Source organism: Oreochromis niloticus, linkage group LG22, assembly GCF_001858045.2.
Source record: "Oreochromis niloticus isolate F11D_XX linkage group LG22, O_niloticus_UMD_NMBU, whole genome shotgun sequence".
In the NCBI taxonomy this organism is placed as follows: Eukaryota; Metazoa; Chordata; class Actinopteri; order Cichliformes; family Cichlidae; genus Oreochromis; species Oreochromis niloticus.
In genome coordinates this window covers 8,367,047-8,418,528 of record NC_031985.2, presented here as the reverse complement: position 1 = coordinate 8,418,528, position 51,482 = coordinate 8,367,047, and the positions used below count along the sequence as shown (strand labels likewise).

General features: G+C 40.1%; 5 protein-coding genes across 5 annotated transcripts; 3 read left to right on the top strand and 2 right to left on the bottom strand.

The window, feature by feature from the left end:
* Positions 1-7,313: 7,313 nt before the first annotated feature.
* On the bottom strand, positions 7,314-19,814 carry psmb8a (proteasome 20S subunit beta 8A). Its single transcript, XM_003458001.5, has 6 exons — positions 19,522-19,814; positions 19,135-19,276; positions 18,303-18,414; positions 13,714-13,843; positions 11,847-12,051; positions 7,314-7,618 (listed from the first exon to the last, which is right to left on the bottom strand). Exons 1-6 carry the CDS (start codon positions 19,669-19,671, stop codon positions 7,530-7,532), a joined length of 828 nt encoding a protein of 275 aa, XP_003458049.1. The 5' UTR covers positions 19,672-19,814; the 3' UTR covers positions 7,314-7,529.
* A 1,778-nt stretch (positions 19,815-21,592) lies between these two features.
* On the bottom strand, positions 21,593-25,640 carry psmb13a (proteasome 20S subunit beta 13a). Its single transcript, XM_003457999.5, has 8 exons — positions 25,505-25,640; positions 25,162-25,249; positions 24,609-24,706; positions 24,099-24,239; positions 23,889-24,004; positions 23,579-23,637; positions 23,161-23,312; positions 21,593-21,804 (listed from the first exon to the last, which is right to left on the bottom strand). Exons 1-8 carry the CDS (start codon positions 25,564-25,566, stop codon positions 21,693-21,695), a joined length of 828 nt encoding a protein of 275 aa, XP_003458047.1. The 5' UTR covers positions 25,567-25,640; the 3' UTR covers positions 21,593-21,692.
* Positions 25,570-33,646, top strand: psmb12 (proteasome 20S subunit beta 12). Its single transcript, XM_003457997.5, has 6 exons — positions 25,570-25,709; positions 26,149-26,219; positions 26,763-26,894; positions 27,090-27,219; positions 27,301-27,445; positions 33,419-33,646. The coding sequence occupies exons 1-6, from the start codon at positions 25,662-25,664 to the stop codon at positions 33,544-33,546; spliced, it is 654 nt and encodes a 217-aa protein (XP_003458045.1). The 5' UTR covers positions 25,570-25,661; the 3' UTR covers positions 33,547-33,646.
* Positions 33,647-34,859: 1,213 nt separating this feature from the next.
* On the top strand, positions 34,860-41,093 carry psmb9a (proteasome 20S subunit beta 9a). The gene is made up of 6 exons (XM_003457996.5): positions 34,860-35,129; positions 35,290-35,357; positions 35,559-35,690; positions 38,455-38,584; positions 40,643-40,784; positions 40,958-41,093. The coding sequence occupies exons 1-6, from the start codon at positions 35,079-35,081 to the stop codon at positions 41,083-41,085; spliced, it is 651 nt and encodes a 216-aa protein (XP_003458044.1). The 5' UTR covers positions 34,860-35,078; the 3' UTR covers positions 41,086-41,093.
* A 1,624-nt stretch (positions 41,094-42,717) lies between these two features.
* On the top strand, positions 42,718-50,673 carry tap2a (transporter associated with antigen processing, subunit type a). The gene is made up of 11 exons (XM_003457995.5): positions 42,718-43,287; positions 44,819-44,933; positions 45,024-45,154; positions 45,272-45,477; positions 45,920-46,117; positions 46,318-46,446; positions 47,947-48,135; positions 48,240-48,413; positions 48,627-48,786; positions 49,357-49,493; positions 50,301-50,673. The coding sequence occupies exons 1-11, from the start codon at positions 42,774-42,776 to the stop codon at positions 50,505-50,507; spliced, it is 2,160 nt and encodes a 719-aa protein (XP_003458043.1). The 5' UTR covers positions 42,718-42,773; the 3' UTR covers positions 50,508-50,673.
* The last annotated feature ends 809 nt before the right edge of the window (positions 50,674-51,482 follow it).

The following is a 51,482-nucleotide window of genomic DNA, read 5'->3' as shown; positions in this document are numbered from 1 at the left end:
AGAACCCATGCAAACACGGGGAGAACATGCAAACTCCACGCAGAAAGACCCCGGCCTGATGGTGGAATTAAACTCAGGACCTACTTGCTGTGAGACAACAGTGCTAACCACCATGCTGCCCCCCTTTACAGTGGTATTTAATGTAAATGATATCATAGTAATTATTTATGAGTTATTGCATATCTCAATGCCACCATGCATTGCGTACAATATCTGTTAGTGGAGTCTAAAAATAATAATATGAAACTTACTCTGAATACATAAATGTGCATTTGCTTACAAATGTGTAAGACTATAGATTAAAGAGGGGGTACCGACGGGCAGATAAAGGGGACTCCTTTATTTTGTGATGAACTTACATTTCAACTGTAAAACACACAAATTTGACATGAACATGATGCATCGGTTTTGATATTAACCAGTCAGAGGAGGGATAACAAGAATATTTTCATGGATGGAAACTATTTAGCAGGGCTCTAGAGTGCGACCAAATTTTTCCGTGGTGCGACTAAAAAAAAACATTTGGTCGCACCTGTTTGGGTAACAAAAAAAAAATCTCTGCAACTCTCCATGTGGTCAACAACAGACACACATTATGCCCCTATCGTGGACTAAACCAATCAGAGATAGTCAGGGGCGGGACCTCTCTGATTGGCCGTGGTCCAGTGGAAAGTGCAGGTAGAAGAGGGAGGTGAGTAGCTTTAATAAAGCGATATCAATTCATTAACGGATTCCACACAAAGACGTAAACACAGAGCGACCCGACGCATCAGAATCAGCTTTGTCTTTCTCGGCTTTCTCACCGGACGGCCCGCAGACGGACACGCTGTCGGAGCTCACCGATTCTGATGCGTCGGGTCCGCTCTGTGTTTCCGTCTTTTTGCGCTGATTCTGAGCTGCAGGTTTTGTCTCTCCAACCAAAATTCGCCGAGCCAAAAAGAAGCAGCAAACTGCGCTTCAAATTTGATCAATGTCGTCATGAATTCCCTCTGACTTTTGCTGTTTTGCTTCCACCACGATAAAAATTACACTTCCTACACAGCTCCCTGTGTGTACTTCAAGAACAGTTTCTCGTCTCAAATCTCTGTTTTCTGGATTATTCATTCGCTTATTACCCACCAGTCTACCGTTGTTTACAGCGCTGTCTTTTTCTTTTTTCATGTAAATGACGTCCGACAAGAAAGCCTAATTTCTGCTGTTCAATACTGAAGAAATTTAAACTTCTTAAAATTATGCAAAATTGCAGAATATTGCAGAATATTTTTAAGGTTATCTGCTATAAAAAGCCAGACCAGGAAAATCTCCTTCATGTTTTTCTGTGTTTTATTCTCAGTTACTTTGACACAAAGGCATCTGCTGTGATGTTCACAATTCTGATGAAGTCTCACAAGTGTCAGTACTGATAAATGATCAGAATTATAATATTTCTGACTGTCTGAGGCTAAACTGAATCGAATCAGGACTTTGAGAACCGGAATCGAATGGATTATAGAAATCAGTGATGATACCCAGCCCTAGTGAGCAGCCTAGGCCTGAGAGAAGTGGATGTAGCTGTGGGTAATAAGAAAAGATGAAAAGAACTATTGATAACTTTTGTGTTAAGTTAAGGACTGATCCGTCTGAAATTCATAGCCAGCTCTGACACAGTGCCATCAATCTTTGAATGCTGAAAAAGCAGCAGTGTATCCAGAAAACACACTTCATGCTGCAATAAATGCACTGCCCAAGTGTCCCCTCTCCCCACTGCCTTTCAGCAGCATGCAACAGCAAACAGGTCGTCAGAGGAGCCAAGATGATGATTAAGTTTAACATTTTCTACAATATTGACAAAGCACTTTAAGCACAAGATTGTTAGTTAATAATTTAGAAATGAATATTGTCTGTATGGACTTCCCCCCAAAGAAAGTGCACATGTAAAACTGCGGTGTTAAGCGAAGCGGTTGAAAAATTTCAGTGTGCCTAACATTTGTGCCGGTACGCCTAAATTTTTTAAGTTAGGCGTACCGGTGCGCCCATGTCAAAAAGTTAGTCTAGAGCCCTGCTATTTAGACATTATGCAAGATATCGACCACTGTTAAAGGTAGTTAATGGTAAAATATCTACGGCGAGACTAATGTGCTAATGCAAGGTTAAATAAATTTTTCAAAAACACAAAAACAAAACCCCCCACCACATTACGCCCCTCTACAACCTCTATTCTCTTTGCAGTGGCAGTGCACGAGTCTTCAGGTATTGCCTGGGCTGAATTGCCAATTGGTGAGGTGTGGATACAGGCATGCCTGGGCCAGGCTTTCGGGAGGCACACCAGCTTTTGTCTTTATGTCGTGCAAACTCTTTTAGCTAACTTATGTTTTATTTAAATTGCACAATATCTTTTGGTGTCTCCTCATTTATGCTGCAGCTTTTTGAACACACTATTATGCAAACTATTACAGATAACAACTTAGAAGTGCTGTCTGTTTTTTCTCTATCTAATACTTAGTATATGGAAAAGCCGGGAAATGGGATTACCTATGCACATCCTGCCTAGAACCGCTTTATATTGTTAGGTAGGATTTGTAAAGATTTGTGTCAGTGTGGCATCAAATTTTGACAGGAATTACAATACCACTGCCTTCAGAGATCAGCAGCTTGCCCCAGCTTCTGAAATGAGCTATATTGTGATGACGGAAAGAGGTCGTCTCTCAGAAGAATTAAACCGGCTAACAGTTGTCTCTGGGCATTGAGGAGTGGCCAATATCTGCTAAATGAAGCTAAACCATAACACTTCCCTGTTTCAGTTATAGCAGGGGCTAACAGTAGCCTGGCTAACAACAGAACACAAACAGATTTCACACAAATAGTCATTCTCTCTTTGTATGCTCACACTACGACAGAAACAACACATAACAGGGTTAAGCTAGCGTTGTAAACCATAAACTTATAAAAGTTTAATAACTAGATTTACTCATCACACTTACAGAGATGAATATATTCAGGTCTATATTTATAGCATAAGATAAGAAGAACTTTATTTATCCCAAGGGAAATTCTTTTGTCATACACATGCTCAATGCAGCAAGAGAGACAGAGGAACAGAGGAATAAGATATACAATATATACAATAGAATACAAGTATACAGTAATATACAGTAGGATAGTGCAAAATATAATATCAAATAACTGTAGCAAGTAACAAAATAACTATATCCTGAAAAACAAATAGCTTAGCTTAGCTATCAGTGCAGGTGATTCTAAAAGTGACATAGTATTGTGCAAATGGATAAAAGAGTAGCAGCATCATGATGGGGAGATGAAACAAACATTCAATGAAAAACTGTTGGGTGATATTGCACGGTCTAAATGGGAACAGAATAGCTTTGTTATTAATCCTCAGGAAAATCACCTACAGAGTGAGGAAGAGTTGTACAGTTTTATTGCCACCAGCACAAAGGATTTCCTGTGGCGGTCAGTTCTGCATTTCGGGGCAATGAGTCTTTTGCTGCGTTTGCTCCGATGGTCCATCATGGAGGCGTGCATGGGGTGGGAGAGGTTGTCCATGATACAAAGAAGCTTTTTTAGCATTCTCCTCTCAGACACCTCCTCTGGGTTCTTCAGTCTGACACCCAGGACAGAACCAGCCTTTTTAATCAGTTTGTTCAGCCTGTTGTCATCAGCTGACTTCACCCCACTGCCCCAGCACACAGCTGCAAGGAACACAACACTCTCTACCACAGAGTGATAGAACATTGTCAGCATTTTCCTACAAACATTAAAGGACCTGAGCAGCCTCAGTAGGAAAAGTCGACTCTGCCCTTTTCTAAAGATAGCATTGGTGTTCTTGGTCCAGTCCAGTTTACAGTCCAAGTGTACCTCCAGGTACCGGTAGTCCTCCACGATCTCTACAGCAGCCCCTCTGATGGTGACAGGGGTAGGAGGAGGAGCCTGCTTCCTAAAGTCCACGATCAGTTCCTTTGTCTTTGTGATGTTAAGTTGTAGATGGTTAAGCTCACACCACTCAACAAAGCTGTCCACCACACTCCTGTACTCCTCCTCCTGTCCATCCCTGATACAGCCCACAATGGCAGAGTCATCAGAGAATTTCTGCAGATGACATGACTGAGACTTGTACCTGAAGTCAGACGTGTAGAGGGTGAAGAGGAAGGGTGATAGGACCGTCCCCTGTGGCGCCCCCGTGCTGCTCATGATGTTGTCCGAGTGGCAGCCCTTCAGCCGAACATGCTGTGGTCGACTTGTTAAATAGTCTGTGATCCAAGCTACCAGTGGGGCGTCCACCTGCATTTCCGTGAGCTTATTCCCCAGCAGTGATGGTCTGATCGTGTTAAAAGCACTAGAGAAGTCAAAGAACATGACCCTCACAGTGCTCCCAACAATGTCCAGGTGAGAATAAGCCTGGTCCAGCAGGTAGATGATGGCATCCTCCACGCCGATACGAGGTTGATAAGCAAACTGCAGGGGGTCCAGACAAGGCTCCACCAGCAGACGCAGATGTTTCAGGATGAGTCTCTCCAGCGTCTTCATGACATGTGAGGTCAGAGCCACTGGCCTGTAGTCACTGGGGGTCGACGGATTCATCTTTTTAGGGACAGGAACCAGGCAGGATGTCTTCCAGAGTGATGGGACCCTCTGCAGTTTCAGACTCATGTTGAAGATCCGTTGTAGAACTCCAGACAGCTGGGAAGCACAGCACCTGAGGGCCCTGGGACTGACACCATCCGGGCCAGCAGCTTTACTGGAGTGGAGTCTGCCCAATTCCCTTTTGATGTTATCTTCTGAGAGGGACAGGGTGAGACAGGCTGAGGGGGCAGGAGAGGGGGGAGGAGAATGGAGTCGATGGAGAAGATGAGAAGAGCTGGGTGTGGAGACAGGAGACACGGAGCAGTCGAATCTATTGAAATGTAGATTTAGGTTGTTTGCACTTTCAATGTCCCCATCCATCCCAACACCTCTGTTTTGTTTCAGGCCAGTAATGGCCCGCATTCCATTCCACACCTCCCTGGTGTTGTTTTCCTGCAGTTTGATTTCCAGCCTCCTCCTGTAAGACTCTTTTCCCTCTGCAATCATGGCTTTCAGCTCCTTCTGCACCATTTTCAATTTTAGAGCTGAGCCCCAACAGAAACCTGCTCTAGAATAATGTGGGGACTTTGTTGATTTTATTTTATTGAAATATTGATTCACACTTCTACACATAGACTGGTGCACAATAAAAAACATCTCTGCCTTTTTTCTCAGGAGTTCACACAGAGCAACAGTCATGTTTCTTTCTTTTACTTTACCCAACAGTTGCAATTACATAACATTGAAACGTAGCCGAGACTGTGTTAGAATAGTCTATTGCAATGTCTGAACATATACTACCCGTCACACATATCAGCTGGTTTATACAGCTGAACAGTTTGCAGTAAATCAACTCTGCATGAATCCTGCACTCCACCTTAGGACCACACAGTCCCCAGTCATTTCTATCAGAAGAATTCACTCTTTTATCATAAACATAGTCGTACTTCTTCAGCGTCCTCTCATTGTTGTAAGAGAGAAAGAGAAAAATACATGCATAGAACCTTACACTAAATCATTTTGTGACTACATCACTTGCTCTGTAATTTTTGAGCTGCTGTTGTTAGAATGCTGCTGCATTCGGTGTGGTCCATCAGAGGTGAATTCACCTGTTAGCTCAGGTAAGGCATCACAGGTCTGATGGAGAAGCCAACAGATTTGAGATTCATCACAGTTAATCACGTGAATGCTGCAAAGATTGATACAAAGTGCCAACTTGACTTGGTTAAAACAGCAAAATCTGTCTCAATCTGTCTCAAGTCCAAAGGCAGGGTAAGTGATACACCTGGGCTTTTTCTTCAAACATCAAAATGTGTTTTGTGAAAATCATCTACTTTCACTAAATATTAACCAGTTACTCATTATTGATAAATGAAAGGAAGCATTTTTGCACAAGAACATATTTGTAATGATTTTCTTCAGCAGCTTTTTAAGTGGAATAAACTTACTGCGCCCTGTAACTGTAAACATTTTTGGTTTTTTACTTTCAGCTGCTTCATTTCTTTATTCTTCTTTTTTTGTGTTGCAGGATATGTTTCTGCAAGTTTATTAAAACAGAATTTTATTTTTTTTTAAACCTTTCACTGTGTGAATATGACATGAACATATCCTCTCATCCCTTACAGTCCCACTGTATTTATGTTGTCCCCTATCTGCACAGCAACTGACAACATCACTGTTAAGAGATTTTTACTTTTACTTACTTTGATAACCTTTATTTTGCTTAAGTATAATTTCTTGTGAGAACATGATGTGCCTGCAACCTACAGATTAAGGAACAGAAGCATGCGTGAGGAAGTTACAAAGTCACACACGCTCAGGCAGAGACAGTTCCAACCTGAAGCTGATATGACAAAAGATACTAGTTCCTCTTGTCTTATGGATAACGGCCACTCATGCGATAACCATATCTAGAGATATTTTTCTATTACGTATGCTCCACCTAGAGATGCTGTGTAATCTATTCTCTGCTATAAAATAAAGAACGGACTGAGGCTCTGCGCGACTTGCCTGTGTCTTGCCACGCAGTAAGCCTCGCCCATGTACATGCCATAAATTGAGTTTGTGTTTCTTGCTTCTCTGAGGTTTTTTCCTTTGACAATCGCAAAGCAGCACTATTTTAACAGCTTTTTCAATGTTATATGCTTTATTATGGCACAAAAGGCCAAGAAGATGTATATTAATTATATAGGTTTTAATTTAGCTACGACATATTCTTTAGCTTGTTGCTGATGGAAAGCAAATGAGAACTTCCACCTTGTAATATATTTTTAGCATTTTATGATGTTTTCAGTTCAGTTCATTTTTATTTCAAACATGTGCATTCACAATCATTACAATTGTGACAGCCACCGGGCCCTCTGACCACCACCCCGGTGGCGCCAGTGTCCGGCAGCCTCGCCTCTGTCAGTGTGCCCCAGGGTGGCTGTGGCTACAATGTAGCTTGCCATCACCAGTGTGTAAATGTGTGTGTGAATGGGTGGATGACTGGATATGTAAAGCGCTTTGGGGTCCTTAGGGACTATTAAGGCGCTATATAAATACAGGCCATTTACCATTTACCAAAATATAATTCCATTCTTTTGTTTGAAAAGGAGTAGGCAGAAGTATACACTTATTAGTCCCTACCCCCTCAAATTTTACCTCTCATTGATTTAATTTTCTTTTAGCCTTATTTTAAAAGAAATATTTTTTTATATTTTGTTATACAAAACATAATACGTTTGTACCTGAAACTTGATGATTACATAACAGAGTCAGTTGAAGAAAAGTCTTTATTTGGAGCTGTTGTTCTGTGAGTAAGTTAACTTTAATCATTTGTCTTTTAACCACAAAACATAAACTGAATAGGCTTGTAGGGCTAGAGCATTGAGATGCTCTTTAACATAATGTAAAGTTCAATAACCAATAATCATGTTGAACACACATCACTGGATGATGATGATGATAGTTTGCTGATATTGGAGTAAAAGTCAGAACATTCCCTTCCTGTAGCGATGGATCAACTCGGACACGTCCTCCTTACACACCTTTATCCAGCCGTCCTCCTGCATGTGGTACACTACAAAAACATAGAAACACAGCTGAAACGCTTATAAACACATTATCCTTAATGCATGGATGTGAAGACAAAAGATTTACCGCAAACACAAATGAATCTTTATAAAACTTTCAGACTACACTGAGTTTTTAAAAATTATTTTCGATATATTAGATGTCAGGAAAAAGACTGAGAGGAAAAAGAGTAGAATCAGAGACATATTTGAGAAAAATCAATTCTGAATTGAAAACTATGATTTTTTTTCTTGATTTTTTTTTTTTACAACAGCAACATTTGTGATAGAAGTAGTATTGAGATTACACACATACACACACACACACACACACTGTTCCTGTTGCAATCTCCTGTTCCATCAATTCCCAAAGCTGCTCTATTGGATCAAGATCTGGTGACTGTGGAGGTCATACGAGTTCAGTGAACTCATTGTCATGTTCAATAAAATAAGTTTGAGATGATTTGAGCTTTTAAACATGGATCGTTATCCCACTTTAAGCAGCCATTCAAAGATGGGTGCACTGTGGTCACAAAGGGATGGACATGTTCAGCATCCAATCTCAGATAGGCTGGTGTGTTTAAACAATGCGAGTTTGTGCTAAGAGCTCCAAAGTATGCCAAGAAAATATCCCCACACTACTGCATCTAAAGCACCCTGAACTGTTAACACAAGGCAGGATGGATCCATGCTGTCATGTTACTTATGCCAAATTGTGACCCCACCATCTGAATTTGGCAGCAGAAATCGGGCCTAATCAGACCAGACTACATCAAATCTTCTGTCGTCCATGTTTGGTGAGCCTCTTTAAATTGCAGCCTCAGTTTCCTGTTCTTTGCTGAGAGGAGTGGCACCTGGCGCGATCTTCTGCTGCTACAGCCCATCTGCTTCAAAGTTTGGCATGCTGTGCTTTCAGAAAGCTCTTCTGCATGCCCTGTTTATAACAAGTGGATGATTGAGTTACTGTTGCCTTCCTATCAGCTCAATATTACCCAGAGAACTGCCGCTAACTGAATTATTTTCTCTTTTTCTGACCATTCTCTGTAAACCCTAGAGATGATTGTATGGGAAAGTCCCAGAAGATCAGCATTTTCTGAAATACTCAGACCAGCTCGTCTGGCTCCAGCCACCAAGCCATATTCAGAGTCATTTTAATCACATTTCTTCCTCATTCTGATGATCAGTTAGAATTTCAGCAGGTTGTTTTGAACATGTCTACATACCTAAATGCAGCAAGCTGTTGTGAGATTCTTATACTATCTTATGGTACCTTATACTTCTAATCAAAGCATTGTTGAATCATTATACGGCTAGAGGCCACATTATGCCTTTGATTAAAGACTGTGAAATCATTACACTGTTTTATGATGCATTATATTGCTGAGTATAAGAAATGCTGTTTGTGTAGAATCACGGCCTTCCTTTTCTGATTACAAAGAGAACAGAACATACTGTGTAGAGGTTGTCTGCCCCATCTCATCAGGAGGAGATAAAACAGGAAGCCAAGGCCGTCACTTAGGTGCCATAAGATAGAAGGAATGTGAGGGTTTAGGCTTTATGGCCCTGAGGGAAAGGGGAAGAAGCTATAAGAGTCTGTGAAACTGTTAGACACTTCGAGATGTTGCCGGACACCCTCTCGTGCACATCTCCCGTCCGGACGTCTGTAATGCTCAAAGTATTGTATGGAATAAAGAGATTGTTGATTGAGCATTTCTACACTGAGTGTTGTCCTTCCTTCAGCCCAAAGATCAAAGAATTGGGGTATTTAACACTGTGTTATTATTTTTGATATCATCACCCCCACCCGAGATTGGGTACATAGCCCCAAGTGCGATAGGAGAAGGATCGTTGAGTGCGAGAGGAACTGACCTGAAAGATAGGATCGTGGCCAAGCTTGAAACCTGGATCCCCCGTAGCCGGTTACCAAGATTACGTGAAGTACCCTCAGAAGGTCTGCTAGATGATGTTAATGCAGTACTACGGATGATACCTACAGCCACGCTTACCGAGACTAACAAGCTGATCTACAATACGGCAGCAGTGATCAGTGAGATGCTTGGCTACAAGTTGAACAGCCACAAGGAGCAGTACCCTCCATGGAGAAGGAGGCTAGAGGCTAAGATCAAAGTAGCACGGAGGGAGGTTAGCCAACTAACGGAGTTGCAGAAAGGTGCGATGAAGAAGGTGCCTAAGAAGTACAGGAAGCTGTCCATACCTGAGGCCTTGGAAACTGCCAAGCAAAGACTCACAGCCTTGGCCAGCCGCTTGAGGAGGTACACCAGAGAGATAGAAGGCAGGAGAATAAACCAGCTGTTCTCCACAGAACCAGCAAAGGCTGCTCAGTGGCAGGGGAACAATAAGAGAACAGCACCACCAAGGCTGGAGACGGAGCAATACTGGAAGAGCATATAGGAGAAGGACGCAACCCATAACGGCAATGCTCAGGGGCTAGTGGATCTGAGGGCAGACCATAGCGACCTCCCTGAACAGGGTCCAGTAACCATCACAGTGGCAGATATCCAAGAAAGGGTCTCCAGTATGAAGAGTTGGACAGCACCAGGCCCCGACATGGTTCACGCCTACTGGCTGAAGAAGCTGACTGCACTCCACGAGCGTCTGGCAGCACAAATGAACCATCTGCTAGTTAACGAGAGTCACCCGGAATGGCTAACCGAAGGTCGGACGGTCCTGATCCCCAAGGACCCCAAGAAGGGACCGGTCCCATCCAACTACCGACCAATAACCTGCCTCAGTACTACATGGAAGCTCCTGTCAGGCATCATATCGGCTAAGATGAACAGGCACATGGGTCAATACATGAGCGGGGCACAGAAAGGGATTGGCAAAACACCAGCTACTGGTAGACAGAACAGTCAGCCGAGACTGCAAGACCAGACTGACCAACCTGTGCACAACCTGGATTGATTACAAGAAGGCCTATGACTCAATGCCCCACAGCTGGATACTGGAATGCCTAGAATTGTACAAGATCAACAGGACCCTAAGAGCCTTCATCAGGAACTCAATGGGGATGTGGCGTACAACACTAGAGGCCAACTCCAAGCCCATAGCACAAGTCACCATCAAGTGCGGGATCTACCAAGGAGATGCTCTGTCCCCACTGCTGTTCTGCATAGGCCTGAACCCCCTCAGTGAGATCATTAACAAGACTGGCTACGGATACCGACTACGGAACGGAACAGTTGTCAGCCACCTCCTGTACATGGATGACATCAAGCTGTATGCCAAGAGTGAACGAGACATCGATTCACTGATACACACTACCAGGCTATACAGCAATGACATCGGGATGTTGTTCGGACTGGAGAAGTGTAGTCGGATGATAACAAAGAGAGGGAAGGTAGTCAGAACTGAGGGGATCGAACTACCAGAAGGCAACATTGCAGACATAGAGGACAGATACAAGTACCTGCAGAGGGTCAGGCAAGTCCTGAGGAGTCAGCTGAACGGTAAAAACAAGATCCGGGCTATCAACACCTACGCCCTGCCCGTGATCAGGTACCCAGCTGGGATAATAAGCTGGCCAAAGGAGGAGATAGAAGCCACTGACATAAAGACAAGAAAGCTCCTTACCATGCATGGAGGGTTTCACCCCAAGTCCAGCACCCTGAGGCTGTACGCTAAGCGGAAGGAAGGGGGCCGGGGACTGGTGAGTGTCAGCACCACAGTCCAGGATGAGACAAGAAACATCCACGAATACATCACGAAGATGGCCCCAACTGACAGCGTGCTCAGTGAATACCTCAGGCAGCAGAAACCCAAGAAAGAGGAGGAAGGCGAGGAACCATCATGGAAGGACAGGCCCCTGCACGGTATGTACCACCGGCAGATAGAGGAGGTGGCTGATACTTAATTAATCCCTGAGGAAATAATGTATTATTTACTAAGAAAGCTTTGTAGTATTAGCTTATTAGCACTAAATACCAGATTTCACTGATGATAATATGAACCACTGAAGTTTGTGCCTGACATAGGGTGAGGAAAGATTGCCCAAGTTCTTTGTCCTCTAGGGAACACAAATGTACTAACTGATCTATCCAGTAATTCAGATATCAGTCTGGCTCAAGTGAATTTATTTACTAACTGGTAGACCAGAATGGTCATTCTTTTAGTTATGCCATCAAATGGCTTTAAAAAACAACAACAACAACAACAACAACAACAACAAAAAACCTCAAACAAACAAGAAGTTTCTTTTGCTCTGTGCATACTTACTGTTTACCACTCCACCAGAGTAGGCGTCTCTGTGTGTAGCGTGAGCGATGCCCCGACGGCCAAGTTCATACGCCTCCTCTACTGTCATGTCTTCCCTGTAGCCGCTGTCCACCACACCGTAGGCATAGCTGTTCCCACAGCCGGTGGAAAACATGCGGCCAGACAGACGCGTCCCATTATCATCCACATAATACAGACCAGGACCCTGCAGAATGGACAGTCTGTTATATCACCTGAATTTTATTATTTTAAAGGCTAAAGTGGACATAGTGCATTTTCTTAAAATTATTCTCACATTAGCTGCTCTCATTAATTACCATCCTGCACTGTAACATTACTACCTATTGACTTTAGCTAATGTAATGATCTGATCTCTGATATATGCAGTACTGTATATGCTTTTATCTTCTAGTGTCTTTAAGATTACACTGATGATCACAAGATTTTGAAGCCTGTTAGATGGTTTCAGAGTCACACAACATTTTGATATTATTTCCTATTATACATCATTTAATCAATATGTCATATTTGTTGTGATATTATGCATGTTTCTGTAAGCTCAACAGACACTTGTGTGATCTACAGTCTTAACATTGTTTAGATCTATATTTATTCATAAGAGTGGTTTAGGTTAAGCAAGTAAAACATAAAGGATAACAACACTTTTTTACATAAGCTACACTGAGAATAACAGCTTGTGGGAAAAAGTATCTTCAGCAGCCCTTAAATTCCATTTTATACCACTTATCCAGGCTCAGGTCACAGGGACGGCAATCTGCGTAGAGAAGTCCAAACTTCCTTTACCCCAGCCATCTCTTCCAGCTCATCCAGGGGGAGACAGAGTCATTTCTAAACCAGCAGAGAGATCCACACAGAGTGTACTGGGTCTACCCCAAGCCCTCCTCCCAGCAGGACACGTCCACAACACCTCACCCAGGCATCCACACTAATGTGTTTTCATTTGAAAATGCATCGTTTTCTCTCCATTTTGACCTCCCGTCCACACTGAGACGGAGCTTTACTCAAGGAAAAATGCAGCATTTTGAAAACGCTCTCGAAAACGCATAGATTTGAAAACGGAGCTGTCCCGTTGCAGTGTGGACAAAACGCAGACTTTCGAAAACGATGACGTATGTTGGTCATAAGATGCAGTCATATGACCACTTAAACCAAGATGGCGGACGGCATCGGACAGCAATTTTGTTTGCTCACAATTTTGGTGGCCCTATTGAAGATTAATATTAGTTTGTACATGCTCCAGATAGCTTTTCTTCAGCTTCTTTAATTCTCACTCGCTTTTGCAACTTTGTACTTTCGTGTTACTCGCAGCAACAACTCTACCTCATTGTCAGCCCATTAAAAAAACTTGGTGCTTTTCCTCGACATTTCCCTGCGACATTTCAAAGAGCCAGAAAGTAAATAAAAGGCAGACAGAAATGTCGCTGGTTGAATGGTCTTAGATTTCACGCATGCGCAATACAGGAACGTAAGCCTTTTCAGCCGTTTCAGTGTGGACGCGCAACTGTTTGAAAACGATTGAAAACGCTGGTGTGGACGCGGAGCGATTTCAGACGGAAATGCTGTTTTCAAATCTATCCGGGCTAGTGTGGATGTAGCCCTAGTCTGATTTCTGAACTACGTCTACTGACTCCTTTTAATGTGGAGGAGCAGCATCTCTACTCTTAAAAGGAGTCACTGAATTTAAGGATGTGGTCATTCAACTTCCCATGGATTCTAATCAAAACCATAATGTTTTTACTATAAGTAGTGTACAATATTAGGCTTTGCTTTAGCTGAACTAATGAAGTGAGACAATAATTGTTCAGTTGTGAACAGTAAAAATCACACAAACACACCCTCAGCTTACCTCTTTGTCCCATCCACAGATCATGCTCCCCATGGAGAGGCCCATTCCTCTGTAGCCCAGCATCATGTTAGACAACAGCTTTGAGGCAGCAGCCACAGAGATGCGGTGGTTGTTCCTCAGCCTGTAAAGTCTGGGTGAAATTACAATAAATTATTGATTTATGAACAAATAATTTCACAAATTGTTCAACTATGTGGTCAGTCCAGATTATCCTGAATTTATAATTTGTCAAAAACAAAATCCTCCGTATAGCCCTCCTGATTTTAAGATGTGCAGGAAAGTTCAAGGTGTTGTCACGACAAGTGGAGTGAGCCGTGTGGAAAAATAAAGGAGGATCCAATTGCAGGCAGTCGTGAAGGTGTGAAGGTGGTTTATTGGACACAAAGCACAAGTGGAAAATGGCAAACAGAGAATGAACTAAACTATACTGGGAACACCTAACTACTGAACACGAAGGAAGGTAGACGACGGTACATGATGGTGACAGCAGGGCGAACACACAGATGAAGCACGGTGGATACACAGACGGACCAGCGACTACAACAACAGAAGACACGACTTAAATACACTCAGAGAAACACAGGGAGATTACACACAGGTGGGGGACACAGCTGGGAGTAATTAATGAGACGAGACAAGGGAGGCAAAACTGAAAACACTCACATGAGACACAGACCTTCACAATAAAACAGGAACAAGACATCACTACACAAAGACGCAGACTAGACACAGAACTAAACCCAAACAAAACATAAGAACACAAAACCTGGGCCCTGTTTCAGAAAGCCGGTTTAGTGCAAACTCTGAGTAAGTATACCCTGCGTTAACGAAAACTCTGGGTTTTCGGTTTCACAAAGCGAGTTTAGATTAATTCTGAGTGAGTTACTATGACGACACACTCCGTGAAGCTAACCTGCCCCCTAGCAGGTTTACTTCAACTAACCCTGACCTTCTCCGCCTCTTTGTCGGAAACCTGACTGTAGGAAGTGTCAGACATGGCGTGCCCCTTCCTTGAAGAGCCAGTAGATGTTGAAGCCCAAATTCTCCGCAGAGCTCTCCGCCGGGAGAGAGTGATTAGAGCGCGTTTGGACATTTTATCATTTCCTGATGATTTTCCGTTTTTCAGCACAATCTATAATTTATTTGAATAACATCCTCAGGCCTTATATTGCTCATGTGAGACATGCGCGGACATTCTCTCAGTTCTGTGCATATTATTTGTATTGCACTTCGTTTTTTTGCAAACGGGAGCTTTCTGTATAATACTGGTGACGCTGAGCACGTTTCCAAGGCTACCGTCTGTCGGGCAGTCAGGAATGTTACAGTTGCACTGAAACGTCTCCTGTACTCGTTTGTGGTGTTCCCCGGTCATAGACCCACAAGATTTATCAAAGAGGGATTCCACAAAATTGCAGGTATCAGGATGAACAAAACCTAATTCATGATGTGGTGATACTTGAACTACTACTTAGATTTTACATTTATTTTCAGGGTTCCCAGGCGTGATTGGCTGTATAGATGGCACTCACATTCCAATCATTGCTCCTTCAGTAAATGAAGGAGACTATGCGAACAGGAAGTCTTTCCACAGCATTAATGTACAGGTACATAGTTCCCTGTAGCATTTCAAACTAACAAATTATTTCATTATAGTAATGGAGTATAGTATAGGCCAACTGCTCCGCCTCTGTGAGTGGTGGTGGTGGAGGACCCCCACCTGTTTTTCGGGCCTCCGCTTTTTTTCTGTTGGCTATAACGGGCCACATTTGAGCATACAGAGTAAGCAAATATGTACTTGTAATGTGCTCAGATAATTTCAATAAGTGCTTACAGAAAGAAAATGAATGTAGCCTCTAACTGCAATTGATTTACATAGGACAAACAGACCAAGCACTATGGCTCATAATACAATTACACCTTACCTGTTTGGACTATAGTTTTATATTTTATTTTTACTTGCTGCCAGGAACGATTGGGGCCTGTTGGGTTGCACCTGCGCTCACATCACATCACAAAATAAAATGTATAAAATAAAAAATAAAATGAAATATAATAAAATAACGTATTAAATGGGTGGAAATCCCTAGATCAATGTTTAAATTAACACTCACGCATTGACTCTGACTCTGTCGGCTATGTATTGCCATGCATGCTCCCTTTCTTTTGCAGCTGAGGCTGTGTTACTTTTTTTCCGCAAAATTTGCATGTTATCGGCATATGCTGCCATCAGAATTTCGGCCTCAAGCGCTGTAAAATACATTGGCCGCGCCTTCTTTCCCTCCGTCTCCATGGTGACTCGCTTAATCTGTGCTCCACTAATCAGGGCTTTATGCGCGTGCTTAACTTGGGGTTAAAGCAACTCCGCGTTGATTGAACTAATTGTTATCAGCCTTTCTGAAACCGAATATTCCGAGTTGGACAGTTAGGGGTTACTCAACCCTGAGTATCATTTTTAACTCTGAGTTTTCTAAACCGGCTTTAGAAAAGCGGGTTTAGAAAACTCAGAGTTAAAAATGATACTCAGGGTTGAGTAACCCCTAACTGTCCAACTCGGAATATTCGGTTTCAGAAAGGCTGATAACAATTAGTTCAATCAACGCGGAGTTGCTTTAACCCCAAGTTAAGCGTGCGCACGAGGATACATAAAGCCCTGATTAGTGGAGCACAGATTAAGCGAGTCACCATGGAGACGGAGGGAAAGAAGGCGCGGCCAATGTATTTTACAGCGCTTGAGGCCGAAATTCTGATGGCAGCATATGCCGATAACATGCAAATTTTGCGGAAAAAAAGTAACACAGCCTCAGCTGCAAAAGAAAGGGAGCATGCATGGCAATACATAGCCGACAGAGTCAATGCGTGAGTGTTAATTTAAAAATTGATCTAGGGATTTCCACCCATTTAACACGTTATTTTATTATATTTCATTTTATTTTTTATTTTATACATTTTATTTTGTGATGTGATGTGAGCGCATGTGCAACCCAACAGGCCCCAAACGTTCCTGGCAGCAAGTAAAAATGAAATATAAAAAATGTAGAGGAAGAGGGTCCAGCCACTTCTCCAACAAACCTTTCCTCAGTAAGATGTTCAGCACTGATTTACAACCAACCTAAGTAGGCATGTACTATGAATGTCAATGCTATTTTCTGTGTTTCAATAGCTCCCTGTACAGCAGCTGTACAAGACCTGTTTGATCAAGAAAATAAAAAAATGCTTTTTGGAAATGGAACACTTCAAGCAGCAGAATGGAATGTGAGTGCCATCTATACAGCCAATCACGCCTGGGAACCCTGAAAATAAATGTAAAATCTAAGTAGTAGTTCAAGTATCACCACATCATGAATTAAGTTTTGTTCATCCTGATACCTGCAATTTTGTGGAATCCCTCTTTGATAAATCTTGTGGGTCTATGACCGGGGAACACCACAAACGAGTACAGGAGATGTTTCAGTGCAACTGTAACATTCCTGACTGCCCGACAGACGGTAGCCTTGGAAACGTGCTCAGCGTCACCAATATTATACAGAAAGCTCCCGTTTGCAAAAAAAACGAAGTGCAATACAAATAATATGTACAGAACTGAGAGAATGTCCGCGATGTGTCACATGAGCAATATAAGGCCTGAGGATGTTATTCAAATAAATTATCGATTGTGCTGAAAAACGGTAACGTTCACACAGAAAATCATCAGGAAATGATAAAATGTCCAAACGCGCTCTAATCACTCTCTCCCGGCGGAGAGCTCTGCGGAGAATTTGGGCTTCAACATCTACTGGCTCTTCAAGGAAGGGGCACGCCATGTCTGACACTTCCTACAGTCAGGATTCCGACAAAGAGGCGGAGAAGGTCAGGGTTAGTTGAAGTAAACCTGCTAGGGGGCAGGTTAGCTTCACGGAGTGTGTCGTCATAGTAACTCACTCAGAATTAATCTAAACTCGCTTTGTGAAACCGAAAACCCAGAGTTTTCGTTAACTCAGGGTATACTTACTCAGAGTTTGCACTAAACCGGCTTTCTGAAACAGGGCCCTGTAAACAAAACCCTGAACCAGAACCACAGTAATATAATCTATCGTAAATAATCAAAACACCAGAGAACCCCAAAACACTCCATAATGCAAAAATAAACCCAAAACATAACTTAAAATGCTGGGTCGAACCGACCCAGAACCATAACAGGTGTGGAGCATATATTTTGTTTGTTGTGGTCAGATGAAAATAGGAGAAAAAAAACTGTATGTTTTTAGTTAAAAAACAAGGTATGTGATGACCATGTCAGTTTATTAAATCTGTATTCATTGTGTTTCAGTAAGTTATTCTCAAAGTCTTTATGTGAAGAGCCACAGAAGAACCTCTTGTTGTGAAGTCTTAATTAAGCTCTTTGCTTCACTCAAACAAAATCAGTTTTCTTACTTTCATTTCACTTTCAAAGTTTCTTCTTTATTTGTACCAAGTCATAAAACATTCAAGGAGAAACTCGATAAAATACCTTAGTGTGTTTCGTAGCATGCGGTCAGGCTACAATACACCATCAAAGCTGAGAAAAATCATGAAATAATTGGAGGCTCTAAGAGATAATATGTAGGACAGACCTGCACTCTTTGGCTAGGAGTCTCTCCCAGTACTGACAGTCTGCAGCGCTGCCTGACATGGTGCCCAGCAGGTACGGGTTGATCTCTATCACCTTGTTCACATCGTTGGATGCTGCAAAGACATGAATAAAATATATTTTACAGTACTATTCCTAAAGTCTTGAGCCACCTTATTAATGATAGTGTGTGTTTTTCTATACAGGTATGCTTTTACTGCGTTGGCAGTGTGTTTGAGATCATTGTCATACTGAACAATTAAGACTTCAGGAAACAGCTGAGGTCCAAGCGTATCTCTGCACACCATACTGAGATATGCCAAGTTTTCAGCTAAGGGCTGTTTTGGGAATCATCTTGTTGGTATAATAATAATACTTTATGTCAAACTGTGTTATTTATGGCATTTTTCATAGATTCAGCTAAAGATATGCAAACAAATTGTGTTTTGGCTGCTAGTATCAAAGTAGCTAAAGATAAAATTTAAAATTAGCTCTTTTCTAAGTTGTCAGTTATGTGTGGACAGAACACTGGTTCACCCTTAAAAGCTTTTATATGCTTGAATGATTCATAAGTCAATGTTAAGTGGCTTAGCAAGAGATTAAAGGGGCGGCTCAAGTCTTGTTTTACAGTACTGTAGGAAATGTATAAAAATTAAGAGTAACCACCTGTAGAAGCAAATCTTTACCCTCCTTCACACCTGTTGTGTAATATTTGGACATTTTACTGGAAGCTGCACCATCTTCATTGTGGCTGGACAATAACTGATTGGGCCATTATTGCCTTCGCCAAATGTAAATGCATAATGTTTCTAAATCATTTTGTGTATTATGTTTACCCAAGTAACGCCCGGCTGAAGCTCTGGAGTCCACAGCCACGATGACTCCATGCCTGAACTTGAAGGCCAGAGTGGTGGTCCCGTGGTTCATTTCAATGCACACACCTCCATCACTGTTGCAGGATTTCAGAAACCCTGAAGGCTGAAATGAAACCCAAAATAAACAGAATGGGACGCGTGATCTGTGATAGCGCATGAAAAAATAAGTATAATGTTTCTGATATTCTTACAATCACGATTGTTTATATATACGATTCAACAGGAAGTAAAATCGCTCACTGAGCACAACAGACGCGTAAAATAACTTAGGCCAGGGCGCGTCTGACGCTTACGGCAGGTTTACTGTATTCACTTTGTTAATTTAATGCCAGATTTAAAGTCACTCACCTCTACACCAGGCGGAACCGCAAATTCTTGAGTTTTGCTCCCAAAATTGTAGTGGTTGGTTCGGTCGACGAGGTGCCTCTGTTTCACTGGAAGAATCTGTCCACGGACTTCAGAAAAAGACTGAAAGTCGCTCACTTGAAGAAGTGCCATTATCTACTGAAATAGATAAACTATATTTTAAATTTATATACGTTTATGCAGAGTAGGTGTCGAGTTTTCTAAAAATGACGAAGGCGATTGACGCCAAGGGTGATTTCCTTGTATGTGACAAAGAAATAGAAAGTGAAAGGGATTTTAATGGTTCGTTTAAAATATTAAATTTTCTTTTCTTTTAAAAAAGATACAAACATTGTAAACAAAATAATACCGAGATGCAACCATTTGCAAATATGTGCTCAATCGTAACGAATTTGTTTTAAACCAAAAACTTAGTTAATCAAAATAAACTCTGTGACTGCAGAAGGCTGAAAACCGAACAGACCAATAGAAAAACGTTATTTTGTCATCATCAGTCTCTAAGCGGAAATGCAGCCCTCAGGTTCTGTCACTAACGAGCTCATCAGTTATAAAAAATATAGCTATAATTTACTGCAGTTAGATTAAAATGCAACACAGTAACCTGCTTTGTAGTTGATCCTGTTTGGATATTAACATATTCAATATCGTTAGTTTTAATTATGTTTATTTTTATTTTATTTATTTTATTTCTTTATACCGATGTTCCAGTATTGACTTTTTTATTAATTTATACCTTTGCTTTCATTTTTTCCTGTTTATTCCCTACACTAAGGCGGTTATATCTTGGTAGTTTGTGTGTCTGCAGGTCATTTTGTGTGTAAAGGCAATAGCTCGAAAAGTTTTAAATTAAGGCTGATAAAATTTTGTAGGGGTGTAGAGTGGGGTCATGTTAATAATCCATTATAGCCCCTTAAGGTCAACTTAAAGATTTATTGGTCGGAAGTTCAGTCAGAAAGTATGACTTTTACGACGGTGGTGTTTATTGTCAACATATAGAAAACACTGTATAAAGATTTAAACTATCATGCCACATTTGACCTTTGACCTCAGTAGATTGACCTGAAGGTCAAAGTGATAATGATCCTATATAGACCTATTTAAAACTGTTTCTTACTGCCATTGTTTGTACAATCTGACAACATACAGACATATGGAGATTTTAAATGTCACATTATAGTTTGTATCCACATATGATGTCACATTTCGCCTCTGATCTCACTTTTATGTTTCACATCTGCCTTTCTTTCAAGTTGCCCCCAAAATGCGTTATATCTTTAAAGAAAGTATTGTCAATAAAAGAGGATACGCTGCCTGGTTAGTTAGAAATATAGTGTAGTATAATATCATTAAGCTCAAGTCCAGTTATTTAAAAATTAAAACACATTATCCATCACCCACTCCTATACAATGTTTGTACAAAGTAAACATCTGTTACTCTTATGCAATTTTTTACTGAACTACAAACATCTTAAAAGTAACTTCAAAAAAGTGCAAAGAAAAGAAATTGAATATATACAAAATATAATACTATTCCCTTAAAAGTAAATACCACCCAGAGAGTGAGATGTTTTGGCGGAGGTTTGCTTCTTGTTTACATGCATTTTGTAACCAAGTTTTGTGAAACTTGGAAAGTAAAAGAAACTGCTTTAATTCAGTTCCTGTTGTTTTAAATATGCAATCCTACTATAATCATCCTATCGTTTGTATGTATACATGTTCCCTATCTCCTCCTAGACAAGTGGACCAATCGTATCATGTTCTCTGTCTTCTGCACATTTGTTATTATAAATAAAATAAATAATAATAAAATAAATAAAAGTGTTTCAACTGACTTGACTAAAGAGGGTAAGTAAGTACAAAACCTGTAAAGAAAAAAGGCAACAAAGGTCATGTAAATCGGGTTTTATTCAGTGTTTCAAAGATTATTCAGTATTGTAAAAATATCTCCTCTCTATGGCCAGCAGCATCCTCTATGTTTATAAAACCCACAGTATTACAGCTTGTTTATTAGACCACATCATGCTGAAGCAGCAAAAATCATAATGAAAAAAAATTTTGGAGATCTTTTTCTATTTATTTATTTTAGAAACACGATTTGAACATGATTTACTGAAAACAAAGATGGTGTGTATGTGTTGGTTGTTTGTTGTAGCTCAGGCTGTCTCCATCTTCTGCACAGTCTCCTGCACAACTTCCAGCTTTAAAGGGACAACTTTCTCTGTCAGGACTGGAGTAGTGCCTGGACGATATTTATACTTCATTTTCCTGAAATAAAGGCACATAGATAAAACATTCAAATCTGAGGATTTATAATGTGCAGTCAAGGTAGATTTGAAGAGTTAGTGGATCTTAGTCCAAAATAGCATACAAAGTGTTTTACTAAGGTTAGATAAGAGTGAATGAGGACGAAACATGAGTGAAGAACTCAAAAGTTACATGTAAACATCCATCTTTAAAAACATTCCAGAAACGTGAGACAAAATAATGTTTCATTTTTTAAGTGGAAAGCTAAAAAATTGAAAAGCTTTCTTGTTTTTCACTTCTTTGATCTACTTTTGCTGTCCATTATTTCATTCTCAGTTTTGTTTGTGTTTTCTTAAGTGATTTGTAATTATAGTTATTGTTTTAAATTAATCTGATGAGTTTCAGTTTTCCTGCTCTCCTGTGGTCCCCATGTCTGTTTAGTCTTTTGATAGGTAGCAGGAAATTTTCTTCCATTACTCCTATTTTTGCTGGCTTGCACTGGCTGCCAGTTAAATACTGTATTCAATTTAAAATACTACTTTTCACATACAAAATTATCAATAATTTGGCACCGAGCTACCTCAGTGAGCTTCTTAGCTTACACACTCCTGTCAGAGCACTTAGATCTGCTGCCCAACTTCTTCTGGAGCAACCTCGTTCTCAGCTGAAGTCTCGCGGTGACCGCGCGTTTGCTGTAGCTGCCCCAGTCTTATGGAACAACCTTCCTGTTGCTATCCGGGCGTCTGACTCTATGCCATTGTTTAAATCACGGCTGAAGACTTATTTATTTAATCTTGCTTTTCCACCTAGTTAATATTTGGTGTGCGTTGATACATTTTTATCCGTTATGCTTTGTTAACTACTTTTATGTATTATGATTGTCAAGGTTTTATAATTGATACGTGCCAGGTCCTCTCTCTTTTCCCTCCCATCTCCTTTTTCCTATTTTACTTTTTGTCAAGCACCTTGGTATACCCTTGGTTTTTTTAGTGTGCTTTATAAATAAAGTTTATTATTATTTATTATTATTATTATTATAGTCTCCATTTTCGTGTTAAATATTCCCGTGCATAGTTACTTCCTGTTTTTGTTTGATAGTCTTTTGTTTCATGTGCATTGTATTTAGTTTTGCTTCCCTTGTCTTGTTATCCCTGATTAGTTTCAGCCATGCATGCTAGTGTTGCCTAATTACCTCCGTGATTATTTAAACCTTTAGTTTGCAATAGTTTTTGTTGTGTTGTGCTGTTTATCCACCATTGTCCCTATTTGGATTTTTAGAATTTGTTTTCTGCTTCACCAGAATAAAGGTTTATTTTCTGTTTATTAAATCCATCTTTGAGTCTGCATCCACACAAACTATGACTGGTACAGGTGTACCTGTTGTCTTTGTACTGGGACTCCTGGTAGGGTCTGATGTAGTCGACTCCTTGTTTGGTGATGACACAGATGTCGATGTTGTTGCCTGAGCCGAGGTCGTTCATGATGCCTGCTTGAATAGCAGCTCGCACAAGCTCCTTTGCTGGCTCCAGCTGAGAGCGGACAGAAAGCAGAATAAAAGAGGAGCAAAAAGAGATGACATGAAGCAGCAGAACACAGAAGCATTCATCTTATACACTCTTACCTGTTTGGTAACAGAAACAACCATTTTATCAGCTGTTTGTTTAATTTAGAGAAGGTTTAGTTCCAATAGTCCTGCCACCCTCAAATTATTCAATTAAAAATGAATACTATGTGAAATAAGTTTCTATAAAGGTTTAAATAACTAAATATCACTTTACTGCAGAAAAAACAGTACCTCTAAGTCAGGTTTGAATCCATCCTCTAAAATCCCAAGAGCAGCCAGATCACCAGATCCTGCATGAACACAATGTAAAGTCAGCTAAACACAGACTGTATGTAGTCTGTGATTGAATCAAATACAGACCTACAGCACATTAAAATGTCATTTATATTTGTTAACAGAGTCATTATCTCTGATATTTTCTTGTAAACAAAAAAATGTTCTGACAGCTGAACAGCCAGGGAAAAACCATCACAGAAACACCAACCAAGAATCCAATTAAAGATCATATGCTGTTGTTATTAAAAGCAGTTATATCACATACCCATTGAGAGGTAAGGCACCTTGTCTACATCCCCGTACGGCCCCACAGTGTACAGGTGGTTTCCAGTACAATCCACTCCCCCCAGAATAAGATTAGCACCTATTTGACCTCGATACCTGAGAGACAAAACATGTTTTACTAAGACCACAGACCACATCTAACGATCCAAACATCTCTGGATACATGTACCTGTTTCTGTGAATCACTCACCTGTAAAGCATGTCCTGCAGTATGTTGACGGCCATGACAACTCGAGGGTTCCTCCCACTGTTCAGGGAAAAGATGGTGAGGTTGGAGGACAGAAGGTCTGTGGTCTTTTCTGTATCTGCTGCCGTACCTGCTCCACAACAACTAAACACAAACAAAGAGAATGTAGAGATCATGAGAAACAAAAAAAAAAAAAGATTTGATAAGCCACAGAGGGAAAAGATAAAGGAAGAGGAAAAGAGGAAAAACCTGCTTTAAGAAACACAGAAAGCCATTATTATAAATATATATATAAAAAAAATACTGGTTGTTCACCCTCAGTGGTCTCAATATCCCATTACATCATGTCATTATGTGAACAGTTCTCAAGTATGTCATCTCTTAAGTTGAAGAAAAGGAGGCAATTAGCAATTAAATATGCTACAAAAATGAGAAAAAATGCAGAATTACAGTAAACAGTGCAGATTAAAAGTTGTGAGAGTATTGAAGTATTTCTCCTCTAACAACACTTACTATATATTTGGAGCGATGTAATGGATCTTGGCACACATTTTATCAGCCACCACTTCATCGGACGTGGCTCTGGTATCTGCACCCAGCACCACCCCATCCTGCAGAAACAAATCAGGTTGTATGATACAGTTTTAGTCCTTTAATTACAACTGTTAACTTTCTACTGCTCACTTTTATAAAAGTATACAGATACTTCAAAATCCATAAAGCTTTCAATTATATTTCAGTCATTTCTGTCTGTGATTTTTAACATTTTAAACTAGTTTTATGCAAACACGTATATCCATCAAAGTGAGAGCCAAGACAGAGGTTTGTTATTAGTACTCAATCTGTTATTAGTGTGCCTTTTGTCTGATTCTCTGATGCTAAGATTATTGCATTAATACAAGATAAACTTTGATTTAAGAAAAAAACTGGAGTTTGTGTGGCAGTGATGAGAGTGAGTTTGGTATGATTTTAATACTTCACAATCAAAGTTATAACTCATGGACTAAAACACAGCAGGTCACTATTTTATTCATTCATACTTCTATCAGAGCAGTGTAATACTCACCTTGAACACCACTCCTGCGATGGTGGTGCCTGTTTTCATAGGTTTGGGAGTTTTTCCTCCATCAAAGAGACCTTCTAATGCAGCGTTTCTATAAGGAGGAGAGAGAGGTGAGGGGGTGCGGGCAGGTGGGGTGTGTGTGTGTCAATCAGTGCCTACGTAGTGTAATAACAGTTATAATTACACGGATCTTTGCATTGTCCCACTGTCTAATCTGATATAAAATCAGGAAAAGTTAGTTTCGTTTTTGATCTGGATGTAAGTTTGGTCTTAATGACGGTTTAGTTTGATTTCTGTCGTCACTGATTCAGTCTGCATCTCTGAGAACATTAAAATAAGCTCTTACCTTGCTGTATTATCGAAATTAAAGCCAGGTGCGGGAGTTTCGAAGATATTTGACAGCGCCATTGTGGAGGTGAGTGCGGCTCCTCTGCGCGTCTCGGAGCGCCTGAGGTCGCTGTTCTGAGCGTCAGCTCTTCCTCTCTTTCGATCCTGGAGTGAAAATGGAGAAACACTGCACGGACTCACGAGTCAAAGGAGTCAGCACGGGGGTAAGTAAACCTGCACCAGGTGACGAGTGTTTTTATCTAAAGATGAAACATAGAAGTCAACGTTTGTAAAATAAGAGGTTTAAGCATCTAGCCGATGTCGTGTTTGAACAGGTGATGCGTTTACCTGAACACGAACCTAAAACTAACTTAAATCACATCCAGTTGATGCTTCATACTTAGTAAAAGTTAATTTGTGAGCTCTGAACAAGTATTTATTTTTCAAGATTCTAAAAAAGCAAACGAACGCTTTGCTTTCGTTTTCAATGAGCAGCCGAAATCCTTAATAAGAACTCTAAATCCCACAATTCATCGCGTGGTTCAGTCTTCATGAATGAACAGAAAAGTATGAGAAAAGGTTGCCTGTGATTCTGTGTTATGTTTGTTTTATTGTGTTCGGTTTCATATTGAAAACTGACCATCACACACTCTCCTCCCTCAGACCACCATCCTGGCTGCTATTTTTGATGGAGGGGTCGTTATCGGGTCAGACTCCAGGGCATCAATGGGAGGGTGAGGAAGCTACCTTTATTGTTATCTTTTAATATAACAGAGGGACTGCTAAGTAACCCTTTTAATGAGGCAAACAGACAAAAAGATGACCATGACCTGACTGCAAATGAGTTTCAAGATTTCACTGATAACCACAGATTAAACATTTACTGAAATCTCAGAGTTTTGTGCCTTTGTCCACTGTAGTGACTTCAGGAACGAACTAAGAGTCACTGAGATGCTGTGTTTGGGGGTGCTGAGTCCTCTGAGGTGTTATTTAAAGAAATATCTGAAAAAATATGTTTAAAACACAACATATCAACTGCTCAAAAACAATCCAAAAAACTCACAATAACCACAAAAAATGTGTCACTCAGCGATCAATTTCCTAATAACAATCAAAATTACTGCTCCATGTGACTAATTATTACGACGTTACCAAATAAACCAAAATCTAATCATACAAGAAACCATCACAAAAGAGAATGAAAATCAGCAGAAAATGATATTTTGTTCATTTAAAAATTTATTAGGCTCAAACATTCATTCTCACTTCTTCTCCAGAGAGTATGTTTCGTCTAAGACCATCAACAAGGTGATTCAGGTCCACGACCGGATCTTCTGCTGCATGGCTGGTTCACTCGCAGATGCTCAGGCCGTCATCAAGGCTGCAAAGTTCCACCTGTCCTTCCACAGGTATGTCTTTCAGGTGTCTGCACAGAAAAATCATGTACAACACACACAGAAGTATGTTTTAGTAATCATTCTTTATCATTGATTAAACTTTTTTTTACTCCTCCAACACCCTTCTTCTCTCATACATACTGTACTTGATTCTTCACCTACACAAATTAAAAATAAATAAAGCTCTTTGTCTTCTGTGACCTGCAGTGTCCAGATGGAGAGTCCTCCTCAGGTGATCGCAGCAGCATCCGTGTTGAAGGATTTGTGCTACAAAAACAAAGACGAGCTGCAGGCCGGCTTCCTGACAGCAGGCTGGGACAAGAAGAACGGACCACAGGTAGAAGATCACTGAAGCTATAAACAGTGATAATGACAGTGAGTCCACTCTGCTGTGTGTAACTGCAACTTCTCTCTTCAGGTGTACGTGGTGTCTTTGGGCGGGATGTTGATCAGTCAGCAGGTTACTATTGGTGGCTCAGGGAGTACGTACATCTATGGCTATGTTGATGCTAAATACAAACCCAACATGACAAAAGAGGAATGCCTGCAATTTGCCACTAATGGTATAGTTTTCTTTTCATTTTGTCAATGCACTCTAAAAGTTTTAACCTGATTCATATGAAAATGTACAAAATGGCTTGAAATTTGTATTTTGCTATCAAAATTAAGAAGTATGCAACTTGATGATTTTCCAAGTTATGTCCTGAGATCAATAGTTAAATATTTCCTGTCAGGTGAAAATTTCCCAAATAGAAAGCTGCCAAAGTAAAACAGAGACACAGTGAGACAATATAAAAAATCATATGTACATGGGTGAACTCTCTAAAGAGTCAGAGAGTCACACAGTACTCTTCTTTATTGCAGGTTATATAGGCATGTAGGTTACACAGCAGACGGAGGCAGTCTCCGCCTGTTCTCAGAATATATTGCTTAACTGACAAATGCATATCTTACTAAACATTCTGTCCGTACTATACTAAACGTCTGCTTAAGTGGTATTTTCCGTTGCTCTTTGCACAGGAACTTGTCTTCACAGGCATTTGATAAGCATAGGCAAGGTTTCATGTTTTATCAGGGTGAATCGTCATTCAGAGTTTACACAATCACAAGCAAAGCATATTTGAATAATAAACAAAATCTTTTCACATTTCCCTCCTGTTGTTTAACTTTCACACTAGTTAAAACACCATTGGTTTATTATCTGTGCATGATTTCTTGCAGCGCATTTTTAATCAGCACGTCATACATTGGTGTATCACAGCATTTCAGTGTCAGGGGGATTTATCATCATCTTCATCCATGGGCAGTGTCAGGTATGCCTGCACATGAACTGCAACAACTTTATTAATCATTGATTGTGCACATGGCAAAATACAAGAAGTAAAACAACAGAGTAGGAGTAGAAGAACTCCTACAAAAACCAGTCCTTTTATTAAAAGAGATTTCCAGGAACCACTCAACAGCCGGGTAAGCCAATCTTCAGTGTTCATGACATAGTCCTGTTGCTGAGCGTCCCTGAGTTGTTTCAGCGTGCGTAAGGCGTCGGTCATGTTGGAAGAGTGAACATTATCTGGAATGTACGTACAGCATGTGTTGTTAAAGAGTATACAGAGTCCTCCTTTTTCAGCCAGAATCATGTCCAGTGCGACTCGGTGTTGCATCACAGTTATGCGCAGGGCATCAATCTCTTCATTTGAATCAGCTTCATCATCAGTGTCTGTGTCAGTGTCAGTGTGTTCTAATAACGTCATAGTTTCTCTTGGGCTGACAGGGTCTGGTGTAATGGCAGTTGCTATCAGCCTGTTGATCAGGGCTCTTACGGTCCAGTCGTTGCCAGTGTAGGTGAAGACTGTGTCCTAGCCTTGGTCCCAGTCCGTGCTTGACAGGTACCAGTCATATTCGTTCCACTTGTCACCTTGATAGCCTCCAATGTGGAATGAGTTTAGTGGGATGGCTATTGTCAGGAACACTGAGAACACAAACATGAAGCACAGGGTTGTGACTGTTGTCAGCTGGCATCCTGTTGTCCAATATTGACGTCGTCTATGTCCATCTCTCCTTTCTCCCTCCCTGGAATCTTGGGTTCTTTGTCTAGCATCTCCATTCCTGTGAGTGTTCTCCTCTTCTCGACCACCAGACACACCCGTAGCCTCTAATGAGTAGACCTCAGCCAGAGGAGTGGGATCACAAGTGTTGCCACTGATCACCCTACCCCCCACCGAGCGAACACTAGAGGTTGGGGAGGACCAGAGTCTAAACTTATCACTCACTTTAAGGAGATGTTGGTGGGTCTTGGATTGGTTCAACCTTCTTTGTGTGGCTTTGATGAATCCACGAGGGTCGTTCAGCAATCCTGCATGCTGTGGGTGTTGTGAGCAGGACCTGGAAGAGACTGGGAGAGAATCACGCGGCAGTTGGTTGCTCAAAACTATTTCTTTGTTTTCCAGTAGTTTTGTCATCCACTCTGCTTTTGTTGAGGGCAGGGTGCCTTGGTTTAGCTGACCACACTTTTCAACAGTGATGTGTGACTGTGAGAGCAGGATGCCTACGTAGGAGAGCTGTCTTGCATGTGTTAGATAAGAAAGATTAGCCTGTAGTAGTATTGAAGTTACTGCGTGTGGGACCTTGATAATCAGCTTGTGTCCCAAAACAATGTCGGCAGATTTTTTAACAGCCTCTGCTGCTGCTGCACAGGCTTGCACACATGTAGGTAGGCCTGAGGCTACTGAATCTAGTTCACATGAGTAAACGGCTAACGGTCGTTGTTTGTCACCAAAAGCTTGGGTCAATACTGCTTTCATATAGCCTGAGCTGCCATCCACATGCAAATGAAATGGTTTCTCATAGTCTGGCAGTGCTGTTTTGTTTTTCTGTACCTTTACTGCATGCTCTGCATGCTGTAAAGCATCAGCTAGACTTCCGGTATTTTGAGTGACCCAATGTTTATCTACGTGTGCGCGGACCTTTGGGAGGAGGCCTTTTAGAAACGCGTTTTTTAGTTGTTGTTCGAAAGGGGTGTTCACGCCCTCATCATATTCTAGACCTGAGTTTTGTCTAAAGACTGGTCGTAGTCTGTCTAGGAAGTCAGAGGCAGACTCATTTTCTTTTTGTTTTGTTTCTCCTATTTTTCCGTAATCTGGGTTTGGCGCCTGAATTAACGGAAATTGCCCTAACGGGCCTGGAGGCCATGGCGGTGGGTCTTCGCGGGTCATTAGGTCCAGTTGTTGTCTCGCTGAGACATAAGGGTCTTGTGGTTTCACAAAGGGATTTTTTGAAACAGGGGGATAAGGATTTGGGGGTATGGTTGCTCAGTCTCAGGGGGACTTGGGGCTGAGGGAGGTGGTTGACAAGGAGGAGGATTGGTGGTTTCGGTAGGTGGCTTTTCGCTTTGTTTATTTTGCTTTTTGTTTCTTTTCTCTTCACGCTTTTTACTTTCCTCCTGCCATGGTACAAAGAAACTTACGTATTCGTACATGCGCAGGACTTTCTTTTTACCACTAGTTTTTTCTATCTCTGCGTGTAGGCATTTACTTAATTGCTGTATTTGGCCAGGGCTACAGTTCCCCTCCCAGGCGGTGCAGTTTGTTTTTTTGGGATTTCTCCACCTATTTGCGCTTATCTTTCCTGCACCAGGGCATTTTTTCTCTAACCATTGTTCATCTGCAGTCAATTCGGGTTTTGTAGATTTATTTCCCATATTTAATTTTGATTTGTTTTATTCGATAGTTCTTTGTTTATTTTTTGTAGTTATTAATACTACCAACACATAAACTTCACACGCGGTACTTATAATCCTATTTTAGTTGACACGCTCCTTATTTACCATTCACTCTTAGAGTGAGATCCCTGACTCCCAAGGTGAAATGAAACCACTAGCTCCAACCTCTTCTTTGCTGCGGAATGGGCCCACACAGGACAAATGATTCCGTCTTACACAGGCGAGCGTTTACGTGCGGGTCCACACAGGGCCCGGTCCACACAGGACGTTTTTATTCAGACCTTTTAAAATTGCGGAATGAGCCCACACAGGACTGCCAATTCCGTCTTACAGGCGAGTCTCATGAAACGAGCCCACACAGGACTTCCAGTTTCGTTTATCTGAATTTCAGCCCACACAGGACTTTCAGTTTTGTTTATCCGACTTTTCGGCCCACACAGGACTAGTCTACTGAGAGTCGTGTCAAACTAGAATCGATTTTTTAGACGCAATGTGTTTTTGAGTGCTTAGTAATACACACACACACCTGCGGCGCTTTCGCTGGCACGAGAACAGAGAGAGGTGGCTGACACGCCCTTCTACTTTTGAGCTATTCTCAAAAGCGGTGTCAACTTTATGTGATAAAACACGACCTTCTTCTCGATTCACCAGTACTTCAGCAACCGACAGTAAACAAATCAGTGGAATAGTTCAGCCTCCTTATTGTGCTGTAGAAATCAACTTATTCCACCAAAAAAACAATAAAAGACAGACAGTTTTAACGCGCGTTCACGCTACCAGCTTCCTTAAAGCGAGCGTAGTGCTTCCAGCCTTTCTTAGGCGAGCTTATTTTTCGTTTTCGTTTTTGCGCAAACCTTTATTATCTCAAAGTAGTCTGTCCTACCTTGGCGCTGGTTTCTTCAGATGCACCTGATCAGCCCCCGACGGTGCGGACTGCTTGTAAAACGTTGCAACGTGGGCTTCTCGTACCGACGGGACCTGGTGAGGTGCTTTCTGTGAGAGCTGCTTTAAATAGGCTGTCTCATCCGGCTTCGAAGGACCAAGAAATGTCAGGTGAAAATTTCCCAAATAGAAAGCTGCCAAAGTAAAACAGAGACACAGTGAGACAATATAAAAAATCATATGTACATGGGTGAACTCTCTAAAGAGTCAGAGAGTCACACAGTACTCTTCTTTATTGCAGGTTATATAGGCATGTAGGTTACACAGCAGACGGAGGCAGTCTCCGCCTGTTCTCAGAATATATTGCTTAACTGACAAATGCATATCTTACTAAACATTCTGTCCGTACTATACTAAACGTCTGCTTAAGTGGTATTTTCCGTTGCTCTTTGCACAGGAACTTGTCTTCACAGGCATTTGATAAGCATAGGCAAGGTTTCATGTTTTATCAGGGTGAATCGTCATTCAGAGTTTACACAATCACAAGCAAAGCATATTTGAATAATAAACAAAATCTTTTCACATTTCCTGTGGGAGAAGAAAGTGCCACAGCCAGTCAGAGTCATTAGCAAAGCAAGAACATACAGAGAGCCATGCTAATGATGCAGACAACATTAAATTAAATTAAATTAAAAAAAAAAACAAACTTATTAATATACAGTAGTCTGCTTCTACAACTTTATCAGTGTGATTTATTAAAATGCAGATGAGCTTATATTGCATTTTCCACCATGGAAGTAAGATGTAACATCATTTAGCATATGTGAGCTGTCCAGTTTGTTCCAAGTCAGAACCACTGAACATTTCTATTTATCTGTATATTTACAACAGTGTGTAAGTTATAGAGATGTTTGTATTTTTATCATCTTTCTAGCCCTAGCTAAAATATGAAAGCTAAGCTAAAAATAACGTAGCTTTATAAGATGAGCTCACCAGAAAGTTGAAAAAAAACAAAACACAACACTTATTGAATTTTATACTTATAAGAAAAACATTTTAGATTTCACTGAAAGAACATTTCATTTATTAAATATTTAAAGCACAAACAAAAATATCAAATATTGTTATCTAACAAATCCGAAAATTCCCTCTTTTAATGAGGGACTGTGTTAGAGCTTACCGTTGTGGTACCTTCACTATATTAAAAAAGTCACTGCCATATTCTCTTTGCATTATTAGGGATATTGGAATTATCGGTCTCAGCCCATCAGTCACTAATAAACCAAACAATTATTGATGACTTTTTCCCACCACAACCTACAAGATTATTATTTTGAATTTTAGACTGTTATTTTGAATTTGTGGAGAATTAATAGTGACTTTAAGAGTTAATTATGTTTATGTTGAACATCTTATCACTTTGGATCCTTGTTTACTTTGATTAAGCTGTTTTCATTTTGCTAGTTATTTAGTAAATATATTTGACTTATTTGTCTTTTTGTTGTTTGGTTAATTTTCATTAGTTCCTTGTTTGCTTTACTTTTTGGGTTTATAGGAACGTAGCAAGACTATGAGCAGGTATAAGGCCGGGGAGGGTCAGTGGCTGTTTTACCAGCACATTAGAGCAGCTAAATTAAACTAGTCATATAATTGAACATCTTTAGCAGCACAAAAGGTTCGGTCAAACATCAGTGAGATTATTAAGCTCTTGTCACAAGACATAATTACCTGAACTGAACCTGAAATTTGTGGATGCCATGTAAGGAATTTATAAGAATACTTCTGTTAAGCGAGTTAAACGATTGTTGGTGATGAAAAAATTATTGTTCATAGCTGATTTATAAACTGTTTCTCTGCTTGTTTAACTGATTTTTTTTTTTCCTGCTTTCTTTTCTCCTCCTCTGCCTCTCTCTGCTTCATCCCTCCCTGCTCACAGCTCTCGCTCTGGCCATGGGCAGAGACAACGTCAGCGGGGGTGTCGCTCACCTGGTGGTGATAACCGAAAAGGGGGTGGAGCATGTGGTTGTACCTGGTGACAAACTGCCCAAGTTCCATGATGAGTGACTTGCTTCCTTCCTCCTGCCATCAAACCACCAATGAAATCGCAGAGTAGTTGTTTCAAAGCTGGACTTGTTTAACCCGTTTAGTCTGTTTAGGATCAGGATGTAACAAAGTCAGACACACAAAAAGCGAGATAATATTCAGCTAAATATAAAACCTGTGAACTACAGAAACACTGTCGTAGAAAATGAGTCTTATTATGAAATCATGAGCAGGCTCATTTATACAGAATTCATCTGTCTGTTCTGTTTTTTGACCAAATTACATGTTCTTGTGTTTTTATGTGAAAAAAAAAAGGAAAATGTAAATTCGATAAAATAAATATTAAGATTTTCCAAAGCTTTTGTTTTCTCTTTTAGACAAATTAAAGGGAATCTAAAATAAAGTGTCTCAAGAGGGTGATGGGCCACCAGAGAAATTTCCCTTTTCTTTGGTTTAAATGAAAAATATTTAAACTCTGCTGGTGGAATGGAGGACCATTCTTCCAAATGAAGTGTCCCTATTTTGTAAAATATGATTCAGGTCATTTTCATTTTCTGTAAATCATTTGGTGACCCCTTAGGTTCCTGGAAGAGACCACTAACATTACTGCTGACCACCATAGGAAATAAATATTAGAAATGTTTCATCAAAAGACAAACATGTTCAGCTATAGAGCAAATCAATGTCAGAAAACTGCCCTCAGTAGCATAGCAGAGCCACTGGACCCCCTTATTGTGGAAGCACTGAGTTCAGGTACCTGTATGTATGATTCATATATGATTCCCTAAGTAAAAAATATGGTGACTCTTCACTTTTTTCCTACATCTCTGCAAACCAATGCCTATCGTTTTACATCACTGAACTGCAACCTTGTTATAAAATCCTTTCCATATGGAATATCAGTAGATCGTGATCTGATCAAGCACATTACATTATTTTTCCTTTATATTTCAGATATATTTTTGTTTCCAAACCTTTTTACTGATGTCTTTCTCATAGATTTAAAAACTGATATCACATTGGTCACTGTTAAACACCATCAACCTGTTACTAAGTATGAAGCCATCGGTGTCCTAACGAAATAAAAGTCACAAAGATCAATAGGACTCTCTTTCTGTCAAAAACAGCTGGGCGTTTGCAATCATACATGCTACCGAACATGATGTCTACTTTGTGTGTTATATTTTCCTTTAATTTGTCACCTGTTTACATTTTGTGTTCTGTAAATAATGTTATTGTTCCCAGGCTTCATTTTCTGTCCTTCTGAGTGAAGCTCAGCTGACTGAATTACAGCCTGTGACGCTGCAGAGTTTGAACGATTTAACTTTCAGTTTCAAATTTATTCAGGAAAACATGGCGTCCGTCTAAAACTTGACTGTAGAACCAATTTGGTAAATCAGACCCACTTTAAACAAAGACACGGTTTCGCCGAAGGTTTTAAAATCCTAAAAAGACAAATTAAACCGGAGCTGCTCGGCAGAACGTTTCGGTTTACGTTAGGAGTCCCCTCCACTGTCCGTGTGTCGTTACCGGATTGTCTGCAGTTCATTATCATGTTTGAAGAAACGGGCCCAGAGTGGCTGTCCGAGGAGGTGAAAACAGGAGTAAGTACCGAATTTTCTGTAATATTTTTAAGAAAGTTGGTGAACTGTTACAGCGCTGCACGGTTTCTGACCTCGTGGCACAAACGCGGAAATTACTGCTGCAGGTTTAGCGGAATGAATCCTGAACACAGCTGCTGTCATTGTGTGTCATTGTTTTCAGACAACCATTATCGCCATAGAGTTTGATGGAGGGGTCGTGCTGGGGTCTGACTCCCGAGTGTCTGCTGGGTAAGTTCGTGCCTGCGCCTTGTTTCCATTTCTGTCTACATACTTTTGATCAGCGTCTTTTGTGCTTGAATGTGCTACATAACTAAACTCGATTTGTTATTATGAGTGATTTCTTAAGGCTCTTAAACATCTGAGATTGTTACTCATTTTTGCTTGCAGTTTGTCACAGACACATTTTCACTCCCTACATTCTTCATGCAGGGCATCAGTGGTGAACAGAGTGATGAACAAACTGTCTCCCCTCCATGATAAGATCTACTGTGCTCTGTCAGGATCTGCAGCAGACGCTCAGACTATCGCTGAGATAGTCAACTACCAGCTGGATGTGCACAGGTAAATGCTCAAAGTAGTAACACAAGGATGATGGGACCTCTTCATAAATTAGACTGTACATTCTTCTAACATGGAATATTAACTACTCCTTAAGCCTGTATTTAAATACTAAATACTTCCTCTGCACACTCAAAAAAAACTATTACCATGCAAATTTTCCTTAATAAATTTTTATACGGGTGATAATAATCATGGGTATAAATAAATAATGAATAAGTAATTGATGATTTTATATATTTCAGTTGAATTTTAATCAAAATAATCATCTATGTTGAGGTTGAAGAGTTATAGCTCCTCCAGAATTACAGGCCTCTCTCCAGGTGGTAGAACTGTATCCATAGTCCCTGGTATACAGACAGTTACCACAGTTACTTAATTTACCCCCTCAGTCATAAAAGGCTGTGGCATTGTCGTCACCATGCTGGGTAGGCAGGCATGAATACCCACGTTATCAAGTATGCGATAACTTGAAAAACGAAGCAACGTAATATTCTGAAATTCATACCAAAAGTGTATCTACTTAAAATCTCTGTGAAGTTTAAATCTCAGTAAATAAGTAAGGTAAATGTTTCTGAAAATCACAATGGATTTTCAATTTTACACTACCAGTCAAAAGTTTGGAAATACCTTCTCATTTAATGTTTTTTCTTTATTTTTACTACTTTAAACATTGTAGATGCGTACTGAAGAAATCAAAAAATATGAAGCGAGATATATGAAATTATGTAGCAAAGAAAAATTGATAAATAACTCTTAATATGATGTAGTCACCTGAAATGGTTTTCACCTCACAGGTGTCCCTCATCAGGGTCATTTGTGGATTTCTTGCCTTCCTATTGGGTAGGGTGACCATATTTTGATTTCCAAAAAAGAGGAGACTTGGCCCAGTCATGAAGAACTTTATTATAATACTGTTTACTTAAAGAAAACTTTAACATATTTAAACGATGCCTTCTCTGTGCCGTTAATGAATGTTGAAATAAATGTTGAAATACTATTGGGGTTGTCACCATGGGTTGTGTTGTGCAGAAGTCAGGTTGGTACACAGCTGACAGCTCTATATGATAATTGTTAGAATTCATATTATGGTAAGAACCATTTAGCTAAGTAATGACAAATGACAGTCCATCAAAGCTCATTGATCAATCAATACATCTTTCACCATCTTACAATGCTGTGATTGCAGCCATTCCCCAACTCTCTTTGAATGGTACATTGGCCATTGATCAGTGAGCTTTGATTGGTGGTTGTTGATCAATGGTCATGAGAATTTGCATCTTGACCTCACAGCCCATTGTTCCTTCAGTGGGCTGGTTTCAGTCATTATGCAAATGTACTGTTTATAAGGTTTGGGGAAACCTGCAGTCAGCTGAGACTGAAGAAGTCACTTGGATGAGTGAGGAAACGTTTCTCCCACAAAACGCTACGTCCAGATGAACAGAATTAACTTTTGGGGATTTACTTACCTGCATGATTGAGCATGCATCAAGACTGTTGGAAAACCATTTCACATCACTACCTCATGAAGCTGATCGAGAGAATGCCAAGACTGTGCAAAGCAGTAATCAAAGCAAAGGGTGGCTGTTTTGAACAATCTAAAATATAAAAATGTTTTGAGTTATTTCACACTTCTTTATTTACTACATAATTCCATATGTGTTCATTTTAATTTTTGATGCCTTCAGTGAGAAGCTACAATTAAATATTCATGAATATAAAGAAAAAACATTAAATGAGAAGGTGCATCTACTAGAAAGCTCAAATCACTGACCACTGCCAGTATTTATTTATTTTTAAATAGCTTTAATCCAGGAGCCATTACTCAGATGAACAAATCCTATATGCTACACTACATCATCCAATGTGCAGTCTATATTACTTATTTATTTCTTCATTATGTTGTATTATGTTTTATGCTTCTCTGTTTTCTGTTTTTGTTTTGAAAATGTGAGGATGAATGACTTTACGTAAGACCAAACAACTTTACTGCAGACCAAATCTAGCAAAGACAAAAAAAACCCACACAAACCAGAGAAGATTAAAGAAAACTGACTTTAAGACTTGCAAAATAAAAAGTAACCATTGCACTTTCATATAATTTACAGTGAGCAAGAAAATTCATCTACATCTCGGATAAAGTACTTAAACAACAGGGAAGCTGTTGCACAAGCATGGCCTAAGGCAAAACAGCAGTGTATACTTTGTTGCAGTTCTAATTATTTAAACTTTAAATTATTATTATTACTCATACTAGATTCAATATTTTAAAGAGAAATCTCTTCAAACCTACAATGTTAACAGAACAAATCATCATATTTGGTATTGTATGTAAAAGTGTGCCTAAAAAGGGTTTTGATCAATAAGCATTAAAAACTTGCACTATGGTATATAAAACTATACTTCAGTAGAGTTTTACATCCTATAAGTTTATTTTTCAGTAATACTATATGAAAAGATGCTGCTTAATATTGTCTCACAAAAACCAAAACTTTGCATTAATTTTTACCAGTGAGACCTGATTACATCTTCCAAAACATCAAAACACAAGTGGCACTTGTGAAACGTGTGTGATCATATACTGACACATTTAAAAAAAAAAGAGAGACACTGTTAATCTAGTTAATATTTAAACATTTTATTCAGCCCCATTTTTGATTTTCCAAATGGATTTCCTGCTGTAGATCAAACAGAGTTGCCTTAAGTCTGCATGTCAAGTTGTGATGTAGTTTCATAAAGTATTTAATCTTATGTTCTTTTCTCTCAGCATTGAGATAGGTGAGGATCCTCAGGTTCGCTCAGCTGCCACTCTTGTGAGAAACATCTCATACAAGTACAAAGAGGAGCTGTCAGCACACCTGATTGTAGCCGGCTGGGACAGAAGAGATGGAGGGCAGGTCAGTAAACAGACGTTAGCTACACTGTAAAAGGAAGAAGTCAACATTTTAAAAAAAGAGTTAATAATGTTTCCCTAACTGCTGCTGAGAAATTGGAGAGATGTTGTCCTAAGCTCTGTAGACAATGGAAGTGACTGACAGCAATGACCAGAGACCACAAAATGAATGACATTCTGCGACTTCAAGTGATTACAGGCAAAAAATGGCTGCTGGGGATGGGAAGTGGGCAGGACTCGAGATAGACCTTTCTTAGTCTCAAGGTGAATGACTGAAACGACAACTAATGAGACATATGACCTGGGCCCTGTTTCAGAAAGCTGGTTTAGTGCAAACTCTGAGTAAGTATACCCTGAGTTAACGAAAACTCTGGGTTTTCGGTTTCACAAAGCGAGTTTAGATTAATTCTGAGTGAGTTACTATGACGACACACTCCGTGAAGCTAACCTGCCCCCTAGCAGGTTTACTTCAACTAACCCTGACCTTCTCCGCCTCTTTGTCGGAAACCTGACTGTAGGAAGTGTCAGACATGGCGTGCCCCTTCCTTGAAGAGCCAGTAGATGTTGAAGCCCAAATTCTCCGCAGAGCTCTCCGCCGGGAGAGAGTGATTAGAGCGCGTTTGGACATTTTATCATTTCCTGATGATTTTCTGTGTGAACGTTACCGTTTTTCAGTTATTCAAATAAATCTATAATTTATTTGAATAACATCCTCAGGCTTTATATTGCTCATATAAGGCCTGAGGATGTTATTCAAATAAATTATAGATTTATTTGAATAACATCAGCCCCAACCTGTTTTTCGGGCCTCCGCTTTTTTTCTGTTGGCTATAACGGGTCACATTTGAGCATACAGAGTAAGCAAATATGTACTTGTAATGTGCTCAGATAATTTCAACCACTTACAGAAAGAAAATGAATGTAGCCTCTAACTGCAATTGATTTACATAGGACAAACAGACCAAACACTATGGCTCATAATACAATTACACCTTACCTGTTTGGACTATATTTTTATATTTCATTTTTACTTGCTGCCAGGAACGTTTGGGGCCTGTTGGGTTGCACCTGCGCTCACATCACAAAATAAAATGTATAAAATAAAAAATAAAATGAAATATGATAAAATAACCTATCCCCTCTTTTGAGGGGATAGGTTAATTGGATAATCCAAATTGTCACTAGGTGTGAATGTGTGAGTGAATGTGAGCGTGAATGGTTGTCTGTCCCTGTGTGTTGGCCCTGCGACAGACTGGCGACCTGTCCAGGGTGTACCCCGCCTCTCGCCCTATGACAGCTGGGATAGGCTCCAGCACCCCCGCGACCCTGGAAAGGATAAGCGGAAGCGAATGGATGGATGATAAAATAACATGTTAAATGGGTGGAAATCCCTAGATCAATGTTTAAATTAACACTCACGCATTGACTCTGTCGGCTATGTTTTGCCATGCATGCTCCCTTTCTTTTGCAGCTGAGGCTGTGTTACTTTTTTCCCGCAAAATTTGCATGTTATCGGCATATGCTGCCATCAGAATTTCGGCCTCAAGCGCTGTAAAATACATTGACCGCGCCTTCTTTCCCTCCGTCTCCATGGTGACTCGCTTAATCTGTGCTCCACTAATCAGGGCTTTATGTATCCTCGTGCGCACGCTTAACTTGGGGTTAAAGCAACTCCGCGTTGATTGAACTAATTGTTATCAGCCTTTCTGAAACCGAATATTCCGAGTTGGACAGTTCGGGGTTACTCAACCCTGAGTATCATTTTTAACTCTGAGTTTTCTAAACCCGCTTTCTGAAACAGGGCCCTGATGGTAAATATATTAGAGGGTCATTAGGCAACCAAGGTCTGGAATGCCCACAGGTGAACAGCCATCAGCTTCAAAGCCATGTGCAACAAGAGAAGCAGCTCTGCTAACAGTTATAAATTACAATAAATTATCTTGGTAAGCCAGGTTACAGGTGCCTGTAACAATAAATAAATTAATAATAATAATAATAATAATAATAATAATAACATCACTGTATGGGTCGTGACTCTGCTCCTGTGCCCTTTAACCTCCAGGTGTTTGCAACTATGAAAGGACTCCTGACACGTCAGCCGTTTGCAGTCGGCGGCTCTGGCAGCTCGTATGTTTACGGGTTTGTTGATGCTGAATATCGCAGAGGCATGAGAAAGGAGGAGTGCCAGCAGTTTGTTGTCAACAGTAAGAGTTTTTTTTTGTTTTTTGTTTGTTTTTTTTGGGGGGGGGGGGGTTGTTAAGCATTTGATTTCACTGCTTAGTAAAGCAATTTTTCACTATTTTTAAATATTTTCTTTGGTAAAAATTAAATCATATTGTTCTCTTTACTTTGCTTACTAAATCTCTTATTTTTGTAGCTCTCTCTTTGGCAATGAACCGTGATGGCTCCAGCGGAGGTGTGGCCTACATCGTCACCATTGATGAACACGGCACAGAGGAGAAAGTTGTTCTAGGAAATCAGTTACCCACCTTCTTTGATCAGTGACAGATTTTTTTGTCTCCACAGAAGCCATGGCTGACTTTATTGCACAGCTGTCAACTAACTCAGCTTGTGTTTTGCAAACACTGAACAACACTTTTTCTGATAATTAAATAAAAGAAAATAACCCCCGTGTTTCTACTTAATACGCTTGCAGTACTTATGATAATTATCAGCTAGCCTTTGTTAGTACTGATATTTACATGTGAGCCTAAAATATAACAGTAGTTAAGCTTACAATATATATCCTGATTTACCTGCCATCTGAATTTCAATAACACCTTTTGTTCATTTTGCAAGAGTGACATTGATTCATCCGAGGCCTCTTCGTCCTCTTAAAATTGCTGTATGATTATTATTTGTTCCATATTTTACTGGATGTCAGAGTAAATAAAGCTTAAAATTAGATCCAGCAGTTTTTTTAGACTCTTAATAGACAGAAAATGTATTTCTAACAGGCAGAACAGCAGCTGTCTGAGACTGAGTCTGAGAAACATTTGACTAAAAGTTATTTCAACAACCCGTGGTTATTTCATTATTATTATTATTATTATTGTTTATTTATTTATTTATTTATTTGCTGAGGAGTAGTTTATTCATTCCAGTGTTAAGACTGAATATACATGGTTGGCTGCCTGCAGACATGGATACCCTGTCATATTGTATAATATTACAACCCCCTCTCCTGCGAAGTCTATGGGAGTGTTAGCCGTGCAAACCATGGACTGAGCATCCAAACAACTTAGCTGTGCATCATTGAATTTATTTTACAGTTAACTATTTACAGTCACCCTACACCATTTAAAATAAAGAAGAGGGGAAAAGGAAGCACATTAGTCCCAGAAAAGAAACAAAAAACTAATCTCTAGGTTAAAACCAAAATGTCTAAGCTCCCTGGCTAGGCACAAAACAGGATAAAAATATTCATAAACATAAAATGGCAGAGAACCTCTAACAAGCTTCAACTAATAAATTGCAAACAAACAAAATTAACTAAAACACCAACCTTCCAATATCACTTTTTAAAAAACAGCATTAATCGTCTGTGAAGGTTCTCAGTCATCCAGGTCATCGTAGTCTAAGGAGCTTGGAAAGAAAAGAGTCTGGAAGTCCAGACGCTTTTCTTTCCAAGCTCCTTAGACAACAGCATTAATCAAACAGCCACACACTTCTGAGCCCAGTGTACTCGCTGCAGGAGCTATATATGCAGTTCCACAAATGATCTGAATGCTGTTGCCTGTGGCAATGAGGTGTAAGAAACCTAGAACAAAAAGGGATGGAGATATCAGCTCTCTTTCAGAAAGAGGCCAATAGGTCAGTGAATTTAACAACAGGCTTTCAATGAGTCCCATGCAGTCCTTGTGTGAAAAAATCTTTCATCAAAATCATTTTGTTGAAAGATTTACTGATCTTCCTTATTCCAGTCAGAAATGATTTTAAAGGCTGTTTTTTTATGTTTGTAGTTTTAAAGAGGGTGATTATTGGGTTGTTAGTTTAAACTAGTGATTATGCTAGAGTAAAAGATTAGCAATACTAAAGCTGATGAGATTGGTTGGCTTCAGTTGGTGTTACTTTCTGTGTTTTGGATTTAAGGGAAACCCCTCATCCTGTAAGAAAATGAAAGTGAAAGTAAAAAACCTAAAACACTGGACCTACGACACAGCGGGTCATTTGAGGACGAGTGTTGCCGAAATATGGCACCGATCACAGCAACAACAATGCGCAAAGTCGTTGCTTTTATTTTAGCAGTTTCGGTCGACCTTTTGTTGTTTTACGCGTCAGGGTTTGCGGTGTTTCACAGCGTCTTTCGACACTTTACGCATCTCTGGCTCTCTGCGGCTCTCCGCTGGTTGGCACTTATCGGTGTCTCTCTGCTCACACTCGGGGTTCCCAAAGCGCTGCTGATTCGGTTTATAACGGCTCACAGTCTGCTCCCCGCGGTGTTTGAGACCGGGACCAACGCGCTTTACAGAGAGGAGAACCAGTGCGGCCAGCTGGGAGATGTGCGCTGCTGGCTCATGTTCAGCGGAGCTTCGCTCGCTACTGCGCTGTTTTGGGAGATCACCATCCCGGACACCGACGAAGAGGTCGCCGGTATAGAGAAGAAACAGAAGGCGAGAGTGCTTTTTATGAGAGTCCTCCGCCTGTACAGACCCGACTATGCCCTGTTGTTTGGAGGACTTGTGTTCCTGTCGCTGGCTGTTATCTGTAAGTACCTTTGTTAGAGTTGCACTTCAGCTCTAACAAAAGTGTTAGTGATGCTAAGATAATAGTGTTGCTGACTGATGGAAATTTTGTTAAACTATAATTATTATTGTTATCATTATTATTATTATTACTGTTGCCCAGTTTGGGGGTCAGTGCCTCAAGTGCTCCGATTACCACTGGGACCACGGTTACCTTCACCCTCCGCATCTTCTCAAATTCTTCTCTGTGCCCTTGGTATTTCTCCAGCTTCTCATGTTCCTTCTTCCTGATGTTGCTGTCACTCAGTATAGTTACGTCTATCACTACGGCCGTCTTTCTCTCCTTGTCCACCACCACTATGTCCAGTTGGTTAGCCACCACCATTTTGTCCATCTGTATCTGGAAGTCCCACAGGATCTTTGCTCGGTTATTCTCCACCGCCCTTGGGGGCGTCTCACATTTTGACCTTGGGACTTCCAGGCCATATTCGGGACAAATGTTTCTGTACACTATGCCAGGCACTTGGTTATGGCGTTCCATGTATGCCCTGCCTGCTAGCATCTTACACCCTGCTGTTATGTGCTGGATTGTCTCAGGGGCATCTTTACACAGCCTGCAGCTGGGGTCTTGCCTGGTGTGATAGACCCCAGCCTCTATGGATCTTGTGCTCAGTGCTTGTTCCTGTGCTGCCATGATTAGTGCCTCTGTGCTGTCTTTCAGTCCAGCTTTGTCCAGCCACTGGTAGGATTTCTGGATGTCAGCCACCTCCTCTATCTGCCGGTGGTACATACCGTGAAGAGACCTGTCCTTCCATGATGGTTCTTCTCCTTGCTCCTCTTCTTTCTCAGGTTTCTACTGCCTGACGTATTGACTAAGTATGCAGTTTGTTGTGGCCATTTTCCTGATGTACTCATGGATGTTCTGGAAACTGGTTCTGACATTCACCAGTCCTCGCCCACCTTACTTTTGGTCAGGGTGCTGGATTTGGGGTGAAACCCTCCATACATGGTAAGGAGCTTCCTTGTCTTGATGCCAGTGGCCTCTGTGTCCTCCAGGTTATTATCCCAGCAGGGTATCCGATCACCGGCATGGTTTAGGTTTTGATTGCCTGAATCTTATTCTTCCCATTCAGCTGACTCGTCAGGACTTTCTTGACCCTCTGCAGGTATCAGGTGGTTGCAGCTTTCCTAGTGACCTCTTCGTGGTTTTCATTTGCCTGTGGGATTCCCAGGTACTTGTAGCTGTCATTGATGTCTGCAATGTTGCCTTCTGGTTGTGCAGTCCTCTCAGTTCTGACTACCTGTGGTGTGATCAGTGAATTGATGTCTCGCTCTTCATTCACTCCTGGCATAGAGCTTGGTGTCATCCATGTAGAGGAGGCTAACAATTATATAAAAAGTTCCCCTCTTGCTCCTGTGGGTGGTCTTTATACTTCAAGTTCGGGTACTCTACTAGAGGCCTATATATATATATATATATATATGTTGTGCATTTGATGTTGTTTTCCTGACTGATGAATGTGATTATATCACCTGTGTGCATCTCTTCTCAGGTGAAATGTTCATCCCTTTCTACACTGGGAGAGTAATTGACATCCTTGGAAGTAATTACCAGGAGAATGACTTCCTGTCTGCTCTTCTCTTCATGGGTCTTTACTCTCTGGGAAGGTATGAGGCAGACAGTGTTTTTCCTCCACATTGATCTTCTGTCTGTTCTTCACAGGTAACATCTAACTGATTTTCTCTTTGTTTGATTAGTTCTGTGAGTGCCGGCAGCAGAGGGGGTCTTTTAACATGTGCCATACACTCCTTTACGTGCCGAATCAAAGTTATGCTGTTTGGGGCTTTGACCAAACAGGAAATTGGATTCTTTGAGACCACAAAAGCAGGTAAGGCTGTCATATGTATACAAACAACATAATAAGTCAGATCAAACTTAAATAGCGCATCAGTAGGCTGCAGAACAGAATGGAACAAAATAACTTTCATTTATTTTCTCCGTGCAGGTGAAATCACATCCAGGTTGTCTAAAGACACCACCCTGATGGGAAGAACAGTGTGTCTGAATGTCAACGTGCTGCTGAGGACATTCATCAAGACCATGGGCATGATCTCTCTAATGCTGAGCCTCTCGTGGAAGCTCACGTTTCTTGTACTAATGGAGACTCCTATCACCGGTCTCTTACAAAACATTTATGACACACACTATCAGGTAAAAGCAGGTTAACAGGAGACAATGAATTACAATTTGATTCACGGAATTGTATGTGTGATATTCATTGTTTAACTTATTAAGTAATTCTATTATATTTTATTTGAATAGTCGCATCTGTTTTTTTCCAAGACACAGGTGTATGTGGAAAAAGATGTTACTGTGCCATGTTTTTTTCATTATACTTTACAAGAGAATTCTCTCATGTGCAGACATGAAATCTAAACTTTAGTTTTTGGGATTTGTGTAATGCCAACAGTTTTCTAAACAAAAGACAAGACTCTCATTGCACTATTAGTATTATTTAGCTCAATTTTATATGACTATTCTTCCCTGTGATAAACAAGTTGTTATTATTACTGATTGAGGTTAATTAAGGTGTTAGCATTAGTGAGATAAAAAGGTTTGGATAACTCAAGCTGACCTTTTAATGCTTCCGCAGAAGTTGACCCTGGCTATGCAGGACACAATGGCTTCTTCAAATGAAGTTGCAAATGAGGTTGTGTCTGGCATTCGGGTGGTACGAAGTTTCAATGCAGAAAAACACGAAACCCGTCGCTATGATGACCGCTTGATGGACACACACAACCTCAAGACTCAACGGTCCACTGTCAGGGTCATTTATCTCCTTGCACGGAGGGTAAGAAGTTTGTGTTTTGTTTTTGTTTGTGTGTTTTCAAGAATTGAGGCACTGCTAACTTATTGCCTGTTCCTTAGCCCTGTGATGATCTTGCAACCTGTCCAGGATGTAACCTATCTTTCAGTGTAAGCTTGGATATGTTTCACTGTTATACTATTTGATACTATTTTGTGTGCATGTGTGTGTTTGTGTGTTTACAGCTGACAGGGTTGGCCATGCAGGTACTTGTGTTATACTACGGTCGGCTTTTCATCCAGAGAGGACAGATGACCACGGGCAACCTGGTTTCCTTCATCCTGTATCAATCAGATCTTGGAATCAGCATCAGGGTGACTCTTGCATATTTTATATTAAATAAACTAAAAGTTTAGCAGCTAGGCAAGGGTACCATATATAGCATATTTCATAGAAAAGGGAATATAGTGCGAATGCGTCAACCGGCATGCAGCCTGTTTCAGTTGCTCCTGCTTTTTTTTTCCATACTTTACTTATCATTGTAGAGTGTATGTTTGTTTAAATAGTTTTCTCTTAAACATGTAATTTGAGAGAGTTTTTGTTCTCTTTCTGGCTGCTGAACTGTTACTTTCATTGAGGAATGGGACTGCAGCGGAACAGCTACACATCTCACACATTTTTAAAAAAAATGTGAAATAATTTCCTTGGAGATTAATAAAGTATTTTGATTCTGAAGTCACACAAACACACATAAACAGTACTGTGTTAATTTTGGAAAAGGAAAAAAGTAACGTTTTAAGGTTGTTTTTGAACAAAGAGTGTTTATGCCCTTTGGAAGGCTGTTCTGTCAACTTTGTGCAGTTCAGTTAGTAGATTTAGCATGTTAAAATGGGCCTGAAAAAAGTAATGTATTACACATTACTTGTTACTTTTCTTAAAGGGAATGCAGCACATTATTTAATTAATTTGTTAAGTAATTTGTTATATATTCACAATTTAACCCCAACAACTGAAATACACCTTTGTTTAGTCTCTTTCTTTGCCTTTTTCTTTTTAAGTGAAATTACAAAAATCACTCAAATCATACTTACTGAGAAAACCTTCAAACACAGTTTGGGAGTAACTTAGATTTAGCTTGAAACATTATTTGCATTATTTTAAAAATACCAAATCATTACATTTCATTCTTTGTGACCTTAGAAACAATGGGTTGGTATGATCGTAACAGCTAGCCTTTGGACAATCACCAATCATTGAGGTACTCTCAAGGATTTCAAGGACTCTCCTGAACCTTTCTAAATTCAGACACATTTTCCAAATAACTTTTCAACCAGGAATAAGTTATACTTATTCCATATCTCTCTAATTTCCTTAATAACTGACTATGATCTACTGTATCAAAAGCTTTCTGTAGGTCAAGATAAATTCCAACAGAGAACTCATGATTTTCATTGGCTTCTGTTACTTCTTTAACCATCTCCATTACAGCATAAGTAGTAGCTCTATTTCTCAGAAAACCAGACTGATGTTCATCCAATGTTTTATAATTATCAATAAATAGATCACATTTTTTCACAAATAATTTCTCTAATATTTTTGAAAACTGAGGAAGAAGGGATACTTGTCTATAATTATCCATACAATGCTTATCACCATTTTAAAAAATTGGAATTGCCTTTGCTAATTTCGTATTCTTAGGAAATACTCCTTTTGTAAAAGAATGATTACATATATATATGTGTCAAAGGTTTTAGGATAAACGCAATAACGTATTTTACAATTTTTCTGTATTGATGAAGTTTATATCAGTTGATCTTTCAGTTTTACATTTCTTTATCTATAAATATCTATTCATCTGGTTTATGGTCTTTCAGACGCTCACCTACATCTTTGGTGACATGCTGAACTCAGTGGGGGCTGCTGGGAAAGTGTTTGAATATCTGGACCGAAAGGCTCTGGTCAGCACAGACGGAAAACTACAACCTGATCACCTGAGCGGACACATCAACTTCAGGAATCTCAACTTCACCTATCCTGCTAACCCCACCAAAACAGTGCTACAGGTGAGAATGCAAGATAGATGGGTTGTTTGGTGGGTGTAGGATTGTGCTATCCATTTATTCTGTTACAATAACCACTGTTATTTTTCATTGATCATTTGTTTCAGGACTTTTCGTTGGAGTTGAAACCTGGTCAGATGATGGCACTGGTGGGTCCATCTGGAGAAGGAAAAAGTACCTGTGTGAGTCTGCTGGAGCGATTCTACGAGCCTCAGCAGGGAGAAATCCTGCTGGACGGCAAACCACTAAAATCCTACGATCACCAGTTCCTCCACAAGAAGGTAATTCATCCATCAGAGCTTTTTCCTAATGAACCTTCTTTGATGAGAGCTTTAGTCTCCTGCTTGTTTTTAAATTATCACTGTTTTTCAAATATAACAAAAAACAGTTTTACAGAAAAAAAAATGTAATTCTTAGATCATTATATTAGAAATCTATGTAATATGATTGTCTACATATGTCTGCATGTATAATGTATTGTGTTTGTTTAACAGATCTCTGTGGTGAACCAGGACCCTGTGCTGTTCTCTGGCACCATTAAACAAAACATTGAATATGGGCTTAAAAGCTGCTCATTGGATGAAATCAAGGATGCAGCAATGAAAGCCAACGCCCACGACTTCATCATGCAGCTTGAGAAAGGCTATGATACAGGTGAACAACCTTAACTTCTTCTCAGGCTGTTTTACACGGCTGCATGCAGACCTGCTTTGCATGAAGTTCAGCTTTGTATGTCTGAGGAAATTTTAAATGTGAGGGGAGCAGAGAGAGCTTTCCTGGTAATAAGTCAGACTCATTCCCGGTGGGTGTTGCAGTCCACCAAGGCTGCCCTTTATCACCAATTGTTTTCATAGTCTTAAGGATGGAATATCTACGTGTAACCAAGTGGTGCAGGGTCTCCACCTTTGTGCTCTCGGGATCTTTGCGTTTTGCGGATAGTGTGGTTCTGTTGGCTTAATCAGTTGGTGGAGTTTAAGTATCTGGTGTTCACTTGTGAGGGAAGATGGGAACGTGAGATTGACAGATGGACTGGGCCAAAGCTGCCCTTCTGACCTGGCCCCAGATAAGATGGGGATGGATGGGGAGAAAATCAGGATACTGTAGATTTACTCTGTGCATAAAATGTAATAAATATACACATGCAGTATTTTGGCGAGTTAGTGTCTTGTATGTGGGTGTGTTTTATACATTTTGCACATTAAACCTAAATTTGTGCTTTCTCAGAGGTGGGTGAAGGTGGTGGTCATTTGTCAAAGAGTGAGAGGCAGCGGATCGCCATTGCTCGAGCTCTTGTCAGACGACCCCGGGTCCTCATTCTGGACGAAATCACCAGCTCTCTTGACACTGAGAGTGAAAAAAAGGTACAATTAAACTTTAAAGATTTTCTTAGGGGCCAGAAGCTTTTAAGTTTATTTTTGATAAAGCATGTCAGACCACAGATTAAACAGTGGAGACACCACAGCTTCACCACTCCAGAAATCCAGAAATAGACAATCAGTTCTGACTAAAAACATAAAGTCTTCAATATTTGAATATAGATTTCCCTTATAAAACTGAGGAATATGAAGAAAATTTTCACTTGTTTTTATTTACTGGAGCTCAGCACTGTAGAATAAAAACAAACTTTCAGCATAGATTCAATTCAACTATATTTATATAGCACCAAATCACAACAATACTTGCACCAAAGCACTTTATATTGTAAGGTAAGGAATCTACAATAACACACAAAAAACAGAGAGAACCTCAACATTCATATGACCCCCCAATGAGCAAGCACTTTGGTGACAGTGGGAAAAACTCCCTTTTAACAGGAAGAAACCTACAGCAGAACCAGGCTGATGGAGGGATAACAAATTGATGAGCATCCGGTGCACTTATGAAGATCTTAAAAAAAAAGTATTTAATTAAAAAAATAGTTGCTTTAACAAAACAGTATGCTGCTAAAAGCATTAAAATAACCAGTAAAATATTCTAATTCACTCTATTATATCAACTTATGCGTTACTATAAAATTATTTAAAAAACTGTCCTAATAATAAAAATTGTCCATTCTTGAATTCCTTGTATGGATCCAAAAATTTCTTTTGAAATCCATGAACCCTCCTTTCACGTGAAAACAAACAGTTGATAACTAATAATATGTTTTTCCTTCTGCCCCTGCACAGATTCAGCAGTCCCTCTCCAGCATCCCCAACCAGACCCTTCTGGTGATCGCTCACAGGCTGAAGACCATCGAGAACGCAGATCAGATCGTTGTTGTCAGTGGTGGCAAAGTTAAAGAGCGAGGGACTCACAGGGAGCTGATGGACATGAAGGGAAGCTACTACAAACTGAGAGAGGAGCTCTTCACTGAAGGAAACTCACCACAGTAACAAACCACTGTCTTTACTGAAGCTGAGACTTGAAGTACTGAGATAATTGTTGTGTAAAACTCTGCAGCATAAAGATGTGTGAGGAGGAGCCGGAACTTGTGTAAATATTGAATATACGTTGTTTTGTATAGATTGCTAATAAACTAAGAAACTGGCAACTAAATTATACATATGGGGGACTTTTTTCACGTACCTATGATATATTGAATATATATTAAATGTGCCGAATGCAAATTTGCATTTCTATGCTGGTGACACAGTTATTTACAGCTGTGGTTCAACTCCTTTCCTAGCCATTGACTCCTTGCAGAACAAAGCCTTTTTTGCTGTCCAGCACTCATTACTTCAGCTTAAACTTGTTCACAATGCAGAAAAAACAAAGCTCATGTTGTTTTCCAAGTCAATGAAGTGGGCCCAAACAGTTTTCAGTAACCACTCTTGAGTGTAATAAAATAGAGTTGGTTCACACGTATCGGGGTGTCTTGATTGATGACTTGCTCAGCTTCAAACCACATGTAGAGAAACTGTGAAGAAACTGAAGTTAAAACTGAGATTTTATTTTCAAAATAATTTGTGTTTTTCTAATGCAAAGAAGCAGCGTGTTGCTGCAACATTTTTACCTGTGCTGGATTTTGGAGATATTCTATATATGAATGCCTCTGCTCAGTGTCTTCAAATGGTTGTTACTGTGTATCATGCTTCACTGAGGTTCATCACTAACCATAAATTTCAGACTCACCACTGTGAGTTATACTTTCAGGTAGGATGGCCTGCTTTACCAGTCGGAGAAACTCTCATTAATACAGTTTTATGTATAAGACAATACTCAGATTGCTGCCTTCCTTTAAATGTTCCCTGCTTGCAATGAAACGTGTGGCACCCCGGATCGGCGTTACCCATGTTAATGTAGACAAGATGGGTTAAGACGGTTCGCCTGAGTTATTTACGTGGAAACCTGTTAGCAATGGGGGGAAT

Bases quoted from the DNA above. Each gene is read 5' to 3' on its own strand.
- psmb8a (XM_003458001.5), bottom strand. From the start codon at position 19,671: ATGGCACTTCTTCAAGTGAGCGACTTTCAGTCTTTTTCTGAAGTCCGT. The intron at 19,277-19,521 runs GTGAGTGACTTT...GTTTCATTTCAG, and splicing joins CGGTTCCGCCTGGTGTAGAG to CCTTCAGGGTTTCTGAAATC. The intron at 18,415-19,134 runs GTAAACATAATA...ATGTCTTTGCAG, and splicing joins TTCAGCCGGGCGTTACTTGG to CATCCAACGATGTGAACAAG.
- psmb13a (XM_003457999.5), bottom strand. From the start codon at position 25,566: ATGGCGCTGTCAAATATCTTCGAAACTCCCGCACCTGGCTTTAATTTC. The intron at 25,250-25,504 runs GTAAGAGCTTAT...TCCTCCTTATAG, and splicing joins AATTTCGATAATACAGCAAG to AAACGCTGCATTAGAAGGTC. The intron at 24,005-24,098 runs GTGAGTGATTCA...TTTGTCTCTCAG, and splicing joins CTGCAGGACATGCTTTACAG to GTATCGAGGTCAAATAGGTG.
- psmb12 (XM_003457997.5), top strand. From the start codon at position 25,662: ATGGAGAAACACTGCACGGACTCACGAGTCAAAGGAGTCAGCACGGGG. The intron at 25,710-26,148 runs GTAAGTAAACCT...CTCCTCCCTCAG, and splicing joins TCAAAGGAGTCAGCACGGGG to ACCACCATCCTGGCTGCTAT. The intron at 27,446-33,418 runs GTATAGTTTTCT...CCCTGCTCACAG, and splicing joins CCTGCAATTTGCCACTAATG to CTCTCGCTCTGGCCATGGGC.
- psmb9a (XM_003457996.5), top strand. From the start codon at position 35,079: ATGTTTGAAGAAACGGGCCCAGAGTGGCTGTCCGAGGAGGTGAAAACA. The intron at 35,130-35,289 runs GTAAGTACCGAA...CATTGTTTTCAG, and splicing joins CCGAGGAGGTGAAAACAGGA to ACAACCATTATCGCCATAGA. The intron at 40,785-40,957 runs GTAAGAGTTTTT...TTATTTTTGTAG, and splicing joins CCAGCAGTTTGTTGTCAACA to CTCTCTCTTTGGCAATGAAC.
- tap2a (XM_003457995.5), top strand. From the start codon at position 42,774: ATGGCACCGATCACAGCAACAACAATGCGCAAAGTCGTTGCTTTTATT. The intron at 48,787-49,356 runs GTGAACAACCTT...GTGCTTTCTCAG, and splicing joins TGAGAAAGGCTATGATACAG to AGGTGGGTGAAGGTGGTGGT. The intron at 49,494-50,300 runs GTACAATTAAAC...GCCCCTGCACAG, and splicing joins ACACTGAGAGTGAAAAAAAG to ATTCAGCAGTCCCTCTCCAG.